We start from the raw sequence: 72089 nt of genomic DNA on the forward strand, positions 1-72089 counted from the left end.
AGAGAGAAGAGCACGCCCGGGCAGGGGCTGGAGCCAAGGGGCTGCTTGAGCCAGAGCTGAGGGGTGGAACCTGAAAGGGGCTGCTGGAGGTGAGGGCACCACCACGCAGGCCTGGCCCCCCGCTCCTGTGCCGCCCGCTGCCTCGCCGGAGGGGCTGAGCGTAGCGCGTGGCGAGGGGGCCGGAGGGCGAACAGGGCCCAGGGGAGAGGGGTCTGGAGGGAAGCACCAGTGTTTTTCGTAAGGGTTGGTTGATTGGTTTTGGTCTTGTTTGATACTAGAGTCTGTAATTAATAGATTATTAATTGGCAAATAAATTCCATTCATGGATGTTCCCTGAAGGAGTAAAGAGTTTTTGCCCGTGACAAGATCTTCCTGGAATTTCGCTTGATACAACTTGTGACAGTTGGTCCTTGTCCTTTCCCAGCACGTCTCTGGCTCTAGTCTTCCCATCACCTAGCTGAAGACAACAAGAAGGTCCTCTCCATCCTTGGTCTTCTCCAGACTGAATCTAGCTCTCTTGACCTAGTGCATTGTGTGCTCCAGGACCCAACTGTCACGGTGGCCCTTGCACTGGTCTCCCTCCAGTAAGCTGTTATCTGTCTTGTACCGAGGAGCCCAGGCTTGGGCACAGTATTGCTGATGAGGTCTCATGTGCTGAATGGAGGAAGATAATCACTTCCCTGGAAGTGCTGGCTACACCCTTACTAGATTAGCTCACTGTATGGTCGGCTGTCACAACCACAAGGTTGTGTTCTTGACGCATGTTCATACACTGCTGACTCGTGCTTAGTTGTCTGGGTGGTGAGTATAGGCTGAAAATAAAAGTAACTTGTAAATTCTTAGGAAATAAGGTGGACGAGAGGTCAACGAACGGAGCGCTCTTTTTTTTCTCAGCTCCATGAGTATTTGTTTCCAAGCTTGCATTAATAAAAACCCCTATCTTCTCTGTGTTTCATAGGCAGAAGACATCTCTGTGATTTCTGTCCTTTCAAGAAATCCCTGTAACCTAAAGTAATTTCCATATACAACTACAAAAATCTTTCACAATCATGTTATTTGAAATAGAATGCCATGGGATAGCATTTCATAGGAGTTTTCCTGCTTTCATGAAAACATTGTCATAAATTGTAGCTTATTTGTTCCATTGTTTGGAACATTTAGCTTACAAATGACAAACTACATTTTTTCTTTGCTTTGCTTTGTTTTATGTTATGTTGATATTATTCTTTAACTACCTTTTATTTCTCAGCTGTCTGCTTTCATAAAGAATTGGGGAAATTGGAATGTTGTAATTTGTTGTAAAGTAAAATAAATTTCACAGAATCATAGAATACTTCAGGTTGGAGAGATGTCTGGAGATCTAGTCCAATCTGCCCTACTGAAGAGTGAACTAGAGCAGGCTGCTCAGGACTCTGTCCAGTCCAGTTTTGAACATCTTCAGAGGTGGATACTCCACAACCCGTGTGGGCAACCTCTTCCAGTAACTGAGCACCCTCGCTGTAAAAAAGTTTTGATTTGAATCTTACAACTGTAGGGGTAGTCTTGAAAATTTGTGAAATCTCCTGCGAACACCAGTATGGCCTGGATTGTGTCTCCAGAAGCTCAGGACTGAATTTCTCTTGTTTATCTATTAACATAAAGCCTTTGAGCTCAGTGGTAGACTCCTGCTCTGTGGTGAGGTGTGTCGCAGCTGAGTACCAGAAAGCACTGTGTTTTTTAATTTCAAAATGCAGCTCTTTGTGCTTATACCAAGGATGGATGTTTGTAATTTCAAATTCTCAATCAGAGCAGAGATGGCTTATTTCTTTCCTTCTTTTTGGAACTCCAGGACAGAGGGGCATTTTTGTATCCAGGCTGCCCATGGAAAGTGCTTTGCCAATTGTGTGAGATGAACTGGACCCTGGAATAAAAAAAGTGACATCAAGTCTTTTATCCCATTCCTTCCACCCTAATGCAGCATCAGGTATGCCTGTGCCATTTCTGCAGGAAATTTGACTAACCTGTTCTCCTGTTCTTTACAGGGCCCACCATAGTACCGGACAATGACAGGGAAGTTGTCTCCTATCCTATCCTATCCTATCCTATCCTATCCTATCCTATCCTATCCTATCCTATCCTGTCCTGTCCTGTCCTGTCCTGTCCTGTCCTGTCCTGTCCTGTCCTGTCCTGTCCTGTCCTGTCCTATCCTATTCTTTCTCTCCATCTGGATGAGGGAGGAGTGCTCTGTGGGCTGCCTAGCTACTGCATCTGTTTGCATGCGTGCTTGGCTGAAGCAGTAGGACTTTGCTACCTGTGCTAGGCAGTGACAGTCTGTGGTCCTGAGGTTACAGGCCTGCAGATGATGTGGGAAATGCAGTGTTTAAAACCCCTGTACGCAAAACAAGCAGTCTAATTGTCAAGCTGTGGGCTGTCAGCTGGGAGATGTGTGCCCTCGGTGTCCTCCGTGCCAATGTGCAAGAAAGAATCACGTTTCAGGAAAATGCCCACAAAGGAGCCATGGGGGGTGGCCCTGTGATGAGGTGAATTCACCACATGGGAGGTGAATTCCTGGTTTCCTCAAGGGCAGCTTATCTCTTTAGAATGTATGATTACAAAGATAACCCAGACGCTATTCTGGCACCAGGACCTGGAACTAACATGTTTATTCGTGTTGAAGGTCTGCTCCTCCTCGCTTTGGGAGCACACAGTGACTCTGTGAAATTGCCATCCACTGGGTGCTGGCAGGACGAGTGGCTACTGCTTCTCTGCGTGATGATGAGACTCGTTTTTTCTGTGACTATGGTAACCTCAGGCATTAGGTAGGAGGGGACAACCTCATCACAGAGGCGGATGTGTTGTGCAAAAAGCTGTTGCTGCTTTACATGATGTCTCCGAGCTGTCAATATGTGTTAGGCATATTCTGAGGCCCTCTCAGTATGAGGCTCTTCAGGAATTTCTATGTTTCTTTGAGTTTTCTTTTTTGTTTTTGTTTTTTTTTCTTTTTTGTTTTTTGTTGCGTAAGTATTTTAACTACCTGGGTGATATGCTGTTTCTATTGTACATTATAGTGATGGACAGAATTTCAGCTTATCGGTATAGGATACTGGAAAGGCAAGGTGAGCTGCCAGATTTTATTACTTTAGCTCCGGGAATATTTCTTTTCAAGCTGATATTACGAAAAATTACTATCTCCTCAGTGAGTTCAGAATCATGAGGTTTTCCTTGAGTACTGCTCTAAATTATACTTTTTAAACCCTGGAGTCATCTGAGTATGATGTAAGTAAAGCTACTGAAGAACCTAATCGACTTCTGTACTTGTACTTTCTTAAAAAAGGTCCATAAAATTTCACTTTCCTCAATGTGTATAAATTATTTCACAACTTACTTCCATGAGAACTGTAAAAAGTTTGCTTCTTTAATCAGTGTCTTATCAATAAGGACTATGTTATCTTTGCAGGCTGCTGTTTTGTTACACACATGTCGATAAGCTTCCTCGTAAAATGGTTGGTCAGGTCTTGAAGATCCTCAGGAACTGTAAATGCATAGTATTTACAGAGAAAAACTGCAGAGTAAAACTACAGTGCCTCTTTCTTAAGTTTTGCTTTGATCAGACAGTGTTTGGGCTTTGTAGTTTTTTAGTTTTTTGAAACACTAACTTATTTTGAATATGTATGTATCAAAGAATACTGATCTGAGCACACACTTTGATTCAGCAGAGCTCAGTTACACAACAACGATATCAAAGAGGCTAATGTGAGCATTTATTCTGTTATCCATGTAAGGGATGACCTTTCATAACTCTCCCCATTTCATTTACAGGAAGGTAATTTTATACTTCCCTGAGATGGAAAGTTTCTGGCAGCTGCACAACCAATGTAATCATTGCCCTTCTGTGCAAGTGTTTCTGTGCCAACAGGACATTATAGAAGTTATCTCCCGCTCAGGCCAATCCAGGCTCTCCTGTCATTTGTCTTTATTTATTATGGGTGTGTGTATCAGAGTACTATCTTCTTTTGTTGGTGATGCACACATGGAAGTCTGCTTGCATGGCTGTATCTGTGCCTGTGCCTATGCCTATTTATTTTTATTGACAGGTGGATTTTAACTTTTCTGGGAAGCCGGAACATTTGCAGAAATGTCAGTACGTGGGTAACCCACTTTACATACCATGTACCAGAAACCTGTAGAGAATTTCAGCTTCTTCAATTCCTGTCAGCTTGGGAGTGCATTCCCTAGAATGCTGACATGTTGCACAGAGACTGCATATCTTTGGGAAAAGACCTCTTTGCTCCCTGAGTAGTGACAGCCATGTTAGATATTACTTCTTATAAATGAACCAGAGTGCATCTTCATACCACCTTGGCCTTCCCCTGGTACCTTCATCTTTCTTCACCCTTTTCTTTTTCCTTACTGGTCACCGACTGGAATATTGTTCAGGGAAATCACTCCTGTTTGGTTAGCAGTCTTCTCAGATTACTAATTGTAAAATACAGTTGTGATCCTGGCCTTCTTCCTTTCCATTTCACTTTCTTGCATAGGAATTATCCTTAACTGAAAGAGTCCTTTTGCTTGCTTTCCCAGGCCATTCCTCAAGAGCTCATTGCTTCCACTTGGAGTGGGAGAGCTGTGACCACCTGCATTGGTCAAATGGCCAACTTGCTGCAATGCTCCACAGCCTTTGTTGACCAGACCACCTTAAACTGTAAAAGGTGCTTAGACACTCATCTCCAGTATCAGCGGATGCTTATACTGTCACCATCTAGAGTGGGTGGGCAATTCTAGGTAAAGATGCTTCAATTTATGTGTGCTACATTTAGTATTTAAATCTGCAGCAGACTCCCCTCTCACGGTTCACATGCCTGTTTGCCATTTCCATAAAGTCTGTCTAGAAGAATAATTTCTTATAAAGGCCTGTTCTGACAGTAAAGCAAGAGTTAGGCTGTCCAGATTCTTCTGGCTCATTTTAAGATTACAGAATTACAGAAACAAGCTTTTAGAAAGAGCCAAAGTGCCACATCTAGAGAGTAGTGTTCAAGGGCTCAATGTCCAAATGGAGATCAGTGACGAGTGCTGTCCTGCAGGGGACTATATTGGGATCAGTACTGTTTAAGATCTTCATCAATGACATAGACAGCGAGATTGAGTGCACCCTCAGCAAGTCTGCAGATGACACCAAGCTGAGTAGTGCAGTTGACACGCCTGAGGGATGGGATGCCATCCAGAGGGACCTGGACAAGCCTGAGAAGTGGGCCTGTGTGAACCTCATGAGGTTTAACAAGGCCAAGTGCGAGGTCCTGCACCTGGGTTAAGGCAACACCCGGTATCAATATAGGCTGGGGGATGAAGGGATTGAGAGCAGCCATGCAAGCAAGGACTTGGGGTTACCAGTGGATGAAAAACAACGTGAGCTGGCAACGTGTGCTTGCAGCCCAGAAAGACAAGCGTATCCTGTGCTGTATAAAAAGCAGCGTGGCCAGCGGGTCGAGAGAGGGGATTCTTGCCCTCTACTCCACTCCAATGAGACCCCACCTGGAGTCCTGCATCCGGCTCTGGAGCTCTCAGCACAGGAAAGACGTGGACCTGTTGGAGTGGGTCCAGAGGAGGGCCACAAAAATGATCAGAGGGCTGGAACACTTCTCCTGTGAGGAAAGGCAGAGTTTTTTACCATGAGGGTGGTGAAACACTGGAACAGGTTGCCCAGAGCGGTAGTAGATGCCCCATTCCTGAAAACATTCGAGATCAGGTTGGATGGGGCTCTGAGCAACCTGCTCCCTGCTCTAGTGGTAGATGTCCCTGCTCATTGCAGAGGGGCTGGACTAGATAACCTTTAAAGGTCCCTTCCAACCCAAACTATTCTGTAATTCTGTGATTCTATTTCAAATCCCTTTTGATGTCTCATGCATTATTGTGAATGAGCTGAGTTAAAAAAATCAGTAAACAAAAGGCCAACAAATCAACCCATTCTTCCTTATTGGGGAGGAATGTATATTGATGTGAAACAGAAACTCAGCAGGCAGGCAGACCAAAGGAGTTTCAGCACAGCAGTACATTGTTGTTCCTCTCCCAGAGTCTTCTTGAACATCTGTAATTACCAGTCTTCCTTTCTCAGCTTTGTGACTGCCCTCTCAGAGAGTTCTTGTCATGCAAGATACTCAAGATAACACAGTCCTGACGGAGAGCGCCCTGCTGAGGGATAGGCAAGGTAATTCTCCCTTAGGGGAATATTGGGTCAAGTATGCATCGTCTTCTTTATGCTTTCATTTGGAGCAACATCATGATATCTGTCTCTGAACAGGATCTTTCCTGTGATTTTGGAGGTTCAAAGGGACTTCTTTGTTCTTCTCTGGGATTTTTGGTTTTTTTGGTCATTCAGGAAAATATGTGGGTGCTGAAGATTAGATCATGATTCTTTTTAGGGTAATTTTGTATGACATAAGTCTTAAAGAAATGCCATTTCAGTTGACACTTTGAACCTTTTTTACAGCTTCCAGAAGAAATCATAAATTGTTTGAACTTTACTCAATATTTCAGTATAATAAGGGGAAATAATCAAGTAACTTTCGGGGAAGCTGTTTCAGTTTATATGACTTCGATATGAAGTCTGTAATTATGGTCATGAGCAATTGTAAGTTTATGACTTTTTGCACTTGAAAACTAGCTGTATCAATGCTGAATGTCATGAATGTTTTGGAAGGGTGTGCCCCATAGAATTTGTAAACTAGAGTACGGTATGACTTTATTTAACCTTCAAAGAAAAAGTTTTTTACATAGGGCAGACCCAGATATTCAAGGCCACATAATGTGATTTCTTTGTGTTTTATGAATGCAGCAGAGAAAGTCCTTGTCCTCAGTCCAGCGTCCGTCACATCTGTGACCATGCCTTCATCCAGAAAAAGTCCCACCACAGACTGGGAGAGAAAATTGCCAGTGAATTTTTGACACTTTGGGAAGCCATAGGTGGCACTGATCATCTCATGTTTTGCATACCTAACTTCAGGCTGTAGATGGGTACTTCTGTGCACCTGGAGTTAAAGAAGTGAACGCAACAAGGTGAAGAGGTGCCAGCTGCTTCAATAGCATCATATTGGTTACAGCTCCTATCCAGGAAGGGCAGAGCATGGGTATGAGTCCCTTTAGCTGGGTGGCTGCGTAAGGAGAATGAAGAAGATGTCAAGAGGGCAAGCACAAAGGAGCTTGGCTCTGCAGCCTAGAGGCTAGGGTGTTCACTTGGGACATGAACATGATTGATTCTGGTTCCCAATGAAGACTAAGGGTTTTATCAGAAACTGTTACTGACTCAAATAGCAAAATAATTCAGGGCAGAAGGTACAAAATCTTCCTAGTGATTCCCTGGTACCTAGAGGAGCATTGTAGTACAGATGGCTTGGAAACTCATTGAGGTGAACAATTTCTTAGCTCTGGCTAATGTCTGAAAAGAGGTGTCACTGTCTCCAGGGTCAACCAGAACAAAGCTAAATGAACGTCATCAGTGCTGTGTTTTGAAATGGCCCACTGATGTTTATTGAGGTAGGTGTGCTCTGGGCCTGCTAAACCAGATTGAATTCATAGGACTGTCTAGTGTGTCTGCCTAGAATCTCATAGGCTTGTCTAGTACATGGTGCTTGCTCTTTAAGTCCACAGTGCTTTTGGGTGTGAACAGGGTGGCAGAAACAGGAGCGCAGGCATCTTTTAAGTTAAATGCAGAGGCATCTTGTCAGTTCACTTCCTAGATTAGATGACTGCTGGGTGAGCAAATTTGGGGATTTTATTTCTTTTATTTTTTTAAATTAAATTTTTCTTTTAAGTGCCTAACATTCACTGAAATCCTGAGGCAGCTCTTGAAATCTTATTTTGGATCCAGTCTGTGTTGTCTTCCTGTTTACAATGGTAGATGAAGACATGCTTTGTGTGACACTTTTAATCAGAAAACAAAAATAATATTTCTGGGAGTTTCAGAATGGAGTATAGAAAATAAAAGGGTCATTGCTTGCAGGTATCTACACCATGGAATGCCTTTTTAGGTAAGTCAAATTTGTTCTACTCCCATTACTGATTTGTTTTGGAGCCTCACTTCAACTTTCCTGTTTTCACAGAACTCTACTGACTTTAGATGTCCCTGATTATTCCCTTGAGCAGGGAAGTTGAACGAGGTGATCCCCAGAGGTTCTTTCCAACAGGAACCATTCTGTGATTCTGTGAAAACTTGCCTTTCCCACATCTTTTGGCAAGCCCACAGGTGAGCAGAAGAGTCATCGATTGTCTTTCTCCTGGGCTTTGTTCACCTGTTTGTTCCTTGTGCTGGAGATAGTGCTGTTAAGATTTATAAAGAAATGCTGGAAGTGTACCCTGAACTGCGAAAGTCTGAGGTGGATCTTGGTTTACTTTGCCAGGAGCCTATAACACATAAGACATCTGTGGAATTCTTTTATTACTGAGAAGCTCTGTCTCTTAGTCTGCCCGCTTCTTAGTCTCAGAGGTATCTATACAGTGGAGTGTTTATCTACACATGTAGTTATATGTTCACTGACTGCTTTTTTTCAACTGTAAATACTAATGTGTATACTTGGTGTACCAGATCCTGCAAGTGGATTATCTAATTCTTTTGACTTTAGTTATCTCTCTGTTGGCTAATATTAGCCATTTGCACTTCATGAGCTGGTGCACGTTTGCGGTGTGTGTGCATGCCTTGTGTGTGAATGTGTGTGAATGTATGTGAAGTTTCTAAACTTAAATTACTACCTACAAGACTGGCAAAGCAACCTGTACATTTGGCCAGTTAGAAACTCCCTTCAGTAATACATATGTATATTTAAAGAGAGTTATATTGTTGTCTCACCACTTGCGTAAGACCGTTGTGAATTGCCAGAAGATGCAATTTCCGTGAAATCTTGTTTGCTGTTTATAATCCTGTAACAGCTGCCAAGCTGCAAAGGCAAATACTTGCTCTTGAGCTGAGGGCTGTTAACACATCTATAGGAACCAGGAAGAAACACAGCTTTTCTTAAAGAAACAGTTTTGAGTTGATTGAACTGTTAGTTGAGGCTTCAGGCTACAAATTGTTGACTGTCAGATAGAGAGCTTCTGCTGTACTTATGTTATTACTGTTTTGGTTACAGGCTAGATTTAAATTTAAACTATTTTTGCATTAAAAATATTAATTGTTCAATAATTTAATAATTAAATCAATAATTTAATATTAAATAATTCTATAAATAAGTATAAATTATCTGCTCTTGCATATTAAGGAAAGTCAGTGAGCCATGCAGCTGTGGCAGCTGCAAGTTCTGTGGCTGAGCATTAGATCGAGGAGTACAGGGGGGTTCCTGGAGCCGAAGAAACCAGAGGAAGAGCAGAGAGCCCTGCCAGGAGCCGGCAGCTCTCACGAGAGGGACTGATGCGGCTTGAGCGTTGTCAGGAGTAATCATGGGAGATTCAAACGGCCTAGGGGAGCGCGAGCAACCAAGAGCGCTGCAACCAGGGCGTGCAAACAGACATTGAGAGGGCGCAGCAGTTCATGGAGCAGGAGAGTGTGAGAAGGGCCATGCGCCATGCTTAGGCCCATAATCCCGGGAAGTGCTCTAGGTCTCTGCCATAATGGTGGCCACTCGCCTCAGAGTTGAAACCAGTGTTTCTACAGAGAAAGCCCCTGAGATGTCTGATGCTTCCACTCAGATGGAACTGGTAAGGTTGCAACAAGTGCCCAGACCTTTCTCCTGGAGAAAAGGTAAGCACCTGCAAAAGATGTGCACAGATTGATGATCTGTTGTGTCAGGTGGCCAAGTTGCAGCAAACAGTTAAAAGGCTGTGCGATATTAGAGGTGCTGAGTCAGTGGGATAAGTTGTTTCAGAACCATGCTTCTGTGGCAGATGCCACAGAGAATGAGGCACCTTGGACCCTGGTCACCCACAAAAGCAGGACTCTGCTTCAGTCCCAACCCTCCAACATTACAACCAAAACTAGATAGGAAGCGTTAACAGCTGTAGACACCCACTAGGAAGGTCTGCAAGGAGAAACTATACCAGCAGCACACGGTGGATACCACAAAAAGAAATGATGAGTGCTCATAGTGGGTGACTCTGTTAAGGGGCACTGAGGTGTCCATCTGCCGGCCTGACAGGGAGTCACAAGAGGTGTGCTGCCTTCTGGGAGCTAAGGTCTGAGATGTTGCCAAAAGGGTGCCACCACTTGTCAAGAGCACAGACTACTACCCATTGACAGTTTCCTGTGGGCATGAATGACACCTCCAGCTGGAGCCTGGGCAGAATCAAGGAAGACTACAAAGCCCTGGGGGTGCAAGCGAAAAGTATTGCTGCTCAAGTTCTCTTTTCTTCCATTTTACCAGTTACAGGAAAGGATATAGCCAGAAATAGACATATAATGCAAATCAACTTCTGGCTTGGTGGCTGGTACCATCATGGGGGTTTTGGCTTTTATGACAGTGGGACATTCTTCGATGACTATAGCCTATTAGGGAGGAATGGGATCCCCCTGTCTATAAGAGGCAGAGGAATCTTTGTCAGCAGGCTGGCCAACTTTGTCAGACAGGCTTTAAACTGAAGGACTCTGGGGGGGGGGAGGGGGTGTGTCCAAAGTAGCAACGCTCAATGCCATTGCAACCAGCTGGGGAATAAGCAAGGCCAACCAGAGCAGCAACAAATGTTCCTTAGCTGCCTCCCAAGATGAGAACCAGAAGACCAATCACCTCAACTGTATGTATACCGATGCACACAGCCTGGGGAACAAACAGGAGGAATTGGAGCTCCGTGCCCAGTCAGAAAGTTATGATATCATAGGAATAACTGAAACATGGTGGGACAACTCACATGACTGGAGGATTCTGATGGATAGCTACAGGCTGTTCTGTAAAGACAAGCAGGGAAGAAGAGGAGGAGGAGTCACACTCTACGTTAAGGAGAACCTTGAGTGTATAGAAGTCAACTACAGTGATTGTGGAAGAAACCCTATAGAATATCTCTGGGTCAAGATCAGAGGAGTCATCTCCAAGGGGGATCTTACAATAGGCATCTGTTACTGACCTCCAAGACAATAAGGCCAATGAAACAATATTTGGGTCACTTAAGCAAGGTTTGGGTCAACAACTTGGTTCTTATGGGTGACTTCAACTACCCAGACATTTGCTGGAAGAACAATACAGCAGCTCATATGTCATCCATTAATTTCCTGGGATGTGTAGAGGACTGCTTCCTCATATAAATGTTATATGTGCCAACCAGGAATGAGGCACTGCTGGACTTGCTGCTCACAAACCAAGAAAACCTGCTTTGTATTATCTCGTTTAGTGATAGCCTTGGCTGCAGTGATCACAATATTGTGGAGTATGGAATCCTGCTAAGCATCCTGAAGGTTAGTACTAAGACAAAGGTTTTAGATTTTAGAAGAGCAAACTTCAGCTCACTCAGAGCTCAGTTGGGAGGGATTCCATGGGAAGCTTCCATGGAAGATAAAGGAGCTGGCGAATGCTGGGAGTTTTTCAAGAACTCTTTTCTGGAAGCATGAAACCAGTTCATCCCCTTTAAAGGTAAGGGAAGTAGGCACAGCAAGAGACTACCCTTGGCTTAACTACGAGCTTCTGAGTCTGCTCAAAACCAAAAAAGAAGTTTACCAGAGATGGAAAAGTGAATGAATACCTGTTGAGAGCTATACGGGCATTGCCAGGTTGTGCAGAGATGCAGTGAGAAAAGCAAACTCTGCAGTGAGAAAAGCAAAAGCTCAGCTTGAATTGAAATTGGCCCAAGATGTCAAAAACTACAAGAAAGGATTCTTCGGGTGTGCAAACAACAAGCAGAACCATAAGGAATATACTGGCCCACTGCTGGTGAATTAGTCATGAACAATGCTGAAAAGGTAGAGGTTCTTAACACTTTCTTCACCTCTGTCTTTACCAACACTGCTGGGCCCCAGGCCTTGGAAACAAAAAGCCAGGTTGATGCAAACACAGATGCACCATCAGTGAAGGAAGAGTTGGTGTGTGAACATGATACGAGCTTGACCCCTACAAATCAATAGGTCCTGACGTTATCCACCTGAGGGTGTTAAGAGAACCAGCTGACGTCATTGCGAGGCCGCTCTCCATAATCTTTGAGAAGTCACGGAGATTGGGGGATGTCCCAGACGACTGGAAGAAGGCTAAAGTCATTCCCGTCTACAAGAAGAGCTTAAAGGAGGATGCAGGAAATTAAAGGCCCATTAGTCTTATTTCAGTCCCTGGGAAAGTTATGGAATGAATCCTCCTATGGGCTAGCACAAGTCAAATGAAGCATGTAACTAGGAAAAGCCAGCATGGATTCACCAAGGACAAATTGTGCTTGACAAACTTGATCAAATTCTGTGACAGAGTAACCTGCTTGGTTGATGTGGGGCAAGTGGTGGACATTGTCTCCCTGGATTTCTCCAAGGCTTTAAATAACAGTTTCCCACAGCCGCCTCCTAGAGAAACTGATGCATTACAGTCTAGACAAGTGGTCTGTGCAGTGGGTGGGGAACTGGCTGACAGGCTGCACCTGGAGGGTAATGGTAAATAGCTCGCTTTCAAACTGACAACCTGTCACATGTGGGGTCCCCCCAGGGATCAGTATTGGGCCCAATGCTGTTTAATATCTTCATAAGTGATCAGGATGATGGGATCAAGTATACCCTGTTGAAGTTTGCTGATGGTACCAAACTAAGCTGGAAAGTGGACACTTTGGAAGAGAGAACCACCCTGCAGGAAGACTTGGATAGGCTGGAAGAGTGGGCTAATAAGAAACTTATGAAGTTCCACAAGAAGAAGTGTAAGGTCTTGCACCTGGGAAAATATAATCCAGGAGTGCAGCATAGACTGGGATATACCCAGCTGGGGAGCAGCTCTTTGGAAAGGGAGCTGGGGGTCCTGGCAGACAACAAGCTTGATGTGAGTGAACAGTGTGCTGCTGTGGCAAAGAAAGCCAACAGGATGCTGGGTTGCATCAACAAGGGCATCAACAGCAGAGATAAAGAAGTCATTATCCCACTCTACTCAGTGCTTGTCACGCCACACCTGGAATACTGTGTTCAGTTTTGATCCACTATATGCCCAAAAGACATGGACAGGCTGGAGAGGGTCAGAGGAGGGCCAAAAAGATGATTAAAGAACTGGGAAGCCTGCCATATGTGGAAAAGCTGAGAGAACTGGGTTTGTTCAGCCTTGAGAAAAGAAGGCTTAGGGAAGATCTTGTCACCGTGTTCCAGTATTTAAAGGGTGGCTACAAAGAGGATGGAGACTCCCTTTTTACAAGGAGTCACATGGAAAAGACGAGGGGTGATGTGGTACAGGTTCCTCCTGGGGAGATTCTGATCGAATACAAGAGGAAATTTTTTCACAATGGGAACAATCAGCCATTGGAATAATCTCCCCAGGAAAGTGGTGGACTCCCCAACACTGGACACTTCTAAGATTCAGCTGGACAAGGTGCCGGGCCATCTTGTTTAGACTGTGTTTTTTTCAAGAAAGGTTGGCCCAGATGATCCTCGAGGTCCCTTCCAACCTGGCATTCTATGATTCTATGAAAATGCTTTTTTTCATTTACTGTAAAGGCTACATATGGCTTTTCCCAATTGTTCAAGGCTAGTTTCACTTTCTGTTTTTAAGTATGCCTATTTATGCACAGTTATGTGCTATATAAAAAAAAAAACCACAGTTTAAACACCTCAATTCAAGCCTTGCTATCAGATGCTCTTACTCAATAGTAGAATTTTCAGGAAACATTTTAAAATAGCTAAATACAATGTCATGAATCAGGAACAGAGAAAATTGGGGATTTTGACAGGATGTGGTATTTCTTTCCAAAAAGCTGTGATTCTGAAAAGGAAACTGGTAGTCTTGTTAGATAACCGGTTTATTTCAAATTTGAGATTAAGTGTATGGCAAAAAGAATTAATGGCATCCCTGCATATATAAAAAAAGAATATTGAGTAGGTATAGGGAAATTATTCTTTTACTGCATTCATCAGTGAAAGTGGATTTGTCTAACCATCTAAATTGATGTCATTTTCCCACAGCAGGCTTTTTATCTGTTGTCTTTGAAGAAGAAGACTAGATGGCTAGCATAGGCTATGTGCCTAACCATCTAAATTGATCTTATTTTCACACTGCAGGCTTTTTATCTGTTGTCTTTGAAGAAGAAAACTAGATGGCTAGCATAGGCTATGTGCCTAACCTTCTAAATTGATCTTATTTTCACGCTGCAGGCTTTTTATCTGTTGTCTTTGAAGAAGAAAACTAGAAGGCTAGCATAGGCTGTGTGCCTAACATTTAGGTAGCTCAGGTTAAATGAGATGAACCCTATTCATGAGCCAGCAATGTGCTCTTAGGGTAAAGAAGGCCAGTGGTATCCTGGACTGCATTAGACAAAGCATTGCCATCGGATCAAGGCAGGTGATCCTTCCCCGCTACTCAGCACTGGTGAGGCCATACCCTGGGTGCTGTGTCCAGTTCTGGGCTTACCAGTAAAAGAGAGACATGGACATACTGAAGGGAGTCCAGCAAAGGGCCATGAAGATGATTCACAGACTGGAGCATCTCTTAAACATGGGGAAGCTGAGATAGCTGGGACTGTTCAGCCTGGACCAGAGAAGGCTCAGGGGGTATCTTACCAATGCATATAAATACCTGAAGGGAGGTTCTGGAGTGCCCCTCCTCAGAGATATTAAAAAGCCATCTAGACATGGTCCTGGGAAAGACGCTTTAGGTGTCCCTGCTTGAGCAAAGAGATTGGACCAGAGGATCTCCAGAGGTCCTTTCCAACCTCAAGCATTTTCTGATTCCTTTTGATAGTCTTGGAATAATGTCTTCAGTTTCAGTATCCTTAGTTCAGGGCAGATGCTGATCCTGGTCTTTCAAGACTTGGGGAACATTGGATATATAGACAAAATGTAAAAGTTTCCTGCTTAGTTTCTAGTGCTTCATATTCACATTCCTTATGATTATGACCATTAATAGCAATATCATCTTCATATGTTTGAGAAAAGTATATATAATAGGACTGTTACTATGACCTGGAGCAACAGAGTTTGTCTGATGCACAAAACCTGTATTAATTTAAGGGCCATTTTTGTTCTACTGTGACTATTTCTGTCAGTACAACCCAGTGACCTTCAGAGGTTCAGAGTTTACGGAATGCACATAGCTTCCAGATTCCTCTAGGAAATGAAGAGCAATCTTCTTGTGCTCTGTCCTTTCCTTATCATCCACGTTTTAGGAAAATTAGGAATACACCTTCATACTATGATCTCATTTCTTCTCTTCTACCTGTTGATCATCAGGAAAAAAGTTGCTTTTGTCCATGTTCAAATTATCAGCAGTGGCACCAGACTGTCCACAGTTAGACTGAAAGGGGCAGGGCCTGGAGACTTTATTGTTTCAGCCTTTCAACAAGTCATGCAGACAGCTTTGTGTCATTTACTGTCATATAGAAGGTTTTTGCAATCATAGATGAGATTACTGTTAAAGTGGAAAAAAAATAAAATCCAAGACAAATAATTTAGATGCCAGAAACTATTATTCCTCATCCTTCTGTTCCTCCTGACTAGCTCCATAGTGCAGATCACTGGAAACTAATAAAAGGAACTAAGTGTTGTCACACACATTACTCTTTGTAGTGAGGTCCTTTGTCTCTCCATGAATTAGTATAGCTCCTGGCATAGCAGAGCCCTGCTTGCTTGGTGTCATTATCAATGCTATAACAATAACAACAACAGCAATAACAATAATATACTGGAAAACTTTATAGATGTAGAATGAAAATTGTAAATACTGCTCCCTCATTCAATGACTCATTGTCTTGGTTTCGGCTTGGATAGAGTTAATTTTCCTCCCAGTAGCTGTTGTGTTTTGGATTTAATACGAGAAGAATGTTAACACTGATGTTTTTAGTTGTTGCCAAGAAATCAAGGACTTTTTTCAGTTTTCCATATTCAGCTAATAAGGAGGTGTACAAGAGCTGGGAGGACAGCCAGGCAGCTAGCCCAAACTGGCCAATGGAAGTATTCCATAACATACATATCATGCTCAGTTTAGGAATGAGGGTTAGCTGAGGGGCAGGAATCCTCTTCTCTGGGAGTTTCAACTATCCTTTTTTTCTCTGGAGTTCAAACTTTTCTGTACCTTCAGTCTTTTTTCAGGAGTTCTGTGAAATTTGCGAAACCTGCGAGTTCCATATTCCACGATTGCTACTTGGGGACTGGCTATGCAATTGGTCGTTAGGCAGTGAGAAAAAATATTGCATTGTGTATTGTTTGTTTTGTATATTCAGTATTATTAGCAGTAGTATTAGTATTCATGTTTTCCTTTGTTGTTTTATTAAACTGTCTTTATCTCAACCCATGAGTTTTACGTTTTGTCCTTTCTCCTCCCTATCCCACTGGGGAGAAAGTGGAGGGGGGAGCAAGTGGCTGTCTCGTCCTCATTGCTGGCTGACAGGTTAAACCTCAACACACATAAATACCCGTTAATTATCATTATGTACGAAGCTAATTTTTGATATTTGACTTATTAAAAAATGGTTTGACCAAGAGCCAGTGCCTTTTCTTACTAGGTATTCATGGTAATGCAGAATGAGGTATTTGTGTCGCCACGTTCTAGATGGTCAGAGCATTGCTTCAGTGAAGAAACAACTTGTAGTGATTTGCATAGTAATCTTTCTTGTGTCCTGATGAAAGGCGGGAACCTACAAGTATTTTTATCCTAATATCTACTTGGAACTAAAAAGCTTTCAAATTACTTTCTTTTTTGCTTTTTCTCTGAAATCCATCCAGTCCTACAGGAACTTCACTCATGCATGTTTTGCCACCACAAGACAGGAAAAATTTGATTGAAATAATGAAGACTAGGCAAATGAATAGCTATTTTCCTAGCTCTGAGTCTTGGCAGGGTGTAATTGTTGGTTTGAAAACCTGGGGAAAGGCACACATATTTTATTTCTCCTTTTGGAATTATCAGACATAGATTTGGTTAGAACAAACCAAAGGTTTGGTTCAGAGGTGGGCAGCATGATGACATGGGAGACATAGCAAATGTGGTGCTTCCCATATGACAGGTCTTTGTTGTTTCTATTCTGAACTTTTAACTTTTAAATACAGGTGAAATGTGTAATACACTTGATGACAAACCAACTTCTTAAAATTTGGTTATAAATAGACTGCCTATGTCAATAATAGTAGACTCAATCCATTATTGCTACATGTGCTTCCATACTTAGTTCATGTTTCTGTTATTGGCGTTGCTCAGAAGGATTGAGCAATCATTGCTTTACTTTGAGTTTATGAGTATACTCCAGCTGTGATGAGACTAGTGCAAGTCATCAACACCCAGGCAACACAGTGATAACCGTAAACCAGTCTTATGTTTCGAACCAATTATGTTAACAGCATTTTCTTAGTTAGTACTGCACTAGTGTTGGTATTGCTCATATTGTGTTTGGGTGACTGGTGTTCACATTGGTTTAACTTGCATTGAAATTAATGGCCACAGTTGTGCAGGATTCATTTCAATATTCTTTCCAATACCTAACCAATACCTCAAAATGTGGCTTAGCTTTTATTGCTTTCAGATGGTAACTGTGAAAATGTAATGGAGGTTCCACAGTGCATTCCTAGTTCCCCTGATGAACTCACATTCTGCTCTGCCAGGAGATGTTAATGGTACTAGCACTGACACTAGTGCGCTTTAGACACATGTAAAATACAGGGATACTCAAGTCAGCTTCAGACTGGCCATCTTGTGCATCAGCCTAGTAATGACATCACGAAAATGGATTATTTTAGTTAAAGAGGTCATTAAATAACTCCCAATCACCTCAGAATTCAGAAAAGCGAGTGGCTGAGATTTACAGTTATGAAATGGAGAGCAGAATTTGAGCTTTTCAGAGCAGGCTACAGAGCCATTCAGTGGCAGAATAAACTTCTTTCAGCACAGTGTCTTTTTGCTGTCTTTTTGGAAAGCATTGGGTCCCACATCCAAGGAAAACGTTAACTATATATGAACTCTTCTGGCTCATGCAACACTGTGTTTGCATTACAAAGTCAGAAGAGGAGAAAGATGAGTTTGGGTTGTTGGAGTGAAATCAGATGATGGAGGGTTAAAAAGACATCTAGCAGATACTACTGGACTTGATCCCTTCAGAGGCTGCTTCTGGATATCCTGCCATTTGTTTTGCTTTTAAGATGATGGCAGGTTTTAGAAAGAAAGCTCAATATTGCTTTTAATGTCCTGGTGGACTCAGAAATATTTTGGGACTATTTGTCTTTTGACAAGGCTTTTTGTGCTTGCATATTTAAATGCTCCTGCTTGGTAAAAGAATGCAGCTGTGGAAGCAAACATGAAACTTAAGTTTTAAGTTTACAGAGAGTTTGTGCTTAGCTTTCACAAATGGTGCCTCCAACAAGTAGATGGGACTTATAGGCTGGTTCAGATTTGTTGATACAAAGAGCAAACCAAATTGCGTTGTTACTTTAAAGACAGAGTCTTGTAATAAAATTTTTATGGACTATTTGATGGCAAGGTTATCTCCAATTTATTGTTTTGCTTACTATAAGAAGTTAGGTAAGACAGAGATTTTACTCTTATTGTGGTATAAAACCTGATTTCATCAAGAATTTACTGCTTCGGGGAAGTGATTTTGAACTTTAGCTGGGGCTATTGACTAATCACCTGACTCATTTGCTTTTTTCCCTTGGAAAGGCGTTACCATTTTCATCACATTTTAGCATGCGTGTTTGAATGAGAAACCTCACAGAATTCTATATAAATGACTTCCACAGACTCAGCCTATTAGTACACCCTGCTGGGATGATATAAGGTAAGAGTTACATAGCTCACTGGATAACTCTATAGATGCCAAAGGCATATGTTATGTTAAAATCAGAAGGTTTTTAGTTTTCTATTATATGCTATGTAAGTGTTAACTTAGGAACAATGCTTAAAAGTACCTTTGTGATAAAAGTATCTATGTTGGGCTTTGCAGTGTTAGGTTAGCAATTAAATTAAAATATGAAATAGAAAAACCATACAAATCATAGACAATTTTGAAAGAACTAAAAGAGAACAATTTATACAGCATTTTAGAATTTGTATTATTGGTAAAATAGAATTTACTCATACAAAACCTGATTCTGGTCTCCTTATGTTTGCTAAGCGGCCTGTTAACTTTCTCTTAGTGAATGGAAGCATGAAATAAATTTTTCAAAGTGTGAATCTGAGCAGTCATTTTTAATTTCATGTTTCAAATCAAACCTCCAAGAAATGGTAACTATAAATTATGAGTGGGGCAGTAAAACAGACTCATCTTTGCTTCACTGCTGTCAGTCAATAGCTGAGAAGGGCTCTTTGGGACCTACTGTGGTATTACTGAGATGAGAATCTATCACTGCTGCCAAGAATCCCCAAAACTCCCTTTCAACATGAATCTTCTCCTCTTTGTGGGTTGAAGCAAATCCAGGAGGACTGAAGGGTTCTGAGGTGCGCATCCTAGTGACTTCTAATGAATTGAACTGTTTTTTATCTCACAAGTTCCCTTCCCAGAATTAAGGAAAAAAAAAAGCTTTAAATTCTATACTGAGCTATTTAATTTCATCCCAAACAATTTTGTTCTTTGCTGTCTAATTTGTTGAAAAAAATCACGTTTTATTTTGATTTGCTTCACAACAAAAAGCTTTCCATATGAAGCTGCAAATGAGGTGAAAGTTCAGTTGTTTGTATGGCTGTAGTGGAGCTACCTGGAGACTGGGCACTGTTGGGAAGAGAGAGATCTCGTAGCTGTTGGTGGCTTTGAGCGTAACCTACGGGCGATAACCTCTGGGTACAGAGGAAGGCAATTTAAATAGAAGCTGAGCAGCCTTGGGATCCAGCAAAGCAGAGCTCTGAATAAGGTTTTTCTTTGCATTCTTTTCCAGGGTGTGGAAGACTCAGCTTTTGTTCCTTCAGCTACTTGATCATCTGTTGCCTGTTTAGGTGGTCTGATTTTAACTGGTAATTTGCAGAGTCTGTTTGGGAGATCTGCTCTGTGAGTAGGATAGAGGTGACAGAGTTGACAGTGTGCCTTGGTCAATGCACAATTCAATTCTGTATGCAAGAAGTGAAGCAGGACTGTTCTACGGAGACGCTCAAGAGCAGATCAGCTGGTGGCGGGAGTAGCAGCGGCTAACAGTAAAAAGGAAGTGTCTGTGAAAGAGGGAGTTCAGGGAATTAGTCAGGGCTTTTCCTCTAAAAGTAGAGACAAGGAAAATACCGCGCAGCTCTGGTCACCTGTGGGGAGTGTTGTTTCTCATCACAACCCGTAATAGATTATTCAAGATTAAGCAAGCTTTGAACAGGTATGTGCATTTGTAGGAAGTTCACCCTTAACCTAATATTTGTTTAATGATAAATGCGTAATTGTTTGAACTGGCTGACACTTACACCTGTATTGTGCAGCCCAGGAGATGGAGATCGAGACTGCAGATGAAATTGCTATTGTGGGAATAGGATGCAACTTTCCTGGAGGTGAGTTTTGGGTAAAAACAAAGCAGGCTGCTGAGTAAACATTGGAAAGCATAGTCATTTATTAATGTTGAAATGGAGGAAAACAACACATTCCTCCCTTACTTCTGTAGGCTTTGATGCTTTGCTACTTGTAGGATCTTTCTAGAAGGTCATGATGTGGTGGAAACCAATTGGTTAAAATTTGTCCTCTGACAGACATACCTGCAGTGCTGGCTGTGGGCAGGGCACTGAGCTGCACACAGGAAACACACAAACTGGATGGGCCTGGGATGATTTGAGCTTTCTGCATGTGCACTGGCCAGATGGTTCTGCATTGTTGCAGGACTGTGCATCTGTAGGGACAGGACAGATCGGGGGCCTGTGAATATCACCAGGTCTGCCTGTAATATAGATAGGTTGGGTCTTACTAAAAGAAATCTTCCTGCTTTATTACAGTATAGTAGTCCAGGGAGCAGAATACAGTTCAGTCCTTGCAAGTGGACGTTCAGCCCTAAAGATGGCCATGCTAGTCTCTCCCTTTCCTTGTTTTCTTTCTTGCCCTCACCACATTTCAGTTCCTGGCTTCACTTTGTCCAAGATTCAACAGGTTTATGTAGTACAATGATAACTATGGGGCCCATAGCTAACTGTGAACAAACATGAGTGGTTCTGAATCTAGTAAAGCGCTACTAAATACGTAGCAGCAGTCTCTTGCACAAGCATTCACTGCTACTTTGGTGCAAGCCATTTGTTTGTCCAGACATGCCAGTAAAGGGATTCTCTTCAGAAACGTTTTTCTTCATTTCCTTTGGTCATTAAGGACATGATGCATGTATATAGTAGATGCAAGGAGATGGTAGGGAAATGGGGGTAGCAGAAGGTTAAGGATTTTGTGGGGTTCATTTGCTTTCAGGCAAGCAGTGAAGCGATCAGTCATGCTTGTCCATTTTCCTTTCACCAAAGAAATGATAATTTCTTTCTCTGGTGATCCTGCTTGAGCGACCTAGATTTATACGTGGGAGTTCATTGCAACTGAGTGTGCATTTCCGAGTCTGCATGGGGAGGGGGAGCATATAATTTAATCTACTTTAAAACCTTTGTACAACAGGTGATGGAATTGACAATTTCTGGAAAGTCCTGAAGGAAGGCAAAAACTGCACAGTAGAAATCCCTCCCGAGAGATTTAATGCCAAAGAGTGGTATGATCCAGATGATAACAAGCCAGGAAAAATATGTACAACGCGAGCTGCTCTTCTCAATGAGTGAGTCTATTACTATGTGGTGCCACCGAATTTTTTGTACTTAGACTAACGTGTCCAGCCTTTCAGAGGGTGAAAGCCAAAGGGAGAGCTTGTAAATGGGACCTAGGAACCGGCTTTCTTTTATCTCACATGATGAACATGCAGGAACTTGTCAAACTGCAGGAATTCCTGGTGTGCGAATTCAGTGAGAAAATTTAGTTGCAGGCCATATTAAGCACATACATACCTGGCGGGGAACACATATGACCTTTAATTACATAGTCGAACATATACATACATACCCATCATATGTTGAGATGTCACCTGCCATGTGACGGCAGTGTCTGCATTTTGGGTATACAGAACTACATGTGCATTATGCATGAGGGGGCATACACTGGATCTAAGGTGGGCTCCAGCCTGCCAAATAATTCGTACTGTCCCCCTACTACAGACTGTGGAGGAAAGTGGTGGAGAATGAACTCTGAGCTGTAAGAACTGCCTGGTAAGTCTCCTCCAGTTTCAGCCTAAGGGTTAGCCAGCTTTGCTGGACCTCAGGACCTAATCCTGTACTTGTGGGGACAAGTAGCTCTAATTCATGTGCAGCTGTGACAATTTAGTGACAAAGTAAGAAAGTCTGGTTTTGTCAGATAGTCAAGAAGTGGATCTTTGCTTGATTTTAGTTTTCTGCTTGCTTGTAAACCCAAACTATCCATAATTTCATAATAATCTTGATTTTCTCTAGGCTCATACTGTCACATCTTAAAGAAAGAAACTTTTTCTTTATTCTGAGACACTCCTCCATAATACTGAGGGATTATGTATGTACAAGTGCCAGGTAAAGATACTAAGTATAAAGAGAAATCCTGGAGGAGCAAACTACAGTATGCATCCCATCACTTGTGTCCTCATGTCTCATGTCAAATTACCCCAGAGATATGGGTACACCTGTACAGGGGGTATGAGTAATGTGAAGAAGAGAAAATTACAGTAAGATCAACATAAGCGTCTTTTATTTTTAATCCACATTCACCTTAATTCCTCAGGCTGCAGACCTTTATTCAAACAAGAAGTTAGCATGCACAGAAGCAACCTTATTGCCTCCTGAGAATAATACTTAGCAGGTTTGAATCATAGGACCCACAATTACTTCAGTGATTAGTCACATGTTAGATATTGATTTCTCCACTGAAATCAAGAAATGATAGAAGGCCACGCAAATCTGATCTTGGGATACAAGATTAGCCTGGGCTTGATCTTTTGCAAGTGTGAGCCTGCTCTGAAGATTTTTTTAAACATAAACACACATACATATACACATAAAACATTTTTAATTTGTTATTAGAGAAGTATGTGTTTCTCTTGGAAACATCTGAGCTGATCGTCTACCTATTTGTTTTAAATTATAAAGCTTTGGTCTATATTGCCTTAAAATAATTTAGAAGACAATATTTGTTTAAAACTTATTGACTAAGACCACATTACAGCAGAAGGAGCCTCATTCTGCAAATTTTCATAATCTGAGGAGCCCTGTTGGTACTAGTGGGATAACCATGTGAAAAAAAATTTCTAGGAGTGGGCTCATAACTCTGAAATGCAGAATCATTGATGAAAATACATATTTTGTGGTGGGACATAAAACATCCTTCGCCTGTAAACATTTTCTTCTGAATTTCATAAATAGGAATTGTGGCCTAAACATCAGTTACTGCTTTGCTTTTCATGAAATTGCAAAAAATGTGTACTTTGAGTCTAGAAGTAAATGCCTGTTGTCTATATATTGTACTTTTTTCTGGTCTGTGTATTTTAGATTTAACTCATTTGACAACCACCTGTTTGGGATTAATAATATGGAAGCTGAACGCATGGATCCGCAACAGAAGTTACTCATAGAATGCACCTACAAAGCCCTGGAGGATGCGGGAGTCCCCGTAGAAGCTGTCAGTGGCACCAGAACAGGTGTTTTTATTGGTAAGATGAAAATTTCGTGGTGAAAAATGTCCATTTGAACCTCACAAAGATTGGAGCACTGCTTCATAAACTTTACATATGTATCTAGCGCTGGAGATCTAAGGCTACTGTGCTATGGCACTGATGGTTATTTTTACGAAGGATTACTAGGCTACTCCAGAAGTTCCTTATATAATTCATGTATCTATTTTAGGTGCCCTCTTAGTGTCTTCAGGCACTGAAGTTGAAGCACGAAACAGTTAAACTGCCTCCCCAGCCCACCCCTTCCCAGGAACGATGCTCTCAAGCCAGGCCGACACTTTCTTCCACTGTAATTAAGGTGTTGTGGGGGTTGAGATCCTTTTAAAGCAGCAGAAATCCTCACGTAGATATTCATATGCTACCAAGGTGCACTTGTCCAACTGTTTATCTCAGTACCTGGAAAAGTTATGGAGAAGATTATACTGGGTGCTGTGGAAAGACGTTCAAAGGACAATGCAGTCATCAGGCACAATCAATACGGGTTCACAAAGGGAAAGTTCTGTGTAATCTCACCTCCTTCTACAATAAGGTCAACTGCCTAGCAGATGAAGCAAAGGCGGTGGATGGAGATTTTCTGAATTTCAGTAAGGCTTTTGAGTCACAGTATCCTTCTGGAGAAGTCCAGCTGTGAGATGGCCATGTGCTGGATGAAGAACTGGCTGAAGGGCAAGGGCTCAAAGGGTTGTAGTTAATGGGATTACATCTGGCCAGTAACCAGTCACCAGCAGCATTCCTCAGGGCTCAATTCTAGGGTCAGTTCTGTTCAATATTTTTATCAATAATCTGGATGCAGAAATTGAATGCACCATTAGTAAACTTGCTGATGATACTAAATTCGGAGGTGCTGTTGACTCCCTCAAGGGACAAGAGGCCTTGCAGAGGGATTGAGATACGTTGGAGCATTGTGCAATCCTCAATGGCATGAAATTTAACAAGAACAAATGCTGGGTTCTGCACCTGGGATGGAGTACCACTGGACACAATTATAAACTGGGAGAGGAGTAGCTGAAAAGCAGCCCTGCAGAAAGGGGTCCAGTGCGTTGAATACGGTATAACATGATGGTCAGAAGAGATGATTATCCGGCTGTACTTAGCACTGGTGCAGCCTCACCTTGAGTATTCTGTGCAGTTCTGGGCCCAACAATGTAAAAAGGAGGCATTCAGAGGAGGGCAACAAAGCTGGTGGAAGGGCTGGAGGGCATGTCTTATGAGGAGTGGCTGAGGACTCTGGGTTCCTCTAGTTTGAAGAACAGGAGGCTGAGGGGTGACCTCATTGCTCTCAACAGCTTCCAGAGGAGGGGAAGCAGAGAGGGAGGTGCTGAGCTCTTCTCACTGGGATCCTGTGACAGGACGTGTGGGAATGTTTCAAAGCTGCATCAGAGAAGGTTCGGACTTGACATTACGAAGCGTTTATTTAGAGTAAGAGTGGTCAAACACTGGCTCCCTAGAGAGGAGGTCGATGCCCCAAGCCTGTCAGTGTTTAAGAGGCATTTGGACAATGTCCTTAGTAACATGTTTTAATTTTTGGTCAGCCCTGAATTGGTCAGGCATTTGTACTAGATGATCGTTGTAGGTCCCTTCCAGCTGAACTGAACTATTCTATTCTATTCTATTCTATTCTATTCTATTCTATTCTATTCTATTCTATTCTATTCTATTCTATTCTATTCTATTCTATTCTATTCTATTCTATTCTGCTATTCCCCTCCATTCCATTCCATTCCATTCCATTCCATTCCATTCCATTCCATTCCATTCCATTCCATTCCATTCCATTCCATTCCATTCCGTTTTGTCAAGGAGCTAGAATAACAGCACGTTTTTGCTGATGTAATCTGTGTCTTTTAAGAGGAGTTTTCTGGGATAGTTAGGCTGATGTACTATAGGGGCAAACTCATTAGATTAACTTTTAGTCTGAAACATGCTCTTCTTTCACAGAGGAGACTATCCTTTGCTCTCTGAATAGATGTACTGCATTTTCCACACATGCCTGTGGAGTTGGGGATCACTGTATTTCAAGCATATGTGTTCTCTGAAAGAGGACACAACTCTTTTCACGGGCCCTGTCCTTCTTTTCTATATCTGCCTTGCTTACTGGATCACAGTGAGCAAACCAAAGATAAATAAAAAGCATTGGATGTAGCTTATGCTGTGACCTGTATCGTGGAACACCTGAGGAACTGAAGCTAATGTCCTGTATATTTATATTCCAGCTACCCTCATCGTAACTGCTTAATATATATTCCCATGGTGAAACCAAAACAACCACTCTCAAATTGAGATACAGGGGTCCAAGCAGGCTACACAGAGCTTAACTACATCATACAATAAGCTAAGCCATCAGGAAAGGCCCGTCATTTACTGTGCAGGTAGAAATTTCAAGTGTTAGGCATGCTTGTGTAAGTTGGGTCCAGGGGAATTGCTGGGATTTTTGCCTTTGACTTGCATTGAAGCAAAGTTTAACATAGGAGCACTGAAGCCATGTAGTTTACCTTTAAAACAGAGAAGCAAAACACACTATCAGGTTTAGAGCTGTACATCCCTTTTGTTTGCTTGGGTTAACGTGCCACATATTTGATATTTTTACAGGTCTTATGAATCGAGACTATGAAATTGTAACAAGCAGAGAAGTGAGGGAAATAAATCATTATGATGGTACCGGAACAGCAATGAGTATTGCTGCTAACAGGGTCTCATTCACATTTAATCTGACTGGACCATCACTGGCTTTTGACACTGCATGTTCGTCTTTTCTTTTTGCTCTGCACTACGCCTTGCGAGCAATTAAATCAGGTAATGGGACTGAAGAGATACTGGGCAATGAAATTAGGATTGCTACTGTTTCTGTCTGTCATCCTGGACATCTCAACATGAGTATGTTTCTCTTCTACTCCAGGAGATTGTGAGGCAGCAATCTGTGGTGGAGTGAACTGCATAATAGATCCCCGCACGTTTGTGTCTCTTAGTAAAGCAAAAATGATCTCTCCAGAGGGAATAAGCAAACCCTTCTCCAAAAAGGCAGATGGCTATGGAAGGGGAGAAGGCTGTGGTGTTGTTTTCCTTAAACCACTGAAAAAGGTAAGCTTGCTTGGAAGCAGCGTAAAAGAAGACTGGTTGCTTACCTGAATTTTGCATATTCAGTTCTAATAATTACTCTAGAAAAGATTTTCCAATTCAAGCTTAGGACTGATGAAGCATTTATTAAGCAGTAAGCATTTGTGCACTTCCCCTGCCATGGGGAAGGGATCACGCATTTAAAAGTTAGTACTGTACCCCATCTGTTCTTGGTTTTGGTGTTTTATTATGTTTTCTCCTATACAGAGAAAGCATGAGATTATTAAAGATAATTTTACCTTTTTATGAAACAGGCAAAGGAAGACTACAGCAAAATCTGGGGTGTTATAAACATCAGTGCAGTAAATCAGAACGGTAGGTCCGTGACTCCTATCACAAGACCATCTCAAATAGAGCAAGAGAAGTTACTGCATAGCATTTATGGAACTCGTGTTGATCCCTCAGTTGTGCAGTACATTGAAGCACACGGTACAGGAACTGCTGCTGGAGATCCTACTGAAGCTGAAAGCCTATGTAATGTTATTTGTAAAAACAGGTCTACACAAGTTTCCATTCTGAAAATTGGTTCAGTGAAAGGAAATATTGGCCACACTGAATCAGCTGCTGGAGCAGCAGGGTTAATCAAAGTGCTTCTGATGATGCATCATGGAAAGATTGTTCCATCCTTGCATTACTCAAAGGAGGTGAGCAGCATTGATACAGAGAAATTAAACCTGGCAATTCCCACAGCTGTAGAGCCCTGGGAAGAATCCAGCGAGTATGGAAGAGTAGCTGGCATCAACTGCTTTGGATTTGGAGGAACCAATGCTCACATTGTTGTCAGGCAGGTTAAGCAGCTAGAGCCTCTTCCTGCCTTTAAAAGGCCCCTTGAATTAGTTCTGCTGTCAGCAGCATCAGCTAAGTCCCTTCAGATGACAATGGCCGATACAGCTGACCAGCTGAGGACAAGAAACTCCGTAACTCTCCCAAGCCTGGCCTATACGTCTGCCTGCAGAAGAAGCCATGCCGGCTATAGGTACCGAAAAGCATTCGTGACAAATTCTCTCCAACACTTGCAGCAAGAGGTTATGTCGGCAGCGAGCACTGAACTTGCTATGTCAAAGGTGGAACCACAGCTGGTGTTTGTGTTCTGTGGCAATGGCGTAACGCTGAAGGAGTTCAGTGAGGCACTACTGAGCTCAGAGCCAGTGTTCAGAGACAAGTGTAGGGAAATAGAAGCGCTTTTTCAGAAACATGCTCCCATTAGCCTCCTGCCAGCAAGAGGTCACAGCCCAAAGGATTTGCTGAATCCGGAGCTTTCCCAGCCCTTGCTTTTTACACTGCAGGTTGCCTTAGCTTCCCTTCTGAAACACTGGGGCATTAAGCCAGTTGCTGCTGTTGGCCACTCAATAGGGGAAGTTGCTGCTGCACATTTTGCTGGGTACCTTTCCCTGGTAGATGCAGTCAAATTGATTTATCACCGGAGCTGGCTACAGGCAAAGACTGCCAGTGGCAGAATGCTGGTGGTTGGAAACATCCCTGTTCAAGAGATTGCTGAACACCTGCAACCCTACTCGGGTAAGGTGTGCATTGCAGCTTTCAACAGCCCAGTTTCCTGCACCTTGTCTGGGAATTCAGACTCTGTAGATGCTGTCCAGAGAGACTTAGCTCAAGCTTTCTGCCAGAGAAACATCTTTCTTCATGTTTTAAATGTCCGAGCTGCGTACCACAGCCCCAGCATGGATATGATACTTGGGCAATTGGAAGAGAACATACAGCCCTTAGAAAAACAGAAGGGGGAAATTGAAGTGATTTCAACGTTGACTGGGGCAGCTGCTTCTGAAAAGGATTTTGCTCAGGGCAAATTCTGGGCCCGGCATACTCGTGAGCCTGTTGCTTTCACTCAAGCCATCAAAACTGCAGCTAGAGACAGGGAAAATGTGGTGTTTGTGGAAATAAGTCCTCACCGAGCATTGCACCGAAGCATAAAGGAAACTTTAGGAAAAGACACAAAGGTATTCTCTTCTTTGCAAACTGATGCAGAGTATCAGACACTCCTCACTCTGGTAGGAAATCTGTTTGAACTGGGATATAATCCCAACTGGCAGCACTTTTATAATGGGTATCAAAGCATTCCAGAGGCCATTCCGCGGTATCAATTTGATCGCAAAAAACTCATGGCCTATCTGGATATCCATCTGCAACCAAACCGAAGAGGCATCAGCTCCAGTCATCCTTTGGTTTATGGCATCAACAGTGACAACATAGAGTTTGGCTGCCTTCTGTCTCAGGACACGACATCGTACTTATATGAGCACAAGAACAATGGTGTGGCTTTAGTCCCTGGTGCTTTTTATGTGGAGCTTGCTCTGGCCTCTGTGATGAACAGCTCAAATCCTAAAGTGCCTCTGAGTGCTTGCCAGATGAGTATCAGTTTTTCTGCACCATGTGTTCTCACACAAAGTTCCCAAGTCTTGAGTATCAAGCTCAGTCCTCAAAAAGCAGTGACAACCTTTGAGATACTCTCTTCCTCCAACGCAGTTTATGCTGCAGGCCAAGTCACAAAGAGGCCTGAAGCTGTGGTGGAAGAAAGCACCATCTCCTTCCAAGACATCTATCAAAGATGCAGGTCAGTGATTAGCAGAGAGGAGGTTTATGAAGCACTGTCTCAGGTTGGCTTTCAGTATGGTTCCATATTCAGGCAGCTCAGTGATGTGCATTATTACAAGGAACTAAAGGAAGCTATAACAAGCATAAAGGTGAACAAGGAGACCATCAGAGAGATGTACAACTACTGTATCCATCCCGTGCTGCTTGACTGTTTTCTGCAGATGACCGCTGTCATGACCTCAAGGACGTTGGAGTCCAGAGCTGGCTTTCCCTCAGGGATAGGCAGCCTGGTGTTGCTCCGACCGCTGGAGGAAGATATGATGATATATATGAGAACAAGCAAATCCGTTGGGAACTTCCTAGAGGTGTGTGGGTGCTTTATGGACAGGCGTGGCTCTGTTTTGGCTGAACTCAAGCGTGTTGCCATCACTTTCATGAAGCAAGCATCTTCCAGAGACAATGAGTTCATGTTTGAAAACAAGTGGAAAGAAGTCTCTCCTTCACAGATGATTGGACATCTGGGGGCTATGCCCAGAGTCCTAGTGTTTGCTGACAAATTTGGGATCGCTAAGCAGCTCAGAAAATATTTGCATCCTGATTCGAGATATGTTATGTATGAAGACTGGGAAACCCTCATGGAAGGCCACACACAGAATATAATGAGAACAGAGGTTGAGGATTATGATGAAATTCTGTTCATGTGGGGAATTCAAAAGTTAAATGAAGATTTCCCAAGCAAAGTGGTCGACCAATTGGCGAAGTGTTGTGAAGCCTATCGCCAAGTTATTGTGGCATTAAGAGAGAAAACATCCCGCTGTTCAGTCAGAGTTATCACCTACAGAACAACAGAAAGAAACGTAGACCACATTAACTGTGGGTTTGCATTGTATGGCATGACCAGAACTTGTGTCATTGAAGTTCCAGAAATCACTTTTCAGCTGATTGACCTCAGCTCTTCCAGTTCCCTGGACATCTCAGTGCTAGCAGATGTTCTTGTCAAGTACAAAGATGTAGACTATCCGGAAGTTTACATCAGCCAAGGAAGAACTTATGTGGCTGAAATCAGACACACACCTTTTGTAGATGCAGATTACAGCCAACCCGTAAGATCCCTCCAGAAGTCAGAAACATTCGCTTTGTACACTTCTGATCCGTACACAGCAAAAGAATTGTCTGCTGAATTATCCAACGGCACTGCTACTCAGCTTGACAAAGAGAGTGTTGAAATTCAAGTGGATAAAATATGTCTCCACTCAGAAGATTATTTTCCCATTAGTGTTTCTAGTCATAACTTTGGTAATACACTGTACTGGAACTCACAAGCAGTAGACAAACATGAACTTTTAGCTCTTGATTTCAGTGGCACAGTAACAGCAACAGGCATTGATGTGAAGAAAGTTAAAGTGGGAGATCGTGTGGTTTCATGTTATCCAGCTGCTGCGTCATCCAGAGTTCGGATTCCAGGAACAGTTTGTTTCAGTGTAAAGAAATTGCCATGCTTTCAGAACGTCCCTTGTGTGTCATACTTTATCATTGCGTGGGAAATCTTCTGTCAGAGGTTACCCAAGGGGAAACACGGCAGAACATTGGGTATTATTTCTGCAGAGCCATCGTCAGTTTTGTGCCATGTTCTTTCTGCGGCAGCAGAAGAGATAGGTTGGAGAACGGTACTTGCGAGGCCCAGTCCTGATAACTTCCAATATATAAACTTGTGCAATGCCCTTGTTGTTCTTCCTCCAGTGAACAGACTGTCTCAAGAGGATCTGGACCACATGTACTTTCTTAAAGATGTGGTGATAGTGTGTGGCAATCGACAGTCTGAATGGATGCAGAATGTCTATGGAATTGATTATGATAATATCAGATTTCATATCCTGACACTTACCAGCATTTTCCGGAAAGCATCTCTAAAGGAACTGCAAAAGACTCTGCACATGTGGATCAGTTCCATGGATATGAAAAAGTTTAGATGTCTATCAGGTTCTGTTTTTCAGCAGACTGAGAACTTTGAAAGAATGAACTCTGTGATGTCCTATTTTACCTGCAAATCTGTCCCACTTGCTGTACTGAGAAGGCAGAAGGACATCACCATGCTTTCAGATATACCATTTTATGAATCCCAGAAGAAGTTGTTTAAGCAGAATGCTGTTTATGTAGTAGTCGGGGGGCTCACTGGACTTGGCTTTGAAACAGTGAAATTCATAGCTGAGAATGGAGGAGGGGGTATTGCAATACTCTCCAGGAAAATTCCAAGCAATGAGAAGCAAGAAGAGATGAAGGCTTTGTGGCAGCAGCATAAAGGGAGCAAAATAGTGTTTGTGCAGTGTGATGTTACTTTGACCACTGATGTTGAGAAAGCTTTCCAGGCCATTTTGAACATCTTTGCAGGGAGTCCAATCAAAGGTGTATTTCAAAGTGCGGTTGTTTTACACGATGGCCATCTTGAAGTTCTGACCTTGGCTGACTTTCAGAAAGTGCTGAGCCCAAAAGTAGCAGGGACCCTAAATCTTCATTGGGCTACCAGAGGCCAAGATCTTGACTACTTTGTGTGCTACTCTTCTATTACTTCCTTTCTGGGAAATTCCACCCAAGCAAACTATGCAGCTGCAAACTCTTTCTTGGATATCTTCTGCCTCTACAGGAGGAACTGTGGGCTTTCAGGCCAATCCATTAACTGGGGTGCTTTGAATCTTGGCATACTGCTCAATCAAAACCATATTCAGAACATTCTGGAGTCCAAGGGCATAGACATTCTGCAAGTGCATGAAATTCATGAGTATCTCAGGAAGAGTTTACTTATGAATAACCCACAGCAAGTTGTCGCCAAATTAAACTTTCAAGCTTTATTGCATCATGTTTTTTCTCGGATTATTTCACTCAGAAGTCGCTTTGTATCACTTATGTCAGAAGAATTCAGGAACAAGATTGAAACCTCTGAGGAAACTCAAGTTCAGGATACTGCCTTAATCAAGTCTGAAGACTATATCAGCTCACTGATGAGTGACCTCACCGGATTGAGCCCAGATGAACTAACCATGAATACAACACTTTCATCATTGGGCATAGACTCTATGTTAGCAATGACAATTCAGAACCGTGTCTTCCGAGAGAGAAAGGTGGACATACCTCTTCTGAAACTGCTTGATCCTCACACAACCCTGTCAAGTTTAGTAGTAGTTTTAGAAGAAAGAAACGATGCAAATGGAATAGTTGAGAAAAAAAATGCTGCAGCTGGAAGTGCAGAAAATGGGAGCTGGCTATAGGATTCTTCTCACTCTGGAACTGTGTAACTTTGAAGATACCTGGACCCTTTGTTGTATCTCAGAATATGTCATTGCAGACAGGGTAGAACATCTGGTGACGCTGAAAGTGCTCTCCTGCATTGACCCAGAAAAACCCACATGAGGTTCTTCTGCCATTGCACGGGCTGTGTTAATTTCAGTCGAGTGTTTGACTTGTTACTTTCAATACTTTTTACCTTCATTTTTCAATATTTTGAACTGGAAATAGGTGGGTTAATACATATACAATTTCATTTGGTAAATTTGTATGCTCAATGCACGTTGCATTTTTTTAAACATTATTAAAGTCTTGATGAAAATGGTATATTTGTACTTTGAAATGATAAGTGTACATGCAAAGCAACATACAATTATCACAATTTTTGTCGTTATTATATTCTTAATGTATTGGGGTTTTTTTAAATTATCAAATGTGTACAAATATGGGCATCTTTTTGAATGACTTCTGGATGTTGTGAATTTCAAAGGTTTCTTCTCAAAAAATTAATCTTAATTTTTTCTTATGTCTGCAAAAATATCAAGTTGCAAAGCATACAGTAAAGCAGCTGTTTTTATTTATTAATTAACCAACTTTTATGAAAGCCCAAATAAACAAGAATAGTAAAAAAGTTTAAAAAGCAAAACTTAAAGTGCATTTTTGTCTTATTTTAATTTTTTTCCCTCATCTGCTCTTTATCCGAACACTGTTCTTATTTTACTCAAGTGAGAAAATATGGACTTTTCCCTGAAGTTACTGAAAGAAATTTTTTTTTGTAGTCTCTTATTATAGGAATAGGGTCCTTGTATTTTTTCTCCCTTTTATACCTCATTATTGTTCACTCTGAGATGCCCCTTGCCGCTCTGATAGTATTCTCCAGTGCACGGAGTATCCATGGAGTATGAGGTCCCCCTGAAACCATCTCTTCTCCAGGCTGAACAAGCCCAGTTTCCTCACCCTCTCCTCATAGCTTTGGTGCTCCACACCCAAGTGTCTTGATGGCCTTCTGCTAAACTTACTCAAGCTTATCTGTGTCTTTCTTATACTGGCTGGCCCAGAACTGGAGCACAGTTCCAGATGTGATGTAATCAGTAAAATGTGGTTTAATGCTGCTAGTAGCTTGCTGCCAGATGGATTTTGCACTGCTGATATCACCCTTTAGGCCTGGTAGTCCCGTGAATACTCCAGCCAGCTTATAGTACTCTTTTTCAATCTATCTTGCATCAATTTTGCTACAAGGATGCATTAGGAGTCTGTGCTGAAAGCCTTGATGGAGTCAAGTTGAATAACTTTCTCTGCTCATCCACAGAGCCAGTCTTTTTATTCTTCAAGGTAATCAAGTTGGTCAGGTACTGTTTGCCTTTGGAAAATCCATGCTGGTTGTTCCCAACCACTTATTCATGTCCCTTACAGCCTGAATCATTCTGAGTTTATGGTTCTTTATGGGCAGAGATCCCCGTGACCTTGCCCAAGTGTTTTGGAGGGAAGTATGGTAATGAAATGAGGAGCAAGTAACTCTATATGTATACATATGTATACACATACTCATATGTGGAAATGCACAGGGAGGATTTTAAATCCAGAGTGCTTCTGGTGTGGCAGAACCTGAACAATAGCCAGGCAACAGACAAAGCAGAGAAACATGCACATTTATTGTTCTTGTTGCCTGTGCTGCTCTCTGTGCAAAAGCACAATGAACCTTTCAGCACTGATGGCAAGATCAAAGCAGTAACCTAACGGGGATGCTTCACACAGAAGGAGTAGATTACAGGTATGTTTGTAACTATGGTACAGAGGCTGGAAGACACTTCAAGACATCAGTTTCTGATCAGTTGATGGCTTGAGGGATGCACCTTGGAAAGTGTGATGCCAAGGCCAGTTGCTGTTAATTGAAACATGGCCATTAATCACAAGAAATGCGCTGACGAGCATGATGTATGAACCAGGAAAGCAACCAGAGTTACCAGCAGTTGCTATAAATGCCCATACTGGTGTAACGCTGTAACAGAAGGAAGCAGAAACTTCCATTGCCTCAGATGACTCCTTCTGCACTGCATCATATGCCAAACTTGCCAGAGGCAGCAATAGCACAAACGCTGCACTGTGTCATCCTGACCATCTGAAATAATGTTTGTGTGAGCAATTAATGCATCCCACCTGCAGAACAGCAAGTTTTTTGCCTGAATGTTATGCAGGAAAGGCTGAGAGAACTGCGACTGTTCAGCCTGGAGAAGAGAAGGCTCAGGGGGAAGCTTGTCAATGTATATAAATACATGAAGGAAGGGTGTGAAGAGGATGGAGCCAGGCTCTTTTTCAGTGGTGGCCAGTGACAGAACCAGAGGCAACAGGCACAAACTGAAACACGGGAGGTGCCATCTGAACACCAGGAAACAGTTTTTCACTGTGAAGTTACCTGAGCACTGGCACAGGTTGCACAGGGAGATTGTGGAGTCTCCATCCCTGAAGATATTCAAAAGCCATCTGGAAATGGTCCTGGGCAATGGGTTGTAGGTGTCCTGGCTCGAGCAGGGACTCGGACCCCTCCAACCTCTATCATTTTGGGATTCTGCAAAAAAAGAAGCCTCCAAACCTGTAATCAGTTGTGTATTCCAAGACTCTCAGAACATAAAAAAAACTCTCCTCTGGGGGAGAGAGAGAAAAGAGGGGGAGAGAGAGAGAGAACTGACTACCAGCATGCCACCTCTCCTGCCATGAATGGGTGTATTATCTATCACCTGTGTGAGGTATCACACTGCTTAAGTTTCTATATTTGCTGTGTTTCTATACATGGATAGACCTGTGAGATATACATTTATACTTTTACTGAATTTGTATTTAGAGTCACCTTTCAATCTCACAATAGAACAGCTGTTAAAGCAAGCACTGCAGGGCCAAGTGTCACTGAGAATCACAGAATCATAGAATGCTTTGGGTTGGAAGGGACCTTTAGAGGTCAACCCCCCTGCAGTGAGATGGGACATCTTCAACTAGACCAGGTTGCTCAGAGCCCCATCCAACCTGGCCTTGAATGTTTCCAGGGATGGGGCCTCCACTACCTCTCTGGGTAACCTGTGCCAGTGTTTAAACAACCTCAATGTAAAAAATTTCTTCCTTATATCCAGTCTAAATCTACCCTCTCTTAGTTTAAAGCCATTGCTTCTTGTCCTATCGCAGCAGGCCTTGCTAAAAATATTTTCCCCATCTTTCCTGTAAGCCCCCTTCAGGTACTAAAAGGCTGCAATAAGGTCTCCCCGCAGCCTTCTCTTCTCCAGGCTGAACAGGCCCAACTCTCTCAGCCTTTCCTCATAGGAGAGGTGTTCCAGCCCTTGGATCATCTTTGTGACCTCCTCTGGACCCACTCCCACAGGTCCATGTCCTTCTTGTGCTGGAGGCTCCCAAGCTGGACTCAGGACTCCAGGCAGGAACTCAACAGAGCAGAGTAGAGTGGCAGAATCACTTTCCTCGACCTGCTGGCCACACTTCTTTTGATGCAGCCCAGGAAAGAATGAGAAAAGCTGAGAAATCACAGATTACAGGGTTTATGGCTCTGCTATGAAGTCTTAATAAGTATTTTTCCAACTTCTAACAAATCAGGCCTGACTACAGGCACAGCTCATAAACCATTTCAAAAGAACCAACCTGTGCTGAACAACAGCAAAAACATGGCAGCAAGTCCACAAAATTGTGGCAAGTGCTCTGGAGAGGAGGAGAGTAAAGCCCTGAGCTTCTGCAGTGATCTTAGTCCATAAAGAAAAAGGTGGAATCAAAGGTTTCACACGGACTTTAGGAAACTCAACATGCTCTCCGTGCTGCTGAGGAGATATACATGGTCACTGAGCTTCATTGCTGCTTCAAGACAATTTGAACTTAAAAGTGGCTTCATTGGCCTCACGGACACTGGAGCTAACTTGCAGAGAGCTGCTACACTTTAACTGAGCCAGCCTTATACTCAGGCTAAAGCCATCTATGTCAACTCCTGGCAAAGCGGCAGATATGGAAGATGTGAGGAGGCTCAACACCCCAGGACAAACTGTCAGCGCTGAAGTTCAAAGTAAGGGCAACTATGGTTTCTTATTTAGCACAGTGGCAGGAGGAAGGACTGCAGAGAGAGAATCCCCCTTGATCTCTTAAAATGAAGGCCATTGCGAAGTAGCCTGTTCCCAAGCTGGCCTATGGTTTGGGAAAAGAAGTAGTTCAAGATGAGCTCCCAAAAGCCCCTGCTCCACCCTTAAACTCATCAGCCAGAAGCTCACCTCAAGCGAGCAGATGTATTCCACAATGCAAAATATGTTATATTTGAAGGTCATTAAGTGTATTTGTCTAAACATGCTTTCATTTGCCTGTTAGGCCTCTAGTATTGTGAACGTTGTACTCTGCCCAGGTGTTTTCTTTGATAATCTAAGAACGAAGCCATAACCACATGAAGCACATTGGAAATTTCCATGTAATTTTTATGTAGATGATCTTACTGTTGCTTGAAGATGTTGAACACGTTGTTGTCTGGTGATGCCCTGCATACAAAAGAGCAATTTGTTGTCACTCCAAGACAAAGTTGTCCACCCCTGTGGACAAAACCCTGTGTTTTGTAAACCACTATTGCGTTACACTGATGGAAGCAGAACTGGAGATGATTTGGTGAAACTAGAGGAGAAATGGGAAAGAGAGAAGAAAGGGAGCCAGAGCCTGACAGGGTCACGCAAAGCAGGATGAGTCCAGAGCTTGCATCTCCAGCTCCTGAGGCTGGTACAAAGGTTGACAAATGTAGGCAGCCGAGTTGTGTTGCTAAGTAGATGTGAGAATCTCTCATACATCTCCACATTGTGCATCTGTAATGGAACCTACTAATTTTAGTCTTGATAAAGACAGGTCTGATTCTGTGAGACTGAAGCACCAACTTTGCTTGGCTGCAGCCAGTGCTGCTCTTTGGCTTTCTCTTGCCAAAGCAACCACTGTCTTGCTAGCACTGTGAAAGCTGGGTTTTCATAATCTATTGATGGTGCTTGTATTCTGCGGTATTGCTGAAGAAACTCATATTTACTATGTGTTTTGGTTTTGACTGTTTCTGTGGATCTGCCATAAATGTCCCAGAGGCCAGAATATTTGAATAAAAATAAGGCCATTGCCAGCCCCCAGAAGTATTGTGAGAAACCTGATCTTGAAAAATATTCCGGCAAAGCAAGCTTCAACTGCACCCAGGGCAATTACAATTGACTCTTCTGACAGCAGCAATTTGTAAAGCAGGGTAGTGAAGGAATGGCAGAGCACCGACTACTCTTTCATTTGTGTCTGACAAATACATAGGACATATGACCAGAAAAATAGCCTGGGAAATCCACACAGATGACACGTTAGCTCATATTTGATATCCTGAAAGCAACAACCAGCTGTAGGAGAAGGAAAAGTTATCCACAAGCAACAGAATGGACTGCAAAGCCACACAAGCAACCCGCAGTGCTGTAGGAGCAGTGACAAAGTCCTGAGTGCTGTTCTGTATTACCAAATGTCAGAACTGGAACATAGAAACAGGACCTTGCAGATCTTACTTATGCCTCTCAATTAGTTTAAAAGGGATTGGTTTCCTTCATCAGCTGCTGTCAAATGTGATTGTTTGAATAAAGCTGTAGGTGTCATTTCCCCCTGAAAAATGATGTTCTGCTCAAAATCTGAATTGTAATTTGATAAATTACTTGTGAAAAAAATCTGTATCTGTGTTTAACAGAAGGCTTTTAGTGGCAATGTTACTTTGTCTTCAAAATTTATCTCAGATAAAGCTAACCACATGGAGTGTATTTTTAAAGATTCTGTGCTCTCAGTCTCCAAACTCTCAATCCTGTTATCAGAGGAAGGATCCCATTAGCAGGGTGCATACTCTGTAATAAAATTATCATGACACTGGCACAGTACTTGGAAAACTACTGATTTTTCCAGTCAGAGCTTGAAGTGATATAACATTTAGCCAAACTGCTAAAACATCTGTCTCCCCTTCTCTGGGTACAACCATAAATGCAATTAGTCAGATATGTTCTAACCAGCAGCAACATAAATACAGAATTAATGGCAAAGAACCCTAATGTTTCTTTGGAAAATGTGCTCGTGGATGCACTTTTTGCTTTCTGCCCCAGGCAATTCATCAAAACATCCCCCCGCTGCGTAAAAGGAGCTTGCAGACTGAACTAACAGCTTCATTTTCCTGCAGGTAAACCGATGCCTGTTTCTCGTTTCGCCTGGGTTGAGTAATGCCTGACAACATGCATGTTGGCCCGCGGCTGTGGTCCACACGTGGATCAGGGGCCACAGCCAGGCTGCGGCAGGACCACGAAGCAGCAGTGGCCACAGCTCTGTCCATGGAGCCTCAGCTTCCAAGCAATTCTCCAAGACCATGTCTGGCTGTGGCCACGGCCTCCCCGCAGTGCCTCATGGAGCCTCTCCCCGTGGTCCCAGCTGAGCTACCTCAGCTCTGAGCCCAGGCAGCCAAACCCCAGAATCTTACAAAGCCAACCTGCATTTTCTTCTTCAGATATCATCCCAGAGAAGCAGGTGCTCAGTTGACAGTGGCAATGGTGCTGATAATGGCTTCCTTCTGTCATGCCTTGTTACTGCACAAAACATTGATTATCACTGTGAAATAAAAATGCTCTATCCTAAATGGATCCATGTAAATGTTTTAATTATATGTGGTCAACAGATTGAGATGCATCTTACTCGACAGGCTGTCCTATGATGCTGGTGGAAAGCAGTCCTGACTCTGCTTTTTAGAGTTTGTGCCTGTGACCTCAGAGACACTTCTAAGAGGTGGTGGCTTTAATAACAAAACAAGACGAGCATTTTGCAGGATTCTTGGAGAGCTACAGCAAGGTTCTTCAGACATCTGAGGCTGTGAAGATGATTATGGGACTGGAGCACTGAGGAATGTCTGAGGCAGCTGGGACTGTTCAGCCTGGAGAACTTGGGGACTTGGACCAGATGACCTGTGGAGGTCCCTTCCAACCGCAGTTGTGCTGTGATTCTGTGAAATCCATTGGCAGATGGATTTGATCAGCTCCATCAGTTCAAATCTTGGGGAAAATTTGACACCACCACATTAAATAGAGCTTTGTGAAAAAAAATGATAAATTCAGAAGCCTGTGACTAATCTCCCTCTGCCCCCTTACATCCCTTTCGACCACCCTTCATGATCTAAGGGAAGACCTACCCTACACAAGAAGTGCCCAGAGAGACAAATTTAATTATACTTACATAGCAGTAAGCCAATTCTGGAAATTCCAGCATACTTTTAAAAGTATTTTGGTTAAAAATCAGAGCATTGTATTCAGTTACAAATCTGACTATAAGACATCATTTTTATACTTCTGAGAAAGCATTTTCTATTGCAAACCTAAAAGCAAATCCTATGCATCAGTCAGACACAGAATACAATTTCCATGCATGCAGTCATTGCCTGTGACTTTAGATATCACCTGAAATTCATCAAGCGATGACAGTCTTATCTGCTGCTTCAAACACAGACCCGCTTCAGTTAGTTTCTTCAGCACAGAGCAAATCATTCTGGATTAGTTTAGGATGAGAAGAGTACTTTGTATTAAATCCCCAGCAGAGGTGAGAATGGCTGACACACCTCCCAGAGCAGACAGGCTGCTTTTTTCAGCTGCAATGCTGGTTTTGACAATTTCGTCAACAGCATGTGACTCTGGAAGAAAGAAGCTGGCCTGTTCTTGTATTGTTTTCAAGGATGGATTTTGCAGAGGGTGATGCAAAGTTAATCACCACCCCCACTGGCCCCCAAAAAAGAAAAAATAAAGCCTATGCAAGAAAAAAATGGAAATAAATTTGAATGAGGTCTGATGACCCCCCTCTCTAAGGTACCTGCTTTCCCCGCTGGCAGCAGGAGGAATCCAGGGCAGTTAGCTCACATAGTGCCCTCTTGGAGACAGCCAAACTGATTTTGCTGAATAATCACAGAAGTTCAACCTACATAGGCATGGGTGGAAAATCTTTAGCCTTCTGGCCTATATTTGGCAGAAGTCTGTGCAACTGGACAGTGGGCTAAGTATGGGAAATGTCAGACAAAACTCGTTAAGGTGTTACTCATTTCAAGTCTACATGTATCAGCCCCCAGCAGAAGAGCAGCTTGTCCATGCTTGTGGCACGAATCACAAATGAAACTACTTGAGCCATGGTACTGGTTTATAAAGACAGCCTTACATTGCTCATACAGAAGTAAAGGAAGATTTCATCCAGGTGTTGGGTTTCTTTTCAACAATTGGAATATGAAGAAGAGGGTCCTGCACAGAGCTGTAATTTCTTTTCACCAATGCAATTTATTGCCAAACCATTAGGAAATCCAGAGAATGCAATGTTTCATATTGACATGCTAGACTTCTATTTCCATATGTGGACTGAGGAGAAAATAGCTGCTTATTCTATTTTTTAAGTAGCGAAGCTAGTAGGTGGTGGAACTGATAATTTCTGGAAACAGACAAAATTGATGTGGTGGAAATACTACTGGAAAGATTTCATATCAAAATATTAGCACACAGGAAAAATTGTGCATAAAGTGAGCTGTCTTCCTGACGAGTAGGTCTGTTACTGTGATCTAAAACTTTAATCAGATTTTTAGCATGGAGAGTCTAATCCTGTGCTCCATGAACTAAATAACATTGGGTTTCTTGAGTTGTGTAAGCCTGCCCAGTAAGCATGCAAGCAGTTCCTCCTTAGGTTTCCAGGAATTTAACCCATGCTTTGTCTGGTAAATCTGCTTGGCTTTAAATCCTGGAAGTACCATAGGTGGCAATGGTGATGACAGGAATGTATCTCTTGTGTAGTTACTTGGACAGTTTGTATTTTAGAAGCTGTCCTCGTCTCTTTTTATTGTCATTTCTGGATTAACAGTTCTACACCTCTCCGCTGTTGTTTGATAAAAGGCTCTGTTACAAGGGCAAATGGGCACAGGGCAACTGTACTTTTGCCTTCACCTCCCACGGTTGTGGCTGTGGCTAGGTGTGCCCAGGATTGCACAGAGCAAATTCAACAGAATGAAGCTGCTTCTTTGGAAACAGCTCAAATCCACATTTAACTTACTTGTTGACGCTGCAACTCTTTTTCCAAATCAAGAAGCCACCCTCTAAGCAGTGCCCTGGTTGCTGTGTCAACATTGCCTTGAGGAAGACCTGCTTGTGGAAAGAGAAGTTTGTGAGGTAGGACTATAGCTGACAATGAGCTGTGACCCTACTTTAAAATGAAGCAGCTGTTTAAAAATTAAAGGTGAGCATTTGTGTGCACACCTATACATGTACACATATTAGGCTATGTACCACACATAATGTGAAATCTTTTCTGCTGAAAAAAACTTATTCCTAGTAATTTCAGTGAATAAGGACTTGAGTTACCTTAAATGTTATTTAGAGAAAATATCTGTTTGCAGAAGCTGCATTACAGCCAACAGAAGCTCTTTATTAAACTGAGTAGACCTGCTTAAGCTAACAGATTTTTATTAATATCTAACAATGTGAGTAAAAATTCGCAGGGAGGGCTCCTAAGGTTTAAAAATGCAAGAGCTGGCCTGTGATTAGTAACAAGGTATTTTTTCGCAGCAGCAGAATAGTGAATAAAATAGTCTAAATTTTTTCAAACACAAGGTTATGTTTTTCACAAAGGGTTTTCTGACTTAATGGTGAGCTCCTCATTAGGTGTTTAGACTAGAAATGAATATCCAGCAGTTTCCAGGGCACGTGGGAAGAAGATACTGTAGAAGTCATGTATTTTTCACACCTGTAGCAGCAAGATATTTGGAATTTGCGACGTGGGGACCAAACATACAGATCCAATTTTTTTTTTCTCATGAAGTCAATAGTCTCAGGATGAGAGACAGAGGCTTTTTACAACTCAGATACATAAAAGTAATTAAAGTCTATGGAAACACTAGAGCTGTTGAACGCTACAGTTAAAACCACCATGGTAGGAACAGCTTTGACAATTCTCGTTGACCTTTCTGAATTACTATTATGGCTGTATTTTATAGATTGCATGTTATAAATCCTGGTGTGGTACATCAGAACAGATAGTCCGTACTCTGGCTGCAAACCCAGCTCAGTTTCAAACAAGAAAACTCCTGCTGCTCTATTTATCAAGATGACCATTCATCAGTTGAGCGGTCTTCACGAGTGCTTACTCTGAAGACTGGCTTGGTTAAAAATCAACAGGGGTAAATTAAATGTCCTTCTAAGGATGTGTACATCACCCCAGTGAAGAGATTGTTCAATATTTGCATTCCTTAAATATCTGCGTGGCAGAGTTACAAAGAATTCCTATTTTTAGCATCTCTGTGCAAATGAGAAGAAGCTGGTGAGTTTGGGATGGTACCGGAATGAGCAGGGCTGGGTTTAGGAGAAACAAAGTCTCAAATGACTTATGTAAATACAGGCTGCTCCTCCCTGTAGAGGAGCACTGGAATTATTTCTCCTTTCTGCACTTTAAATTCATACCTCAAATTGAAGAGGGAATTGAGTAGAAAAAACAGCTGAGCAGCTGAATGCAAGAAATCAATTGCTTTCTCTGGACTTGCCAAATTACTTGGCCGTAGAAATGCCAAGTTTGCTAGTGCTTTTCAGAAATAAGTGGTTTTAGCACTCAGCAGAAGGAATGTGTGTCTTTATCTTTTAAATGTCCCAGTTGTGTTCCACAGGTCGAATCCAGTACTAGAGACCATGTAAAAGAAAACACTGAATTTAAACCCACAGAAGAGGACTCAACACCACCTGGGATGGCTGATTCTGCAGAGGCGGTCGCAGAGCAACGCACGAAATTGCTGGAGATTCTCTTGTTTTCAAACAAGCAATAGCACACAAATAGGAGACAAACCAAGAGTCTGTAGAAACACATACTCAAATATATGTGATATGTAGTAGACACTTGGCCAAAAAGGAGGATTACTCCTCCTCGTGCACTAATGCTGGATATCACCAGTCTGTTTGACCTGGGATGTAATCCTGACTGGCAGCCCCTCTGTGCATCATTTGCTCTTTACCTGAATCATTTCTGAGAGTGTTCCAGTGGCCACAGTACCCCTTTGATCACAAAAATCTTGTGGCCTGGCTGGACATTTCTGCTGCTGAGAAGTACTGAGTCTTGAGCTGTCAAAGGCTGTGAAACTGCAGGGACCCTGCTATGCCACCAGGCATGGCATGGGGCCCATGCTCAGGAGCAAAGCTGAAAGCAGTGTCACTTCTCTTCCAGAGAGTGCTGTGAGGTATGGGCTTTGCTTGTATTTGAGGTACTTCTGTGGAGTGGGACAAGGAAGTGGGTTTTGCTTTTACTCTGAAGGCATCAAATGTGCCCATTACTTTCAGTGGGCAGCTCCCAGTCCCAGAGCCATTTCTCAGCAGCGGTGCTTCCTGTATGTGAGCGCTTCCCAGAGGCTGATAAACCCTTGCTGTGCAGCTGCGCAGCTGCGCAGGGCGGACTGTAGCAGGGGACCCGCTGCCCGTCTTGCCCTGTCTCCAGGGCTGGTCACAGTGTCTTGTTTCCACTGACTGTGTGAGGTCCATGCAGTGCTGCAGTGACATGCTCTCTCAAAGTCTTCAAACCCTCAAAGTCTTCAAACCCTCAAAGTCTTCATTCCTGGCCCCATGAGTGTCCCCAAGCCCACCCCATCCCCCAACTCTCCTCAGGTGTTCCTCCCTTTTCTGCAAGACCTGAGCAATGGGCTGCAGGAGGCAAAGACAAAATTATTATCCCCTCTACACTGCCCTAGTGAGGCCTCATCTGGAGTACTCTGTCCAGTTCGGGGCTCCCCAGTTCAAGAAAGATGAGGAGCTACTGGACACAGTCCAGCGGAGGGCTACAAGGATGGTGAGGGGACTGGAACATCTCTCACAGAATCACAGAATCACAGAATAGTAGGGGTTGGAAGGGACCTCTGTGGGTCATCTAGTCCAACCCCCCTGCCAAAGCAGGGTCACCTACAGTAGGCTGCACAGGATCTTGTCCAGGCGGGTCTTGAATATCTCCAGAGAAGGAGACTCCACAACCTCCCCGGGCAGCCTGTTCCAGTGCTCCGTCACCCTCAGAGGGAAGAAGTTCTTCCTCATGTTCAGACGGAACTTCCTGTGCCTCAGTTTGTGCCCATTGCCCCTTGTCCTGTCACTGGGCACCACTGAAAAGAGCTTGGCCCCATCCTCCTGACACCCACCCTTCAGATATTTGTAGGCATTTATAAGGTCCTCTCGCAGCCTTCTCTTCTTCAGGCTGAACAAGCCCAGTTCCCTCAACCTCTCCTCGTAGTGGAGATGCTCCAGTCCCCTCACCATCCTTGTAGCCCTCCGCTGGACTCTCTCCAGTAGCTCTTCATCTTTCTTGAACTGGGGAGCCCAGAATTGGACACAGTACTCCAGATGAGGCCTCACCAGGGCAGTGTAGAGGGGAAGGAGAACCTCCCTTGTCCTGCTGGCCACACTCTTCTTGATGCACCCCAGGATCCCATTGGCTTTCTTGGCAGCCAGGGCACACTGCTGGCTCATGGTTAACCTGTCGTCCACCAGGACACCCAGGTCCCTCTCCGCAGAGCTGCTCTCCAGCAGGTCCACCCCAAGCCTGTACTGGTGCATGAGGTTGTTCCTCCCCAGGTGCAGGACCCTGCACTTGCCCTTGTTGAACCTCATCAGGTTCCTCTCTGCCCAGCTTTCCAGCCTATCCAGGTCACGCTGAATGGCAGCACAGCCTTCTGGTGTATCTACCACACCTCCCAGTTTGGTGTCGTCAGCAAACTTGCTGAGGGTACATTCTAACTCTTCATCCAGGTCGTTGATGAAGAAGTTAAACAAGACTGGGCCCAGTACTGACCCCTGAGGGACACCACTTGTCACCAGCCTCCAACTAGACTCAGCGCCGCTGATGACAACCCTCTGAGTTCTGCCATTCAGCCAGTTCTCTATCCACTTCACCGACCACTCATCCAGCCCACACTTCCTCAGCTTCCCTAGGAGGATATCATGGGAGACTGTGTCGAAAGCCTTGCTGAAGTCAAGGTAGATAACATCCACGGCTCTCCCTTCGTCTACCCAGCCAGTCATGTCACCGTAGAAAGCTATCAGATTGGTCAGGCATGATTTCCCCTTGGTGAATCCATGCTGACTACTCCTGATAACCTTCTTTTCTTCCACTTGCTTCATGATGGCCTCCAGGATAAGCTGCTCCATCACCTTTCCCGGGATGGAGGTGAGGCTGACCGGCCTGTAGTTCCCTGGGTCCTCCTTCTTGCCCTTTTTGAAGATTGGAGTGACATTGGCCTTTCTCCAGTCCTTGGGCACCTCTCCTGTCCTCCAGGACCTCTCAAAGATGATGGAGAGTGGCTCAGCAATGACATCCGCCAGCTCCCTCAGCACTCGTGGGTGCATTCCATCGGGGCCCATGGATTTGTGGACATCCAGATCACTTAAGCGATCCCTCACACAGTCCTCCTCGACCAAGGGAAAGTCGTCCTCTTTGTAGGCTTCTTCTCTTACCTCCGGGGCCTGGGATTCCTGAGGGCCAGTCTTAGCACTGAAGACTGAAGCAAAGAAGGCATTCAGTAGCTCTGCCTTCTCCGCATCCTCCGTCACCAGGACACCCGCCTCATTCAGCAGCGGCCCCACGTTGTCCCTAGCCTTCCTTTTGCTGCTGATGTAGTTGAAGAAGCCCTTCTTGTTGTTTTTGACATCCCTTGCCAGCTTCAATTCCAGGTGAGCCTTGGCCTTCCTCGTCGCATCCCTGCATGCTCTCACTACGTTTCTGTACTCTTCCCAAGTGGCCTGTCCCTCTTTCCACATTCCATGCACCTTTCTCTTCTGCCTGATCTCCGCTAGAAGCTCCTTGTTTAACCATGCAGGTCTCCTGCCTCCTTTGCTAAATTTCTTTCTCAGGGGGATGCATTGCTCCTGTGCATGGAAGAAGTGTTGTTTAAAAAGCGACCAGCACTCATGGACCCCCCTGCCTTTGAGAGCCCTGGCCCACGGGATTCCTCCCAGTAGCTCCTTGAAGAGGGCAAAGTCAGCCCTCCTGAGGTCCAGGGTTTTGATCCTGCTTATCGCCCTGCTTCCTCCATGCAGGATCCTGAACTCGACCATTTCATGGTCACTGCAGCCGAGTCTACCTCCAACCTTCACGTCCTCCACCAGTCCCTCCTTGTTTGTTAACACGGGGTCCAGCAGTGCGCCTTTCCTTGTTGGTTCCTCCACCACTTGCATCAGAAAGTTATCATCGATGCTCTGTAGGAACCTCCTGGATTGCGCCTGCCTAGCTGTATGGTCTTCCCAGCTGATGTCAGGGTGGTTGAAGTCCCCCATGAGAACCAGGGCCTGTGACTGTGAGGCTGCTTGCAGCTGCCTGTAGAAGGCCTCATCAACCTCCTCCTCCTGGTCAGGTGGCCTGTAGTATACACCCACCGTAATGTCACCTGTGTGAGCCTGTCCCTTAATTCTAACCCACAAGCTTTCAACTCCTTCTTCACTTGCCCCCAGGCCAAGCTCAATGCATTCCAGTTGCTCCCTCACATATAGAGCAAGTCCCCCACCTCTCCTTGTTGGTCTGTCTTTCCTAAAGAGTCTGTAGCCATCTATGACAGCATGCCAGTCATGCGAGTTGTCCCACCACGTTTCTGTGATGGCGACCAAGTCGTAGCCGTCCTGCTGTATAATGGCTTCCAACTCCTCCTGTTTATTGCCCATGCTACGTGCATTGGTGTAAACACACTTGAGCTGGGCTGTCAATCTCACCCCTGGCCTTGGCACTCCAAGCCTAGGCTCATCCCTAGTGAGCTGGGCAATATCCCCTTCCCCCTTCGAACCTAGTTTAAAGCCCTCTCAATGAGCCCCGCCAGCTCGTGGCCAAGAATTCTTTTCCCCCTTTGTGATAGCTGAGCTCCACTTGTTGCCAGCAGGCCCGGTGCTGTGTATACCTCCCCATGATCGAAGAAGCCAAAATTTGACCGATGGCACCAGTCCCTGAGCCACCTGTTAACCAGGCGAGTTTTCCTGCCCCTTTCAGTGCTGTTCCCTGCCACTGATGGGATGGAGGAAAACACCACCTGTGCCCCTGATCCCTCAACCAGTCGCCCCAGTGCCCTGAAGTCCCTTTTGATGGCCTTGGGACTTCTTTCTGCTACCTCGTCCCCGCCAACCTGCATTACCAAGAGGGGGTAGTAATCAGAAGGCCGCACCAGACCAGGGAGTTTCTTCGCAACATCCCTAACCCTAATCCCTAATCTCTCCTATGAGGAGAGGCTGAGGGAGCTGGGCTTGTTCAGCCTGAAGAAGAGAAGGCTGAGAGGGGACCTAATCAATACTTACAAATATCTGAAGGGTGGGTGTCAGGAGGATGGGGCCAAGCTCTTTTCAGTGGTGCCCAGCGACAGGACAAGGGGCAATGGGCACAAACTGAAGCACAGGAAGTTCTGTCTGAACATGAGGAAGAATTTCTTCCCTCTGAGGGTGACGGAGCACTGGAACAGGCTGCCCAGGGAGATTGTGGAGTCTCCTTCTCTGGAGATATTCAAGACCCGCCTGGACAACGTCCTCTACAGCCTACTGTAGGTGACCCTGCTTGGGCAGGAGGGTTGGACTAGGTGACCCACAGAGGTCCTTTCCAACCCCGAACATTCTGTGATTCTGTGATTCTCTGTGAAAATCCTCAGATAAAAATGTATTTATTCACACAGGTTCGTTTTTAACTCACTACTTGGTCACAAGCAATTAAAAAAGCCTTTGACACCATTTCCCACAGCATTCTCCTGGAGAAACTGGCTGCTCTTGGCTTGGATGGGTGTACTGTTCGCTGGGTAAAAAACTGGCTGGATGGCCGAGCCCAGGGAGTGGTGGTCCATGGAGTTAAATCCAGTTGGCAGTCGGTCATGAGTGGTGTTCCCTAGGGCTCAGTATTGGGGCCAGTTCTGTTAAATATCTTTATCAATGATCTGGACAAGGAGATCCAGTGGACCCTCAGTAAGTTTGCAGATGACACCAAGTTGGGCGGGAGTGTCAATCTGCTCGAGGATAAGAAGGCTCTGCAGAGGGATCTGGACAGGCTGGATCGATGGGCTGAGGCCAGTCATATGAGGTTCAGCAAGGCCAAGTGCTGGGTCCTGCACTTGGGTCACAACTATCCCATGCAACGCTGCAGGCTTGGGGAAGAGTGGCTGGAAAGCTGCCTGTTGCAAAAGGACCTGGGGGTGCTGGTCGACAGCTGGCTGAACATGAGCCAGCAGTGTGTCCAGGTGGCCAAGAAGGCCAATGGCATCCTGGCTTGTGTCAGGAATAGTGTGGCCAGCAGGAGTAGGGAGGTGATCGTGCCCCTGTACCCAGCCCTGGTGAGGCTGCACCTCGAGAATCTCCTCCAGCCAGCCAGCCTTCTGCCCTGCTTGCTTGACTTCCAACACATTGGAATTGCCTGCTCCTGCGCTCTTAAAAGATGGCTCTTAAAAAGCGGCCTGCATTTATGGACCTGAATACCCTCGAAAGCAGATTCCCAGGGGACCTTACTAACTGGTGCCTTAAGCAGCCTAAATCCTGTTCTTCCAAAAGCCAGGGCAGTAGCACTGCTGACAGTTTTTCCCATATCATCAAAGATTTTAAACTCAACTATTTCATGATCACTGTGGCCAAGACAGCCAGCAACCATCACGTTACCCATGAGACCGTCTCTACTTAGAAACAACAGATCTAAGACAGCACCTTTGTTTTCAGTGTGATCAGGAATTTCCTGGGCCTGTTGCGTGGACTTCAATCTGTATCTCACCCATGAGTAAACTTTGCTTAGGGCTGAATGGTTCTTTTGACTAAGAACACAGATGTATGCATCTGAACCAGGTTTCCAGATTCCATGCATGTCAATGGTGAGATAAGAACTTCTATGGCAACTAACCACAAATAAAGTCCAGTCCGAGTACACAAATGGGCAGAGGGCTTGAAACTAGAAGTCTTCTTTCCCTCCACTGAATATGGAAGCAGCATAAGGTGATGTGCTCAACCATGCACATCTTCCCTTCCACCTGTGAGGGTTCCCTCATTCCTCTGGGAGATCCTGTAGGTCTCTGCTGTTCTCCTGGACGCCAGCTTCCCCGTGTTGCTGAAATAGGCAGCAGTGAAGGTGACATGACCCACCTGATAGGCCTGCCAGTGCTGGGGCTGGTGAACGACTTTCTCCTGAGCTGCCCTCAGTACAACTGCCCAGAAACCTCAAGGAAAAGTACTCTGGCAGCCCTGGAATTCACATATTCCCCGTGTCACCACAGGATTTTAATTCCTGCATGGTTCTGGGCTGTCTTGCAAGGAAAGGCAAATTCTTAAAATGTGCTTTGCATTTGAAGCCTTAACATGTTGATTATCTGTCTAAAATGTATTCGGCTAACTTTGCTTTGAAAAGGATAAAACCCACAGAATGAAATGTTCGAAATGCAATAAAGAGCAGGTCTTGGAGAGAGAGGCGAGAGGGACAGATGCATAGACCATCTTGTATTGTGTGCCAGCGAAACAAAGTTAAAGCCACCTCTGACTTCCAGCCCACCTGCCTGGAAAGATCTGTGGGCCGATGTCTCAGCTGCATGGCCAGGAGTCCCCATCTTCCTTCTGCTGTGTTATCCTCCATTCTTGTCTTTTGTCCCCATGACACCTCTCTGTCCCTTCCCTTCCCTTCCCTTCCTTTCCCTTCCCTTCCCTTCCCTTCCCTTCCCTTCCCTTCCCTTCCCTTCCCTTCCCTTCCCTTCCCTTCCCTTCCCTTCCCTTCCCTTCCCTTCCCTTCCCTTCCCTTCCCTTCCCTTCCCTTCCCTTCCCTTCCCTTCCCTTCCCTTCCCTTCCCTTCCCTTCCCTTCCCTTCCTTCCCCCCCTTCCCCTTGACTTGTTCCTGGCGAACACGTAACAACCAAAAGCTGTGAAAGAAACGGGTTCGGATCCTCCTCGCCACTGGGGCAGGGGGGTGCGAGGCCGCAAGGGCTGAGCTGCGGCTGCGGCTGGGACACCCCGTTCAGCGCGGTGGCTGTGCCGAGGGGGTGCTCCGGCCACACCACCGCGCCCGGCACAACCTCCTGCCCGCCTGCCCGCCCGCCTGCCCGCTCCCGCCGCTGCTCCGCCCGGGGGCAGCCCGGCCGCCCGGCCTGGCCCGGCTCCCCCCCCCCGCGACAGTCCCGCCGCGCGGCCAGCAGGGGGCAGCCGCGGGCGGGCAGCCGCAGGGCAGAGCGCCCCCCTGCAGTGAGCCGCGGCCACCGGGCGGGCTACCCGCCGCCGCCTCGTTGCCCCCCGGCTGTGCGCGCGGCCCGGCGGTTCGGCGCCTCCGCCCCGCCCCGGCAGCGGGCCGTGCGCCCGCCGGCTGGGCCTGAGGGGGGGCGGCGGGCTGAGGGAGCGGTTGGTGAGGCCGTCCCGGCTGTCGCTGGCTTGCGTGGTTCCCCTTATTTTTCCTCCTTTTTTTTTTTTTTTCCAGGCTCATTTGCTGGCTTTAATTCACAGTCTGGTGCTTGTTTGCCTCTGAAGCCTTGGCAGCACTTTATCTGATGGCTCAAGTTTGAGGTAACTGTCATGAGCAGACGAGGCAGATGAGAAGCAAACGCTGAACGCGCTGGCCAGAGTGGGAGAGTCAGAACCAGGGGAGCGAAAACAAGGTGGGAGGCTGACAGGGGAAGGGAAGCAGCTATAAAAACTCCAAGTAAAAGCACAGTTAGCTCTGGGCAGTGCGTGGGAAGGTAGGGGAGATTTGTGCCAGGATTTTGTCTTCTGTTTACCATACTGAAGAAAATCAACGAAAATATCCAAAGAGATAATAAAGCACGACGTGTTCTCCTGAAACCTTTGCTGGCAGATGCCTGTTTAGCATGGTCATTGAAAAATTCCAGCAATGGCAATTCCACTGCACCCTTAAGTAACCTGCTTTAGCACTTAATTACACGTAAAGCTTTCCCTAAAGCATGCACTGCTTCTCGGTACTTCCCTCTTTGCTGTAATTCTGTCTGTTTTCATGGAAGAGTTTTGTTCTTTATTTATGTGGCTCTTCTGAAGCTTTGAAGCTCTATATTTGGTTTCTTAAAACATTGAGGTAACTTGTTTTTTTTCATATTTATCACTTGCTGATGACTCAGTTCCAAAATCCATTTTTATTTCCCAAAATTATTTCACTAGTGTGTATTCATTATGAAATTATTTGGGTTGCATATTTTTTAAAGTAGCTCATTGATATGAATATACTGCTATGAACCAGAGGCAGCTGTCTGTGAACCACATTGATAAAATTAATACAGTAAAAATTATCCTTTAAGAATTGACCTTGGCTGTTACACAGTCTGCAGTTGCTTACATTTTCCCCTAGTGATTTTTCTGATATTAGTTATAAATTCAGGGCTGGGTAAATGGTTTGGCAAAATATTCAAAGCTTCCCGACTTGGCAGACTGGTGAGCACCAAAACCAGATGTTCATCCCGATGTTTCAAAGAAGTAGCAAATACACATTGCGCAATGAGCAAAAGCAACAGAAATCAAATTCTTTACACTGTACAGTGGATACAAAAAAAATAAAGTACGAGGTGGGAGAGGACATGTCTTCTTTTCCCAACGGCAAAGTGAAATTTTTAGAATTTCATTATTTTTCTAAAAAGTAGAGCAACAACACTCCCTTTGGCATTACATGAGAAAAAAAGAGAGAACACTGGGTTTGTTCCCTGCAGTCGGCTCACAAAAGCAGAACAGAAGATATGCATGGAAAACTTCTAACTATCCTACTTTCTGACGGACAGGGAAATACCTGGAAATTGCTTATGGTGAGGATGGAAGTCCTAGTTTCAGACAGGGAGAAGAGTGCATCATGTCCTTAGATGTACAAGAAGTGGCTTTGATGCTTCTGCTTTGAAGGAGAGGACCTAAACCACTGCCGGCTCGAACAGAAACCAGAGGACTTTCCACATCAGTTCGAATGAGGAATGAACATGCCGCTATCTCCTACAGGCTGCTGCTGCTTGCAGATCAGGCACAGAGAGGAAACATCCATTTTGTCTCATCCTCCAGGCTTTGCAATGACTTTGTAATCAACGCTTGTAACCACTTGCTACTTAAACTTTTCAGCACGTAAGCCTCTGGGCTGTGTATTCTTTCTGCTTCTTGTTATTGTCAGCACTAATCCTGCCGTATTGTTAAGGGACTGCATCACGGCTAAGGGCTCCACTGTGCTAAGCACTGTGGCAATACTGTTCAAGAGCTTCACAACCCTCCGCTTTCCAAACGCAGTGATAAATCTTTGAGTAATGTTTTCAGTCATGCCAAAGTGACTTGGGCTCCTAAGCCAGAACTGACTCAGAGATGTATGTTTGTATTGACAAAAGCAATTATGCCTTGCTTTATTCAGCCTCACTCAGTGTCTGTCTGCACTTCTGTGTGCCAAAGGGCAACAGACAAGGAGACAGCCACGCTAAACTTTCAGTTCTCCCTTCTTTTACTGCTGTTGAGTTACCTTACATGCACGGTGGTAGTCAAGCTGCAAGAGTAATGTTAGAAATACACACATATCTATATCTCCCACACAGAAACATTTAATTCTTTGTGAGATTTACAGTGAGAGGAGTAAATGTTTTGGGACAATGACTTCTGGCTTTCTCCCTCTTAATTCCTGGTGCCCAAGTCATTTATTTAGAGAGCAAATCTCCCAAAGCTGACAGATTCTGATCGCACTAAACTGATGAAATATATGCACTTTCCTGCCAACTAAGGACATATTTCACAGATAATCCAGCTGACTGGCCGCACAGTGTCTCTCAGGAAATGTTTCCCGAAGGCATCCCAGCTGATTTGGTGCAGGAACTTGCAGGAGCTCCTGGCGGCAGCTGAGAAAGGGCAAACCAGCTCCGTGACTGCCGCACCCACCGTGAGTCGATGGCACCACAGAGCCCGGGCCTGTGCCAGCCCCAGGGCCAACAAGGAGAGGTTCAGCTGGGTGGCAGGGGATGCAGAGGCCAGCCCATCTCCGTGCTCCCAGCAGCTGGAGAAAGGGCTCAGCTCAACTGTCTTCAAACATCTCCTCCCAGGCCATGCCATGGTGCCTGCAGTCCCCCCAACGTGCTCCTCCACTAGGAAAGCAAGGTGCATGGGGATTTTTAGCAAAGATGCAAGAAGTGGGCTTCTGACACTGTCTTGAGCTGTTTTCAAAGAGTGACTGAATCTGTTTTCCTTCACAGCTGCACATACTTCAGCATAAGTTTATGTGCGAACACTCACTTAGGAGTAAGAATTTCCTATCTTGACTTAATTAAAATTACTTTAAAAAAATAAATCTCCTTAAATTAAGGCAAGCCTCTTAATTTTGTCCTCACATAGTTTTGTACCAGAGTTGCTGGAAGCGTGAATTAGACCAGATGTAGTCAATCCAGTTCCAGCGTGTGCGCTGAGGAAACGCTCCTGTGAACTGATCATCTGAGGATTTTGCAATATATTTCTTGTCAGCAGTCGCAACGAAGCACTTCAAGGCCTGAGCTGCAGCCACACGGTTGGACGACAGAATCCATAAACAGCTCGCCGTGGCCTGTGATTAAAATAGAAAATGGCTTATTTAACTTCAGGCACAAATCCCACCACAGAACCTGGCCCAAACCCACATGAGTGCTTCCTGAGGTCAGGGAGAATTCACAGTTTGAGCAGAGGTCATGGCAATGCCTGGATTCTTGCCATAACAGTTCATCAGAAAATAATTACAAAAGTCAAATTGATGATGCGTACAAAGTGCCTGTGAGGACACATCAAGTAAGGTATTGTGCTTTCTCTGCTTGCTACTTCTGTACACAGAGAGCTATCATTTCTCAGCCCAGTGAGTGCTCATTCTTCTACATAGAAACAAAGACATTCCAACTCTTAGTCAAAAAGCACAGTGTCCCATACATATGCCTCCCTAAAGACAGTGAAAATCCTGGAGAAATGCAGCAACTAATATTTACTAATCTACCAGGAGGAGTTTTTCCCTGCTGGGCTCAAAAGGAAAGAGGCAGAAGGCTGAGGGGCCAGCTTCCTCAGGCCAGAATTTAAAGGTCACCATACTTGTCACATATGTCTACATATGCATTTACACCAGCAGATATCCCCATGTTTGCTCCTGGAACACCAAGTGAGCAGGTATGTGATTTATACCTACAAATCTGGCCCGTACAAATTGCCATTATGAGTGCACACAGAAATGCAAGCTGTTTTGAGATGTCTGCTCGTTAGGGTATCTGGTAGAAAAGAAGCAAGCAAATAAGCTGAATATTCATCTCTGATGGGGGAATCACTCTCAAGTTTATGTACTGATAAGAGCAATTAGCAGTAATACACAATAAAGGCACAGGGAAGATAGGAAAATGGAAAGGTGGCCCTTCACTTTAACCCCCATGAAAATAAAATTATTGTCATGATTAGTATGGAGGTTTCTTTGGCTGTTGTCTTCAGCTGCGGAGTTACAATACTTACAGAAGGACACATACCATCTTAGAAATGTTCTATAATTCAGCAAAGCATCAGGATCTGGAAGCAGAGAACTGCCCATTCCCACTTCATCTCCCTGTGTTGTTCTCCCTCCTTTGCTGTTTGCGAATTTTTGAAGTAAACTATCTGACCTGCTTGAGGCTAAAGTCACCTTGGCAGTTACAGCAAAGAAAACCTCTCAAAACCGAACAGAAATGTCCCTGTTCCAAGAGGAATGAAGAGGAGGCTGAACGGTGCTAGTGCTGCCTGCGCTGGGTGCTTCCTGCTCATCCAGGCTGGCTCTGCAAACGACCTCCTTCCCTTCAGCCAGCATGTCTGCTGCTCCTTACCCTGGCTTCGCCCCACCGTGGCAAAGTCTTTGTCATCTCCACTCTCCTTCAGAAAAGTCCCAAGCCGTTCCAAGGTCAGGGAAGTAATGCCAGTTTGCAAGGAGAGAGGAGGCAGAGAGCATGGTTTGAGAGAAGCGACAGAAAGAAGGGGAAATTCCCAGAATTTGGGAAGCGTGTTGTCTGGGGTTGAGGAAGATGGGAAAAGTCGAGTAGGCAGTGGTCCTAAATGCTTTTTGGAAGGGCATGTGGCAAGAACGCATTTCTTGGAGAGGTAAAGCTTTCCTGTAATTAGAGGTGCACACTGCGCATGGACATGCAGCCCCTGGGTGAGGGCTGTTCTGCTGCTGGGGGTCCAGCGCGGGACTGGCAGGCTGCAGGGCTACGTCGATACAGCCCGTAAGCACTGCGGAAGTGGGCCCCATGCGAAGGCTCGATTTTGTGAGTCACTTGCCTTTCTGAGCCTTCTTTTCAGATAAGTTTCCAGGTTTCATCAGTGTCTAAGGCAATTTGTGAAGTCTCAAGTCTGACACCAGACCCCTAAACCTGTTTAGAACATCCTGCTCTTTCCTTGGGCGCTTGTGTGTGGGGCTGCCACAAGTTCATTTGTAAAACCAAGTTTCAGCTGTCTGCAGAAACAACCAACAGCTTCTGCAACAGGACTAAAACCCTTTGCCAAGTCTCTATGAGGCCAATTTACCCTCTTGGTCCACAACACTTATCTGGTGACATTATTTTTTATATATTTTAAAAAATTATTATAATAGGCCAATCTTCTCCTCTAAATACCTGTACAGAAGCTGCAACAAAACTCACATATAAAGTATCCTCTGAAATAATGATTACAGACTATGTTAAAGTGACTAAACATTAAGAAATTATCAATGGCAAATTCTCTGGGCTTCCTTTGAGCGATTTGAGGAAAAGTTATCCCAGTTGTCTTCTAGAAGAAACTGGTTGTCTGACATTTGGCAGCACTTGCTTAGAGAAAAGCCCTAATTGAAAATCATGTATTTCTTTTCATTGTGAAACCTGTCATTGTGGACGATGGAATGGGATGGTAGTTTCTTCTCAGACTACCTGCATGCCCTTTTTCTGTTGTAACCAGTCTTCCTCAGCTCTTCTTCTCATAACTTCTTGGCTTTCCCTTATGATTCATACCCCCTCTCAAACTCAGAAGCATTTTTCTTTCTCACCTTTCCCTACCATCCTCCAGTTAGCTAAATTTTATAGTAACCTCTTGGGATTAAACTAGTCACCAAAATGACAAGCTAGAAGGCCTAAGGTGCCCCTTCATTGTAATATTGCAATTTTAAGGAGCTGGCAAGGAATTCTCAGTGTCACCCAAAGGTCTGAGATTCTGAAAACAGGAACTTCCCTCCGCTTCAGACATTTCCAACACCCTGCCTTCCTGATTCACCTGTTAAAGGTGCCATTACTCCACACTCACATGGACCAGTGACACCTCAAACCTTGCCACTATCACATCTTTGAGATGAGAATCAGGAGGCAGAGCTGAGAGGGAGAGAAGAAAGAAGAAGAAATGTACGTGAAAGCAAAATTATTTGTCCCACTATATTTCACTTCATTTCCTGGGTTGAGGTTTCAGGAGGAAGCTCTCTTCCCCATTCTCATCTGCTCATAGAGAAAGAAAATAGATGTGCCAATGACAGCATGGTCAGTTTGATGGCCTGCAGGAACTGCTTCCTTGCAGATGTTTTTCTAAATGGTTGCAAGAATACAGCACTGGCAATATCACAGCCTTGGGGTTCCATTTGAGCATCGTTTTATTCTAAAATACGACCTGAAGTGCATACCAAAAGGAGCTGGGAAAGGCTTCCCTTTACCTTCTTGCTGTGGAGGAGAATCGTTCCCTTTCCTGAGCCCTCAGAGGTGCTCTTCCTGCACACGGTCACCTTCTCTCCCCATGGCCGCTTTCTCTTGCTCCCTTTAAGCTTCTGGTCAGCTCTCCAAGGCCGTCGCGTGCTCACTGGGTGACCGTTAGTGACATTAGCGGCAGGGTCACTGGGGAGGAGATGGCAGAACTGGTGTGGAACAGAGTGAAGTGGCATCTGTCGTCTCTGTTTCTGGAAAAGGAGTGGCAACAGGGATGTGGCCTTAATGGGAGATTTCAGAAACACGTGTGTTTTGATCATGTTTAGTTCTGAAAACTGAAGCCAGTCAGAGGACATGGAAGAAAAGAGCATGAGGTGGATAATGTTTTAAATACTTGCATTTCCTCAAAGCACTTAAAATATGTTCTCGTTAAGGGTGTGGTAGGACTTTCCAAACCTGATATTGATTTTTGAACTTGCAAGATGTGTGCCTCAGTATCTGTGTGACAAATGTAATCACTACCGTTAGTTTTGAACCCTAGGCAGCCATTTTTCATATTTTTACCACAAATATCACACCATGTTCTTTCTTTCTTTCTTTCTTTCTTTCTTTCTTTCTTTCTTTCTTTCTTTCTTTCTTTCTTTCTTTCTTTCTTTCTTTCTTTCTTTCTTTCTTTCTTTCTTTCTTTCTTTCTTTCTTTCTTTCTTTCTTTCTTTCTTTCTTTCTTTCTTTCTTTCTTTCTTTCTTTCTTTCTTTCTTTCTTTCTTTCTTTCTTTCTTTCTTCCTTTCTTTCTTCCTTTCTTTCTTCCTTTCTTTCTTCCTTTCTTTCTTCCTTTCTTTCTTCCTTTCTTTCTTTCTTTCTTTCTTTCTTTCTTTCTTTCTTTCTTTCTTTCTTTCTTTCTTTCTTTCTTTCTTTCTTTCTTTCTTTCTTTCTTTCTTTCTTTCTTTCTTTCTTTCTTTCTTTCTTTTCTTTCTTTCTTTTCTTTCTTTTCTTTCTTTTCTTTCTTTTCTTTCTTTTCTTTCTTTTCTTTCTTTTCCGAAGGGCCCGAGTTTCTTGAACTGTAAAGAACATGCGGAATTTTCGGGTTCTACAATACAACAGATCTGTAGTGCTTGTTACTGAAAGCTCGAGAGCGGAAATGAAGACACGAGTGCCAGGCGGCGCCGTTCTCCCCAGCCGCGCGTAGCGGGGCCAGCGGGCGGGGAGGGGTGCTGCACTGCCAGCGAGGCCCGGCAGGGGGCGCTGCGCTGCCGCCGAGGCCCTGGGCCTGCGGGGCGGCGGCTGCCGCGGGCAGCGCCCGCCGGGAGCGCCTTGGCCGCGGCCGCGCGGTGCCGGGGTCGGGCGGAGCCGAGGGAAAACACCTGGTGCTGCGGGCGCGGGCAGCCGCAGCACGGAAGGGTGAAACGGACGCTTCGAGGGCGGGATCACGGGCTCCTGCGGTAGTGAGGGGGGGTCTGGGAAGCGGCCGGGCTGTGGGGAGCTCCTTGCTGTGCCTGGTTGGAAGGTCGGCAAGTTTCTGCGTGCCGAGGGCGGTGTGAAACCTTGTGCGGGTCCTGTTGAGAAGCTCTTGCTCTGGCAACGTGTAAAGCGCTTGGTTAATGTAAAACACATAATTTACAGTGATTTTTTTAAAGCGTACTGTAATTTAATTGTTGATAGCCTGGTTAGTGATGACATGAGTGAATGGATGATAGCACACAGATACTAACAAAAATATCATCATAGCTGTGGAGGAATTATGAGGACCCTGAGTTCCTGTAGCATAAAGTTTTGAGGGAAGGGGTATTTTTCTTTTTTTTTTTTCTTTCTTCTTTACAGAAAGTGCAGAATTCAAAATGGAAAATGTAAGATTAAATATAAAGCTGCTAGCTTACAAGTGGGAGGTGAAAAAAATGACAGTCTTTGTAGTAATACTATTCCACATGGCAACCAGCAATATTTTCCATTCCTGTTTTTCTTGTCAAATGTTTCTTTCTGGTGCTGCTGAACTTCTTACCCTCTTGAATGCTTTGCTTTTTGATACAAGAAGCCCTGCAAGCTCATCCTACTTGAAAGGGGCTATTTATTCAGTGAAGTTTTTGTCAGGCCGCTTATGTAACTTCAAAACCAATCCTCAGTGCTTTCTTTTCACTGCCTCTTTGTGAGAAGCATCTGGATTCCTGGACTGAACAGATATTATATAAATACAATACACTGCTATATCAACAGCAGTTGCTGGAGTTGGATCACCAATGCTGTACAGCTGCAGAAAGGAAATGGTCTTGACAAATAGAATACGTAGGATTTTTCCAGTACAGTCTTTAGAAAGAGCTGCCACATGAAATCCTCGTTAGGCAGCAGCACTACAAAGATAAAGGCGAGCTACACAAAGTGCCACAGCGGCAAATCTGAATCTCTCACTTGCCTACTGAATTCTTGCTTGCTGCAATCATCACCATGCCTAAGTGAAGAACAGCAAAATGTATGGGATTATCAGGCATAGGAAAGCCGATGACTGACAGAGAAAAGCAACTTTACTCCAAGGCACAGATGGGAAGTACATACTGTCCTGAATTTGTCTGCTTTTCCTTTAGAGAACGACAAGTGTTTGGCATTATACGTCCCCTGGGTATCAGTGTTGAACCATGAATATTAGCTGCCTGTAACATTTCAAAGCAATCGTACTGTTAGCACAATTACAAACACACTTGATTAAACCATTCTGCACTATGAAAAGAAGCTACAAACATTACTCAGGGCCAGTTTTTCTCCTTGGCATAGACCTATTCAGAAAGCTTCAAGTAGGTCAATTTATGGGCATAATCTAGGAGAGCGCTGAAGTGGTGACGCGAACTGTGTTGTTGAGTGAGTAAATTATACTCCATCGCTAAATTATTTTTACTTTTCCTTGTTTGTTTTCATAGTACTAAGCAGTGGAGTTTGTGTTATTTACACAAACTATCAGGAAGACTTTACAATACAGAAGTCGTGACACTACCCAAGCATGCAGTCATATGCTCAGATCATTCCATGCTCTTTCCACTAAGGATGATGGCACCCAGCTCCGTCAAATAAGACATACATGGCCCATTGCTAGTAAAAATACTCATTTTTCCTTTAATGGATCCTGACAGGAGGGAAGAGAAGAATCAGCCCAAAATCTACTGTCCTGAGGTTACCATTGACAGAACTTTTTACCTAAATATTTTCAGGCATTTGATGAGGATCCAGTATCAGATGGATTGGAAAAGGAATAGAAATGACAGGAAGATTGTGAAGATTTTTGGGAGAGACCTGAAAAATGAAAATGTCTTTTCCAGATCTTTCCAACATTCCTCAAGTTGGCCAAAAAAGGGAAGGCATTTTGCATCTAAAGACTATTTGAGTAGAGAATCCAGAAAGTGCTACTGGGGGAAAAAAATGTACCTTTGAAAACATCTTGGCTATCAAAGGAAAGAATTAGACTGTCACTTGGACTATTAAATTATTTGAAATATGAAGGATACTACTGAAAGGGGTATTGGAGATGATGGATTATACCTATTTGCTACACAGTGGCAAACTAGATGCATAGTAGTGTGGTTTCTAGTGTGCCTCCTTTTTATTTCTACTGATTTATTGGCAGAAGGCCTGTAAAAACAATGGAAAATCAAACAAAGCAACCAGTTGGTTCAAAAATGATAGCATTAATACTCTTAATCTGTTCAAAAGCCGTATTTTTATTTTAAATAGCATTGGTCGCTTTTGAAATAGGGTATTGTACGCTTTGTCTGAGGTCAGAGCAGGTACATGGTGTTTGCATAACTCACAGGGTACAAAGCTCTCTCTGCTATTTCTGGATGCTCAGAACACCGTTGAACCAAGACTGTGTATTTATAATGCACATTTTCTTCTTGAAGCTCATGTATATCTCTGATTATAATTCCTACTAATTACTTGAATGCTTCCGTGCAGTTTAAAGTTGTGTCAAAGTCAAGTCTTTTTAAAGAAGTGATTTGCAGAAAACGAAAATACACTAAGCCTTTTTATCCTAAATCTTGTCCTCCCAGCAGAAGAAAAGGATCTGAGTAGAAGAATACAAACTTGCTCTTATGAAAATCAGTGCAAAATGTATGAGAGGAAAAAAATACATCAACTGCTAATATTGGCAATCTAAATCTTTTGGGTGCTCTAATGCTGAGAATTAAGAGAATGTGTGTTCTGCTGATGAGATATCTCCACTGATGGAGAAGAAACAGGCTGAAAATATATGAAAATTTAGGGGGTACAGCCTAAAAATAATTTACCAGAAAAAAACAAGTTTTGAAAAGCCCCATTTCAAAAGTCTGTTTTTACAATGAAGGATGCAAAATTACTCATGAAGTGCTTAATCACAATCTTCTGTAGTTTCTTGGCTGCTTGCTGATACGAGTGTTACCATCCAGACCGATTTAGTTGGCTCAGCTCTTCCTTTGATGTCTTTAATGATTTACGGTCCATCCTCTGAGAACACAGGCTCCAGGAACACTTGTTCCGATGTCTAGGACATGCCTGCTCTGTGCCTGCTCTGAAGAAAGCTTTTTTTTTTTGGCTTTCTTCTCCTTTGGATCAAAGTGCTGACAAAAACACAGGCAAAGGTTGTGACATAGATGTTGCACATGCCATTTGGTCCAGTTAAAATATTACAAGCATACTAAGGCTTGCTGAGCACTGAATATCTTCTTGCATCAGGGAAGTTGAGAGCAGCGAGATTAAGTTTAGCTACTTTTACAACAGATAGTAGGTCTGTGACCGCTGAGCTAGGGACAGCACAAATTTAGTAGGACACGTACCAAATTTTGTGAGGAATAAGTGCAATATGTGTAAGATCAGAAGCAACTCCATTGTCTTCTTGGTCTCTTTAGCCATCCTTCGGTAAGTATATTTAAGATTTCAGAGTTCAAGAGACTTGAACTTAGTCTATCAGGTTAAAGCTAAAGCAGTCGCTACTCTGTCCCTGCCTTTCCCTGCCTAGAGAACCTCCTGGTTTGCTTCACATCACCCTGCCAACATCTACGTAGTGTGAACTATCAGGCAGCTTGGGCTCAGATGACCGTATACCAGTGAGGGGACTCCGCTGTATACTGGTGTATTGGGTTTGCGTGGCAAGCTTTTGGCAGCAGGGAGGCTACAGGGATGGCTGCTGTGAGAAGCTGCTGGAAGCTTCCCCTATGTCCGACAGAGCCAATGCCACTGGCTCCAAGATCAACTTGCTGCTGGCCAAGGCCGAGCCCATCAGCGACGGTGGTAGCGCCTGTGGGATAACATAGTTAAGAAGGGGGAAAAAACCCTGTGCAACAGCAATTGCAGCTGGAGAGGGGAGTGAGAATACGTGAGAGAAACAACTCTGCAGAGACAAAGGTCAGTGAAGGAGGGGGAGGAGGTGCTCCAGGCACCAGAGCAGAGGTTCCCCTGCAGCCTGTAGAGAAGACCATGGTGAGGCAGGCTGTCTACCTGCAGCCTGTGGAGGCCCATGGTGGAGCAGATATCCATCTGCAGCCTGTGGAGGACCCCAAGCCAGAGCAGGTGGATACCCAAAGGAGGCTGTGACCCTGTGGTGAGCCCACACTGGAGCAGGCTCCTGGCAGGACCTGTGGCCCTGTAGAGAGAGGAGCCCACGCTGGAGCAGGTTTGCTGGCAGGGCTTGTGACCCCGTGTGGACCCACACTGGAGCAGCCTGTTCCTGAAGGACTGCACCCCGTGGAAGGGACCCACGCTGGGGCTGCAGCCCGTGGGAAGGATTCATGTTGGAGAAGTTTGTGGAGAACAGTGTCCCGTGAGAGGGACCCTATGCTTGAGAAGGGACAGAGCCTGAGGAGTCCTCCCCCTGAGGAGGCAGGAGCGGCAGAGACAACGTGTGATGAACTGACCACAATTCCCATTCCCCGTCCCCCTGCCCCACTCCCGGGGAGGAGGTAGAAAATCAGGAGTGAAGTTGAGCCCAGGAAGAAGGGAGGAGTGGGGAGAAGGTGTTTTAAGATTTGGTTTTATTTCTCATTATCCTACTCTGACAAATTAAATTAATTTTCCCCAAGTTGAGTCTGTTTTGCCTGTGACGGTAATTGCTGAGTGATCTCTCCCTGTGCTTATCTCAACCCATGAGCCTTTCGTTGTTTTTGCTCTCCCCTGTCCAGCTGAGGAGGGGAGTGACGGAGCGGCTTGGGGGCACCTGGTGTCCAGCCAGGGTTAACCCACCACAACTGGGGAGGGATTTCTGCACGTCTTCCATTCTTGGCATAGGGTGCAGTGCCTTTGGTTTCAGCTCTCTTCTTCCCCTCAGTTGTGCAGGAACTGTGAAGAACAGAGGGAACAGGCAGCTTTCTTTAATTGAAGCGTTGTTTTGTATTAACAATAGCAGTATAATGATACCTAAGAGAAAACGATTTGAAGTAGCAGGTTTATATCACATATGTGTGTACCTGCCATCCTGATCTCAAGCAGACTTCAATTTCCTAAAGACTGTGGGCTGTTCCCCTGCTCCAAACTGCCCCACTCCTCTGGCTCTGAGTGCCTGCCTTGCTTTTAACAGTCTCTCACCTGCTTACGGCTTATGTCCTTTTAATTTGCTGCATTCATCAATTTGCTCTTTCCGCTGTGTTCACAAGAAACTGTATTCCAGTGAGTTCAGCAGTGGTTTAAGGGTAAAAGATCTAAGTGAATACCCTTTCTATCAATGGTGTTAGATTTGCAGTCTTCAGCCACTGTCATATGTCCTGCTTATTTTTTTCCAGTGTACTCTTAAACTAAATCAATAGATATATACAGAAACACACCAGTAACAAGTACACAGTCATACCCTGTTCAGAAAATAACAGAGAGCAGCTGTGATATAGGAAGAGTTGGTAATGCTACCCTTGAAATTGCTGGATCATTCTCTTTGTCATTCTTTAACTTGATTAATGAAATAACAAGAAGACAACCCCTTTGGGTGGAATTTGCTGTTTTTCTTGGTTAAGACTTTTCTGTTAAATGGGAGTTTTGATTTAGGAGTGCAATTCCAGCTCTTTTTATTTTATTAGACAGAGTAATTGACTGTTGAAACAGAAGCAAACAGGCAAAATAATTGGAAGCTCTCCTGGATCAGTAAGTGTAATATTGGATTTTCTACTCCACACTCTACTTTCCTGACTCATACATATTAGTCACTGTACACACTTACAGAAATAGCCCTTTATAGGGCTGTACAGTTTGAGTACATCCACTGTTTTTCCTGCTTTTTTCTCTTCTTTTTTTTTTGTATATTAGGGAGGCTCAGCATCCTGCCTTTAGAAAACCTAACCTGCTTTATGATTTATGTGTGTAACATAGGACCACTAAAGGTTATAGCAGTTGTTCCATTTGTACAACTCAATGTTTGCAAAACAAAGCCATAGCATTTTCGTTGATCACTATAATACATTTGTGTGCACATTGTTTGATATCAGCAAGGGGATATACTTCCTCTGTAACCAAGGAACCTCACATGCAGTCTCTAAGTAGCCCTTTCAATAGGCAGAATTAATCCAAGTTACTACGTGACTGGAAAAACTCTAGAGAACAAGTGTAGGAAATGGCACGGGTGATTTGACAGATTGCGCTCTACCATCAGAGCAGTCTGAATGAGCATCCCAGGCCTATACTGAGAAGCCCTGTTCTGAGGAAGGCACTCACCATATTTTAGATAAGACATAAAACTGAGACCCTCGCTGCTTATGGTCATCAGAGAGCTTAAACTACTTTTGTAGTGTCACCATCAATACTGAGGCCAAGACCAACGCATGTCATTACTTTCCGCCTACCCAAATCCCCCAGCTGTTTCAGTTGTATACGATACTCTTCTCTACTTCCAACTCTAAGCTCGTGTTCAAAATCATTCAGTGTTAAGCAGCTACTGTGCTCCCTCTTGGGCTGGGAGTCCCGGACTCTTTGGGCTACTGTATAACACATAATAGTTCATCCTTCAACTTCCTCTGAAGGGGGGAGACATAGGAGGCCAGAAGGGGTACGTAAATGTATGTGTCTTTACAAGCTTGCTCTCTAACTCTGGAGCTGAACACCTCTCATGGCTGGCAGCAGTGTAAATCTTGAGCAGAACTTTGCAGGAGACTCACAGTTGTTACACAGGCAGATTTCCTGAAACTTTGACATTTTTCCTCCCCTTCCCTCAGAGGATAAAATAGGTCAGTTCTAGGCATGAGTATGAATTTTGTGCTTTGGTCGTTTAGCAGAGAATCCAGTCCCGTGGTATCACTGGCAACCACATCACACTGTTTTGACTATAAATTGATCTTCAGAATAATTTTCTTTTCTTCTTTGTATCTCTACAGCAAAGCCGCTCATAACTTTAGACTGGCTTTCCAGTCTTTCTGGAGTTTATTCTTCCAAAGTCACCACCACCACTATGGAAATGCAGAGAAAGAATGGGACAGGAAGGTGGTAGCTAGTAGTTTTCTCTTACTGGATGTGAGAAGGATGAAAGCAATGTCCTAGTTCAGTAGCCTTTGGCAGATTGCTGCCAGCTTTCTTGGCCTTTTTTTTTAAATTATGGTAACTTTTTTGATTTTTCAGGAAGAGAAGACTGGATTTTCCCATTGAGTGCATTGAGTTCTGCCTATTTCAACCATATCTTACTGAACTTTCGGACGTTGTGTCCTCCAGGAAAACATAATCTCACAGGAAGCTCTTCCAAGCACCCAGCAACTGAAGTTTTAGCGAGCAGCTAACTGATATTCAGGGGAAAAGAGTTTCATTCTGCAAATAGATAGGGCTGCTGTTTATTTCTCATTCCCCTTTTAGTCTCCAATTCTTTCGCTCTTTCCAGTTATTTCTTTATTTCTAATGGAAATAAGCGTGGAGTAGCTTTCTTTGCAAGACATCTTAGCAGCAATTACTTGGTTGGAAACTTAGATGGATACTTAGGAACCTTGCTTAAGTGGAATCCATGGTGGAAGACATCCAGGAAAATCTATTGGCGGCTCAGAGTGTACTGAGTAGTGTTAGAAGATTTAAGTCTCTCCAGAGATGCTTAAATCTCAGCTAGATTCAGCAACTGCAGCATCTGCTGCAGCTCTTGTTTAAAAATACAACAAAAATTGAAATTAATTTTAAAAAATAAATTTTTTAAAAATTTGTAAGATACTAATAAAACGTACTAAAGTGAAATATCAATACTCATATGAAAGGTGGAACTGGCAGCGTGGAATCTAGAAAGGGAGCAAGGGATGTAACCGAAACCATATCAGAAACAAATTTCACCGAAGTCAGTCACTAGGCAAAGATTTTCAAATAGCAGGTCCTTGTGCAGGTGCATAAAGTATTGGCAGCAGAACAAGAAAAGTTCAGCTGTGACTCAATTTCACTGGGAGAGAGAGAAAGTTATTGATATAATGAACAGAATGAAAACAGTTATGTTTCAGGACTGTCATCCACGTTTTTGTGCCTCTGGAGCATATTTTTCTTGGAGCACAAGTAGAGACAAATCCTCATTTGAAGCCCAAAGAACTTAACAGAAGTCTTTAAATTGACTTCAGTGGGTTTTCCACCAAGCCTTTGACTGGCACATCATGTAAGCAGAAGTCTTAAATAAGAATCAGATTAATTCTTTTGGCTTGCATTGTTGCGGATGCCTTTCCTAGCACTGTGGATGGGGAAGTAGCAAAATTTTTATGAAAATATTTTGCTTTCTTGCAATGTGCGTGAGGCAAACGCATTGTTAGTGACAAAATCAACAATACCAGGGCCTTATAAACAGCAAGAAACAATAGAGCCCTGGAGGGGTCTGACTCTACCAGAGCTAACCTATGCATTTAATTTAAATCTGGAACATTTGCTAATCTGGGGCCAGAGTTCCCAGTGCCAGGCATTAATAAACTGTCAATGCCAGTCATCAGGAGGGTGCCACAGGGACTAAAATACCAATTTCAGGAGCTCAAAGGTTTCATAGTATTATCCACTACAGTTTTACCTCATTCAGCAGTGCTTAAGTTTCTTTTGGGCTTTCCATGAGCAGGCACTGACCCAGTGTTTGGCCTTTAATGAAGAACAGAAGCATTAAATGCTCTAAAGTTTTCCAATAAAGAAGTGAGCCATTACTAAAATTCACTCATTTTATCCTAATAACATTGCATTTCCTGCCAATAGTTTAAAATCTGCTGTTATTCTCCCTGAAAATAAAAAGGTCTTAACTCTAAAATAAGACTCTGGAAATGATATAATATAAACATGTGCTGACATTAATTACTGTAATATTTATCTATAAAACAGATGGTAGTGCTTTCAAAAATGTGTGAGCAATGATCAGAATGAATTCATTAGGCATTTATACTGCTGTCATGTACTCGCATAGGTGTTGCCTTGGACCCTGCTATATGCTCAGGGGCTCTTTCTTTTTAAGTGAGGTTTTACCAAACAGATGGAAAACATTATTAACTACTGTTTTCCTTTCTTGTCAAAGATGTTTTGTCTAATCATCGCTATAATTACACATCCACATTGTAGTAAATCATGCTGTATAAACATTTAGAACAGAGTGGATTATTAGGGTGAAATGCAAAGTATTCCAGACATTAAAAAAAAAAAAAAATGGACTGGACTCTGCTGAATAATAACAATTTTCAAGATCAAGGACAGACAAAACATAATTTAATAGCTTTGGCTTTTCTGTCTTCCATTTATGTCCCATTATTCTATGTAAAGTGTATCCTGGGTGCTTTCAGATGCCTCCCTCCCCTTTCTTTGTGTGACTATTTGAGAAAGGAGACATTTTCCTTTATACGGCAGCTCCCTTCATCATCTTGCTGCCACTGTTTTCTTCTTTCCATTTAATATATGACTACAAAAGCATTCAGGAACAAAGCAGACAACAAGAAAATCTAATGTGGGTCCTTTGTTTCCTAGGAGAGCCACAAAATCTCTATTCTAGTTGAAGCAAGTGTGTTTGATCAGGGTACCCAACTATTTTGGGACCAGATTCACAGTACTCAGCATTTCCACTGGCAGCTCCACATCTGTCAGGTTCAGGATCACAAAATACCGGCATGAACAACTACAATTCTGTCAGGCTTGGAACTCCACTCAAACGCTGCCATGGCCCCACTTCGGGCCACAACCTCAGCTTGGGCATTGCTGGCACGGGTGGTGGTGTGGCGCCATTCACAGCACGCGGCCGTGCCTGGCCCTGCTCAGTCACGCAGCAAGTGCAGTGGGGCTGCACTTGATTTAACATCTAGGGTGTAGATGCCTATATTTGTGCTGGTCGTCCTTTAAAGTCAGTGGAAAGAAATAGGAGCTTTTACGGCACTGGATTAATTGACTGTACTGGCAGGGTGAATTCTGCTCTGGTGCCCAGATCTTTCTACTTCAAGGCTCTCTGAACTTCTAGGATTTGAAAGTTCCTGCTTGAAACTAATCTCTTCCTATTATCCCAAAGGCTTGTGAATATTGTCTTACAATGTCAGAAAACTGATTTATTCTCCTTCTGTAGACATCACAAAAGGCATCTGTTCAATTGTTACAGACAAAATTCAGATTTCATCAGAGACTGGAAGAACTTTTATTGTATCTTACATATGGTTCACACTTGGAAAACAACAAATACCTTAACACTGTGTACAATTTCAGGACAATCTTCGCATCTTTTCTCAGTCAGGCTGCATCAATATTTTCCCCTTCTAACTTTGTTACAGGTTATTGCACCAGCTGTTTCTTGCAAGATCAAAAATTTATGATAGCTATAAGAGCTATGGCCAGCCACTAAAATACAAAAAGGTTTCATTGGGTTTAGACCTTTTCTGCATACTATTGCATCCAAAACAGAATTGTGCAGTGTCCTGCTATTCCTGAAAGACACTATGGCCAACTGCAGAACCAGCAGAATGATCAGTGATACTGGGCAAATAGAGTTGCTTTATAGGGGAGCTGAAATACTGAAAAAACCAAATAACCCCCCCAAGGAGAGATATTAGCAGCTTCTGTGAAAAGCAAACTAACTATATGCAATGGCAAAAAAACCTGTCTGTACAGAATTGATTCACCAAGCAATAACGGCTTGATCCCTTGGTCTTCTATGGTTCAATATCAAGATCTACTTAAAGGATAAAAATGCTGGAGTCTTTCTTTTTTTAAATGAAATGAATATAATTTTCCTCTTTGTATCAATCCTGCTTTTATTCCTATTTAAACAAATAATAATTAAGCAGTACAAAGCAATGTTTTACTGCTGCAGATGAACATATTTCTATCTACAAACATCTACATAGTACATTGGAAGTTGATCATGGCTTAGATTTTATCAGCGACGTTCTCTTTGTTTAATTCTGTATGTTGCCTGGGGAAAACCAAGGGTAGAGAGATGGCTATTTCTACTAGCTGATTACCAAGTCTGCAACACATTGTGAGAGTTAGGGCTTGATTAGTGTCTACTGCAATAAAAAAAACTCATGCAAAATGTTACTACATCAAAAGAAGGTTGATCATCAGTAAATCTGTTATACCTTTCCACAGATGCATTTTTTTACAACTTCTACAGGGTGTACCTCAAACACCTACCTTCTCAGCTCTCCTGCGTGGGTGGCAGAGGATTTACTCAGCTTAGTTTTGCTGTGTTGAAATGACCCCACAGTACTACGATGCCATTAGCTGGCAAGGCAGTAGGTATTTAATGTTGCTCTTTCAAAGCACATTAAGGCCACTGCAACTTTCCTGGCTCAGGAGATGCATTTCTAGCTGCTGCTTCACCCTGCCAGTATTGCACAAGGTCTGCCCTATGTGTTCACCCTTTGTGCCCAATACTGCACTGAGGTGAGGATGACCAGATGACAGCTCCCTGCTTAAATGCTGGTGCATGGTTAGGATCAGTCTGTCTGCAGCAGTGTGCTCTTAGGGTCGTATCAGAGCTTTCAATAAACGCTGTTTAGGACTGCCATGCCACTTATACCTCCACCAACCGCAAGGCAGAGTCCTGGTACATTGTGTCGTCTGGAAAAAGTGGATATTCAGGATGTCTTTGTGAAGAACCACTGGAGTAATGAAAGGAAAAGCTAAGGAATGTCACACCTGGTACACAAATCCATGCCACACAAAGAATATCTCATGAAGACTTTCTGATGTTATGAGAAAGCCAAGGACAAAACCAGACCTCTGGCTGCGTTGAAGCCACATGTTTGTATTGGAATAGGCTGGACAGTTTGCAGAGTCACCCTCACGCCACATTTTAAAGCTAACGCCAGCAAGCTATCAAAGCTATCAAGGGCACTGGGACTGCCTGATAACAACAGGACCTCATTCTGTACATCTTTGATACAAAGCAGCAGGAGGAAGAGAAATCAGCACTAACCCCTCACCTGGCCACCCTGATGGGGAAGCCTCCTCTTGTAAGTGCTGCTCTCGTATCACATAGTGGAGCAGATGGTCTGTAGACCCTTCTGGAGCACATATCTATTAAAAATTTTTGTGTTACTATGGTAAAAGGGTTTTTGTGATGCTGCTGGACACATGCTGTTGTGAAAATGCTGTCTGGCTTTTCCTTTCCACAGACCTCACCTCCTTTTGTTTCTGTTAGCTGTCAGCCATAACAAACTCTTACCACCAAAATGTAGCTGGGGAGCTGGATCAGGAGTGGTTGTGGGGGAAGGAGCTGTTTAAGACCTGCTGCTCTAAGAAAGCAGAAGTTCTCAATCCTCCAGCCGTCTCTCTCTCTCTCTCTCTCTCTCTCTCTCTGTTTGCTTGGGGTGACACAAAATGGCACACATATTCCTCTTCTCTTCAGTGCACCAACTTCAGTAATAGTACCTTATACTGAAAATATATTGAGGACTGTGATAATGAGACATAATTTCAGCTTGCTTGTTTAATAGTTGGACTGGTGCCTTGCTTCTCAATGGAGAAGGACAGGGAACTGAGTGTAAAAGCATCATCCTGATCTCACAGCTGACCCAGCAACGACCTTCTCTGTGGCCCAAGTGAATGCAGGAAAGATACGGGAGATACTGAGTTAGGTCCTGGGAATCGTGAGGAGACAAACAGCCTTGACTGAAAAGATGCTCTGACAGCACCTTCCTGCACTCATGGTACTTGCTTTACAGCCTGCAGAGAGTGTAGGTGCTGTGAGCAGCTCCCTTCCACCCAGAGTGGAAGGAGTTCAGAGAACAGAGACTTCTGGGAACAGACGTCTGAAATTCCAGTCCTACAAAAGGGTTTATGCCTTGGCATTTGACTTCTGAGTTACCAGAAGGATGGCAGGAAGGAAAACCTGGGGTGAAAGTCAGTGCACACACCTCAAGTGAGTTAGCTTCTTGCTGTAGGAAGAAGAACCTGGCAAAGTTCCAGCTGGTAACCAGATTTACCTGAGCAGTGAGGGGGGCCCACCCAGTGGGTGCTGCAGAGGTGCGCTCTGCACCCACTGCTCCCCAGCTCCACGGCTTCACCCGTCATCAGGCAGCTCTGCAGGCAGCAACACTGCTGCTACCAGGTCAGCAGCAGAGCCCTTTGCTACCAGCTAAGGACCTCAAAAGCGGGATTGCAGAAAAGGCAAGTGACCTAAAAATGATTTCCATACTAGTGTCTAGTCAATGGGCTCTTTCCTAGTGTTATCGTTACTATTTTCCTACTGTTACCACCATTGATGGGGTATGGGCTAGTACCACTGAAAAAAACACTAAAACCCCAAAACCTGGTAGGTTTGTTCTATTGCAAAGCTTTTGGCAGACTGTCAAATATAACACTAGAAACTGCCAGCTCCAATAGTGTTTTCTCCATGCTAGCCAGTAAGAGATCAATAGCAGTGCTAATCATGAAAGTAAGGAGAGATCATAAGAGAGCAGTAAAACAAGGGAAATTGTGAGTTTCACCTG

General features: G+C 43.9%; 1 protein-coding gene across 1 annotated transcript; it reads left to right on the forward strand.

The window, feature by feature from the left end:
• Positions 1–19909: 19909 nt before the first annotated feature.
• Positions 19910–32731, forward strand: LOC104339036 (uncharacterized). The gene is made up of 7 exons (XM_009945165.2): positions 19910–19982; positions 20427–20495; positions 21583–21736; positions 23526–23686; positions 26297–26500; positions 26604–26785; positions 27076–32731. The coding sequence occupies exons 2-7, from the start codon at positions 20435–20437 to the stop codon at positions 32632–32634; spliced, it is 6321 nt and encodes a 2106-aa protein (XP_009943467.2). The 5' UTR covers positions 19910–19982; positions 20427–20434; the 3' UTR covers positions 32635–32731.
• The last annotated feature ends 39358 nt before the right edge of the window (positions 32732–72089 follow it).

The sequence above is a fragment of the Opisthocomus hoazin genome, chromosome 4 (assembly GCF_030867145.1).
Source record: "Opisthocomus hoazin isolate bOpiHoa1 chromosome 4, bOpiHoa1.hap1, whole genome shotgun sequence".
Classification (NCBI taxonomy): domain Eukaryota; kingdom Metazoa; phylum Chordata; class Aves; order Opisthocomiformes; family Opisthocomidae; genus Opisthocomus; species Opisthocomus hoazin.

Coding starts and splice junctions, on each gene's coding strand:
- LOC104339036 (XM_009945165.2), top strand. CDS start 20,435: ATGGAGATCGAGACTGCAGATGAAATTGCTATTGTGGGAATAGGATGC. Junction 21,737..23,525: donor CGAGCTGCTCTTCTCAATGA/GTGAGTCTATTA, acceptor TGTGTATTTTAG/ATTTAACTCATTTGACAACC. Junction 26,501..26,603: donor CTTGCGAGCAATTAAATCAG/GTAATGGGACTG, acceptor CTTCTACTCCAG/GAGATTGTGAGGCAGCAATC.